This window comes from Pteronotus mesoamericanus, unplaced genomic scaffold (assembly GCF_021234165.1).
Source record: "Pteronotus mesoamericanus isolate MK-2021 breed Mesoamerican mustached bat unplaced genomic scaffold, CSHL_Meso_final contig_50, whole genome shotgun sequence".
Classification (NCBI taxonomy): domain Eukaryota; kingdom Metazoa; phylum Chordata; class Mammalia; order Chiroptera; family Mormoopidae; genus Pteronotus; species Pteronotus mesoamericanus.
The window spans coordinates 12,038,649-12,110,737 of NW_026555186.1; the positions used below are offsets into that span (position 1 = coordinate 12,038,649).

General features: G+C 45.7%; 1 protein-coding gene and 1 pseudogene across 1 annotated transcript; both read right to left on the minus strand.

The window, feature by feature from the left end:
• Nucleotides 1-3,163: 3,163 nt before the first annotated feature.
• UBE2QL1 (ubiquitin conjugating enzyme E2 QL1) lies at nt 3,164-39,973 on the minus strand. The gene is made up of 2 exons (XM_054578347.1): nt 38,701-39,973; nt 3,164-4,562 (listed from the first exon to the last, which is right to left on the minus strand). The coding sequence occupies exons 1-2, from the start codon at nt 39,475-39,477 to the stop codon at nt 4,431-4,433; spliced, it is 909 nt and encodes a 302-aa protein (XP_054434322.1). The 5' UTR covers nt 39,478-39,973; the 3' UTR covers nt 3,164-4,430.
• Nucleotides 4,995-5,084, minus strand: LOC129074759 (uncharacterized; annotated as a pseudogene).
• Nucleotides 39,974-72,089: the final 32,116 nt, after the last annotated feature.

Consider the following 72,089-nt stretch of genomic DNA (forward strand, 5'->3'; position numbering starts at 1 on the left):
GTTTATTTGGTCTTTTCAGTTCATTGACTACATCCTGCAGGTCCGATGGGCCCTGGGACTGAGTGATACTCAATACTATGTCAACTGGAGCCTGACAAAATCAGAAAGATAAGGTAGAACACAGCATAAAGCCAAGGAACAGAGCTATATATTATTTTAATGACCTTGGAGGAAAAAATAAATTTTTCTCACTGATTGTTATCCCATGGGCTGAGGTTTAAGTCCCTCACCACAGCTTTCCAGAAGCAGTCAGGAGTGGAAGCTCTGCCCTTTGTACCAACTTGCTTTTGACACATAATGGATCACTTTGGGTGTTTCCAGCCTGCTTAGAGACCTGTGGCTCCACTAACCCAGCACTGGACTAAAGATGTGGACCATGTGAATTGCCAAATGGTTCATGGGTGGCATCATGGAGGATCAGACAACACCAGCAAGAGCGAGGCCTTGGCTTGTTCCTCCAACTGACTTCGGAAAAACCACTCAATCTCTCTTAGCTTATTTCTTCCACTGTAGAGTATATGAAGTCCAGACTAAGTGGCCTCCCAAAATTGATGGTTCTGTCCTCTGAACTAGCACGCTAGTTCTGCTTCTTCAGAGAGCAAAATCTATTTACATTTTGCATGCTCTTTGAAGGGTTCAAATAAAACACTGGAATATAATTCTTAGGTAAGGGGCCAGCCCCACTGCGATGTTAGGCTGTGAGATTGGACTGCATCCTGCAGGTGAGAAGTGGCAAGGAGCTGCCCAGTTCTCCCTGCAGGGCCAGTGCAGACCATGCCTTCTACTCAGGGACCTCAGCCCTCCCCCATTTCTTCACCTGTCCTTTCCTCTTGCCCAGCTGTAACTCAAGCCTGACTTACTCCATAAAAATTTTCCTGGTTATCAGTTAGGAATCCTGTGGTTGCACAATGTTCCCTGCAGTTTAGCATTTAGATGTCTTTGGTCTCCACTCGATTATTACTGGTTCCTGTGCATTTTTCTTGCCTTATGTGTTTCTCCACAAAAGCAGACATGTCTTATGCTTCTGCATTCCCTATATTTGAGTAAGTGGAAGGAAGGTCAGTAAGTTTGGTTCATCATTGACTCAAAGAAGGGGATAGGAGACAGAAAGCTAGTCTGTGACTACAAGGTAATTGTATCTGAACCATTGTCATTGTTCAATCTGTGCCTTTAACCAAGTGTGTTCTAATTAAAGTCAGTTAAAATGTAAATTTCCCAGTAACAGGGAAAATGACATGTAAAGTCCATATGATAATTTTGGGTTTGCCAAGCACTTTCCCCCATAATGTATTCAATTCTTACACTGATCTCATAGGCATTTATAGTAGAGGGGATTGAGGCTTAAGCAGGTAAAGTGGGTGTTTGACTTTCTACCCAGGGTCTTTTTCACTAGTCTGCAGATTTTCCTTTCAAAAAATAAGGTTGAAATTTAATAGATGGAGTGACCTTGGGAGTTGAAAAATTTAGGACTAAATCTTGTTTTTGAGAAATGGATTGTAGAGATTGCGAATCTTCTAGAGAATATGTGCATTTGAATGTGTATATGCGTGTGTGGAACTGGGCAATAACTTTGGTGTTCACATAGAATTTTCTAAGCCCAAAGTAATCTTGGTCTTCCAGAAAGCCATTAACCACGTGTGGGTCTCATCCACTGCTCCTGGCCTGCAGTGGGGGTGGGGGAGCACTTGGGAACAAGGGAAGTTGGGCCGGGGAAACGATTAGATGGAAAGGAGCTTGGGGCTAATAGGAAGTGCGCTGGAGTTTGGCTCTGTGGTCTTAGGGGGCGCTGTATTTCCCAATGATAATTGGGATGTGGAGCTGACAAGATGATGTCGCCTGTACCCTGGCCTAATTACTCCCCTGTGGTCCATCTGAAGAGGGATGGGTTTCTCAGCCTGTGTGGGAACATGACCCCAGCCAGCCTACCTGTTGGGTCTGGGTCTAGTCCCTCCCACACCAAACCCTGCAGGCAGACATCCACTTCAGAGGAGTGTGACACGCCTGGCCACCCGCACGACCCCCCACAGGGTCACCTGGAACATCCAGGCTGGTCTGGCTGCTTGACCAACGCTGTCATGTTAGCTTATGAGCCTCCAGACAATAGGAAGGGAGCTCTTGCTTCTGACTGAAGGTCAAAGCAATAGTCGTTTTCAGTGATTCCCCCACTGCTTTTAAAATGAGAATGTCTTTCCAATCTAAGTGACAAATGCTAGTTCTTCCACTAAAGGATATTTTGTCTGTAACTTCCAGTTTCTAATACACCTAACAGAAATCCCAAGCAAAAGACATCAAATTTGGGGTGTACAGAGAGTAGAAATGGAACCAAACGACTCCTGTTGCTGTTGGCAGTAGCGTAGCCCACCTTTAGGTATAATGACCCTGTTGGCTGCCCCTTGTGGGTGGTGTCCCCTAAAACAACATGCACAAGCTTTTCTACCGAGGTGACCTAGCTTTGGACCTAAATAAATATCTTCAAGTGCATGATATAGTTCCTTAAAGGAAGTTGCCTTTAATTTTACGTTAGAGGAGGAAACTGGAAAGAAATGAACTCAGGGGCTTCCCTGGCAAGTTGTTTCTGTCCTAGCTCTTTAATGACCACAGTGTGGTTCCATCACAATAAATAGCCATGGGTCCAAAACCTCTGGCTAAATGTCAGGTTTCCAGGACAGATCAGATGAGTGAATGCTTTAAGTTCATTGTCATCAAATTTCATTGACTATTGTTCCTCAGAGGGAACTTGAGCATTCTCAATGCACTGTCATTTGGGCCATAAAGGCCAGATTTGGTGAGTGGCCAGTTGTGCTGGGAGGACTCCGCCCTGTCCTTTGAAGCCAGGTTAGATCTCCAACAACATTGGACAGTGAGCAGGTGGTTTTTTGAGTAGCCAAAGCTGCCTGAAGAATGTCATGTCATCAGCGAAGATTTCCTTCAGCGTCATAAAATATAATTAGCAACATTCACGTTTGCCCAAATTGTTCCTCTGTGTGCCAGTTTCTAGTTATCTCCCTGTTGTTTCTGGGGACCATTTTAATCCACTGGACTTTTGTGAAGGCTATGGGTTCCTAGGACTCCTCTCCTGTGTCTCACTGCAAAAGGCTGTCGTGCTAGTTGTAGTATTTGAAATATTAAAATTGTTAAAATAGACAAAATATTTTAAATAGAAGCGTCCCCCACAATGATTGGATTCTTGAGGCAGTGTGTCAGGTATGCATGATTTTATTTAAAATGTGTCCAGTAAGATTTTCCACTTGGGGTGAACATTTTTCCTCTTCCCGCATGTTATTATAAACAGTACTTCTTCATTTCATGGAGTTTCTTCGAAAGGTCTAAGTAACTTAATAGAGGAGAGAAATGAAACTGTGGGGAGATTAAATAACAGGAAGTTTATATCACAGCGGGGTGCTCACGCATCCCAGCCTCGGGGGACACACAAGTGACTACAGGGTGAAGAATTAAACCCGGTCATGCAAATCGTCGAACGATCACTTGGTACCCTTTGGCAGTTCTGGCATTCCCTGTCACTAGCACACATGATAAAATGAGTCTGATGACTTCAGTGAGTGGAAAATTGTCTTTTGTTTTTGGTGGTGGGTTGACCAGCAGAGAGAAGACACGAATAGAAACCCACTGTCGGAGGAGCATCTCAGGATATCGGAAGAGACTGTCCCCACGCTGCCACCCTTTGCTCTGAGCCCCAGGGAGTGCGCGCCCGGAGCCTGCAGGGTTGTGCACCCCACTGTGGTCACAGCAGCCCTGCTTGTCATTTAAGGGCTCCAGGTTCTCTGTGGACACCACCCCATCAACAGAGAGAGCACATCTGAACCAAGAGGGCAGTTGTTTTAAATCACTAGAACCTGGCAATATTAAAATTTTGTTTTCATGAGCCAAAGGTCATAGCACAAATGAGGTCTACATGTTGTCACATGGGGCCACAGAAAGACATGTCTTCAAGTGATGTTGCCCTGCCAGGGAGAGAAACAGAGATAGAGAGCACAGCAAACACGTACCGGCGATGCAGGGCGCTCCTATGGAATACGAATGGCGCCACTGACACGAAATGGGTTGAGCAGGGGTGTTGAGTTGCCTGCCTGCTCTCTGGAGCTGCTGTCATGGAAAGAAGCTAAGGGCAATGTGGTCAGGGTGGAGGGGAACGTGGGCTGGGAAATGTCACCATCTCAATATTTGTTCTACAGTGACTTGGAGATGATCATTCATTTATGATCGAAACTTAATCCCGAACAGCGTTTGCTCCCTCTTTCTCTCTGTAAACACATCTGTTCATAAATAACTTAAATGTCTCCTTGGCATTCAGGATTCAGTTCCAGCTGGAGTAAAAAAGGATGGAGGATGCTCAGCGTCGCGGAGGAGATGGAGGGTGTCTGTGTGTGTGGAGAGGCCGCCGAGGCGTCTGGGGCGGCACGCTGCAAACATCAGCCATCAGAGACGGGAGGGGTGACCCAGCCGTACTTTTCATGCGTCTTCACCAAGCTCTTAAAGGTGGCTTCGGCTTCCTTGCGACTGAAGGACTTTTTTGATTTGCCCGCTTTTCTACAGATCCGCCCCTGTGTAAGAGGAAAAAGAAGCCAGGTTAGAACTCCGGCACGAATCCTGTTTTCCACCAACTGTGTTCAAACAGGCAAAGTTGTGGTCATTCCTAATGTCTGAATCGGTGTGATGTAAACAGAGGTACAGAGCATTATGGCTATGGTACCAGGCAGATGGAGGAGTCCAGCGGCTGGCAAGCTTCTGAGGGTCGGGGGTAGGGGCACATCTTCAGAAACCCATTGGCACTGACTTCCTCTGAACTTGCTCCTTCTGGGACTCTGGAAAGCACCCTCCACCAGGTCCCGAGAGGCAGGTCTGGCTTTGCCACAGCATCATTGCAGAACCCAGCGCACTGTCCCCAAGGCAGGCACTGTTCTAACTCCCTTCTCCCCGACCAAAGCATGCCTTTAATTACAACTTTCATTTCCTCTTCAAAAACAGCAGAGATTTCTATATTTCTACATAGATGAGAGTATTTATATAGTCACACACACATTTTAGTAACAAACTATAGAAATGATCCCTCAAAGTATAGTCTTCATATTTTAAAAATCCAACTTTAAACTCAAGCTCAGGAGCAATTAATAAATTTCCTATATGTCACGCCACTGGGGAGCTGGGGGAGCCATTTTCATGGAGGGGTAAATCTGTCCTCATGTCTCAAGTGAGGGGGGAAAGGTGATGGGCCAGTGATGATGGCTCACACAAACTTGGGAGATGGGTGCCCGGGGAGAGCTGCACACCCCACCTACAGTGGCCAGGTGTATCCTGGTCTGAAGATGGGACATTTGGGTCTGCGTCAGTCAGACAGTTTTTGTCATCCCATTGTTTCGGCCTCAGATGTTCTTCATTATGCCTCCTGACGGCACATCAACAAAAACTCACTCTGAGCTTCTTGGGCACATTTCCTTGCACTTGACTTCCCTTAGCCCCTCCTGGAAGACCTGCTCGCCTTTCTGAGTGTGTATTTTGCTGCTGGGATGGAAACACCCCGGAAAGGCTTGGCTGAGTTTCCTCCACCAGCAAGCGCATGCATACTATTCTCAATGTTCTCCTGTTGTTTATAAGCTTTTACTAAGGGCTCTCCGAGTGGGTCCTCTGCATTTCTGGGGACAGGTGCCATCCGTGTCTAATGGTGACCTGAATCAGAGCCAGGCCTCACTGGGCCACATTGCGAACCTGTTCCCTTGGACAGGCACTGAGGGCAGCAACCACCCAGGTTCTGTATGATGGGCAAGTTCTACCCAGTCTTAGGTTTCTCTGATACCCTACTGATAACCCTGTACTGGCCTCATATTCCACAAGGAAAATAGCAGCTGATCACTGGAAACTGGGAATGGAAGGGTGTCCCACATACTTAAATCCAGTGCTTATGGTTCCTTTCAACAGTGGATACTCAGACCAGTGCCCTGGTGAGGAGTCAGAAATCCAGAGTTGCGATTGTTCTCTGTACCCTTACCCCCGGACACCCCTAGGCGAATCTCCTCATGTGCTGATCAAGGACAGCACCACTTTTTCTAATTTGCTGCTTGGTTCACATCAAGTGAGCTGCTAAAAGGGTGAAGGAAGACAGGAAGAGAAGACAGGAAACTGCCACTTACTGACTGACTTCTAGGAACTTCCCCACGTCTCACTGGGACGTGACTCCAGCTTTAATTTTATAACTTCCTATGTTGCTTATTTGGTATAGTTATACTTGATTAAAGGGGACTACCCTTTACATTTATACATTTATACTCATCATCATTGGCTGAGATCAAAGTCCAAAGTTACTTCATTAAACATATGCAAATGCATTTGTGTAGGAATATCGGCATCAATTTCTACATGAGTGAAAACAAATATTAGCGGCTATGTTTTTTGCATAAAATGCAAATTATAATCGCCTCTATGATTCTTTTCTATAATGATGAAAATTTACGGTGTGATTTGACAATTCTGTACTAAAAGCAGCCAGACAAATACGGGCTGATGATAATCTTGGAATATTCTGTCACTTTTGGCATGAACATATACTTTGCTTATTCTTTGTGAAAGTCCCAATTGTTACAAAAAACAACAGACAAAACCCCAAATGAACAGACCGCTCTTTGTGGCCTTTTATCCCGGGAAGAATTATGAACATAACGCGCCAGCACTCAGTCCATTCAGCCGCCAGGAGACAGAGCCTGCTGTCAGCTACTCGGAGGACTCCCTGGCTTCACTGTGTTCAGCTGTCCACAAAGAGCTCTCCTCTCCTCTCCAGTTTCCTACACCCATCGTTACAGTTACAGACACCATTTCATAGATTGTCTATTTAAGTATCACCCAGTGAAACCCTGAGCTTGAAAATGACCACTTACATTTCCTGGCTCTGCCAGAGTGTCTGAACCTTTTGCTGAAATGCCCCCGAGGTGCCCACTGTGCCAGGGAGGGGTGGATTGCTCCGTCCATCCCGGGCCCCTGACGTCCCAGAGCGGTGCTGCTGTTGAACTGGTTCCCATTCTTCCTCCCAGGGTCCAGTCTCCCTGAGTCTGGGCTTTGAGGAAACGTTCAGCCTCACTCCTCTGACTCTGTGCTTTCCTCTATGAAGTGGGGACAACAGTTACTTCACAGTATCACTATGAATGTCAGATAAGATACTGAATGTGGAAACGCTTTGAGAATTTTATAATTAAGAACTATTTTCCTTACTTTCATAACATACATATTTCTTCCTTGTCTGCTTCTATTTAATTAAAAATCAGAGTATATTCTGAGCATTTTCATTAGAACAACTCTTATTTCTCCTACAATGCCTACTTGTATTTAACGCTGAAAGACCTGGATGTGACAATTTACTCAACCCACTGTGATTGCATTGTTGCCATGAGGAAGCTGGATAAGTAAGCACCCTCCTGAGCCACAGGCTGTAAGTGTAGAATTATGAGTAACATAGGATTTTCCCCCAAGAGCCTGAAAAATCTCACTGTAATATGGATGCAGAACAGTGTTAACGAGAATACTCTGGGGTGCGTCTGTCAAACAAGACCATTAGTTTGTGCTTTGGTTTGACCTTTTTGGGGGCCAATCACAATGGTCAACATGAAAGCATTTCTACACAGCTAATAAGTTTCGCCAGACTCAGGTCCTCAGTTCAGCCAACTGATCTCACAGGGTTTTCATTATTTCAGTGTGCACACTGAAATTCAGCCTGGCTCTGTCACTCTGCATTTCTCTCTCATTCATTCATTCATTCATTCATTCATTCATTCTGTTGGGTGCTTAAAACACAAAGCAATCTAGGCCCGTGCCCTCGGGGGCTTAGAGTCCATTATGGGGAGACCATTGGGTATTTGCAGCTGCTGAGACAGAAGGTGTAGACCAGGGTTGTTCAGTCTCAGTACTATTGATGTCATGGGCTGGAGAGTTCTTGGTTGGGGATGAGGGGGTGGGCTGTCCTCTGCATTGTAGGATGCTCAGCAGCACCCTTCGCCTCCACCCACTACATGCTAGAGCAGCACTCTTTGCATTGTGACAGCCAAACTGTCTCCAGACAATGCCAAGTAATATCATCCCTCAATAAGAACCACCAGCATACAGAATAAAGATGGCCCAGAGCAAGGTGGAGTCAGTTCATTCTCTGTTTGGTGAATAATTGCTACAAGCCTTCTCCATTAGGCACTGTTCTGGTTACTGGAACTATAGGACTGTCCAAGGTGGAAATGATGCTGGTCCTCATACCGCTCAGGAGGGCAGGGATTAAAGTCTACCATGGGGGAGAGAAAAAGAGAAGGTGGGGAGAGGAGTAGTGTCAGTTGTCTGTGCATCCAGAAAGATTTCTATATCTAATTACACTTGAGCTGAGCTTTGAAATACGAGCGGGTAGGTGTTTATACCAGGTCGTGATGATGCGGATACGGGGTCCAAAAGCAAAGGCTGAAGGAACCAGATATATTTAGGGAATCATGGGTAGTCACTTGGTAAAGCTGGGGCACAGATTACGCATGTGTGCATGTGAGTGTGCGTGTGTGTATTTGTGCATGTCAGGGTGGAAGGAGATGCAGAATTCAACAGACTTGGCTTCAAATCCCTGCTGCAACATTTCTGGCTGTTTGACTTTGGGCCACTTAACCTCTCTGAATCTTAATTTTCTCATCTGTAAAATAAGCGTAATAATTGTATCATATGACACTAGATTTTTACAAAACTTATTAGGTTAAAGAATATCATATGCTTGGCACAGTGCCAGGTACAGGGTGAACAGAATAAATGGTGCACTTTATTTTTTAAACTATCAGAGGGTCTTCTTCGGCAAAGTTAGTTTCACTGTGTCCTCTTGAAAAAAAAACAAAATCTTTCTTTGTTGTGGATGTTATCACTTGGTTTCTTTCCTCACAAAAATGTCTTCAGGCAAATCCCGTACTTGAAATTTATGTGGCTAATTTCTCAGCCTTTTAAACAATGGCTATTTTAACAAGCTGACACAAATACATTCATTCTCTATATCTTCCTTAATTAGATTTTTCTTCTTACTTTTTTTCCTTTGCAAAGATACCTTCATAGCATTTTTGTGTTTCATTTACCTATGAATTACAGGCTTCTGCTCCTTTAAAAGTAGAATTTCCAGACAACTATGTAAAGTTTTGAAGTTCCTTCACTCATTTCCTGGATTGAATTACAGAGTAGCTATTTGTTTGCAAAGTCTTGGAAAGTGTAATTGTTAGTCTAAGAGCACTCAGAAACCCTAACCCTTACAAGGTGGGTTTCAGTGTGCACTGGGCTCCTTTTGGGCAGCAGAGACTTTCTGGAGGAGGTTGGCTGTTCGGGAGCTGGGCTGGAAGGCCAAGTGGAATAATTCAGCCAGAATGCCAGAAGCCAGGAGGAGCTCTGGGAACTTGTGTGCAGGTGCTCCTGGGAGGGGAGGGAGAGAGGAGGCAGCAACGGGAAGTGCATCAGTTCCTGGGGCTATCAGAACAAAGTGTCACAGTGAGTGGCTTCAAACAACAGAAATTTATATTCTCACGGCTCTGGGCGTCAGAAGGCCAAAGCCAAGGTATGAGCGGGGCTGTTTCTGGAGGCTCTAGGGAAGATCTGTTCCACGCCGCCCCCTGCCTTCTCGTGGTTTGTTGGCAATTGTCGATGTCCCTTGGCTTTAGACAGGTCACCCTGATCTCTGCCTCCATTTCCCACGGCCTTCTCCATGTGTGCCTCTCTCTGTTTCTGTGCCAAATTCCCCTTTTCTTACCAGGACACCAGTCATTGCACTAGGGCCCATCCTAATCCAGGATGACTTCATCTTAACTTTACATCTGCAAAGATCCCAAATAAGGGCACATTCACAGTGCGGAGGCACGTGAGAGGGTTAGGACTTCAATATGTCTTTTAGGGGGACACAGTTCTCCCCGCTACAAGAGGTAAGGTTGACAGAAAGGTCTTCAACCCCATTCTGCAGCATCTGGATCTCTCCTGGGGACGGCAAAGCATCCAGTCAGGTTATCTTTTGGGATGGGTCACTTGGGAGGTGGGTGGCCATCGGGTTGGGGTGTTGGCAAGTTAGGTTATGGTCACAATTCAGAGAAGATGGGCAAAATTCTGGCCTGTGGCAGAGGCAATGTGGGTGGAGAGAAACGGGCCGAGTCCAGTGGAGGCCACGTCAGCAGGGCTTGGGAGGCATGTCATTGAGGGGGAGGAGGACGAAGGCATAGAGGTTTCTGACCGGGGAGAACACAGGTTTACAGAGTAAGCGACTGAGTCCCTTTGGGTACGCTGGGTTTGGCCTGTGTATCATAAATCCAGGCCCACAGGCGGGAGGCTGCTGCTGTCGTGCTTGGCGCTCTCACATCATGGGAATTGGGCATGGTGGAGGGTCCACAAAGAGAGACGCAAGGAGCCAAGGCTCTACTCTGACCACTAGCGACAGGCTTTGAGCAAGTTGTCCTCCCTGCACCTCAATCTCCATGTCTGATCCTGTGCCCACCGACACCTGTGGCGTGGGGTGAGCCTTTGGAGAAAGATAAATCACTGGCCTGGTGTGCGGGGTGGTAAGCGGGTACAGTGGTGGTGTGACCAGTGACACAGGACAGCTTGTGGGGGACACTGTCTTAGAAGATGCTCCAGGAAGGGGACTGGGGAGTTGCAGGGGGCAGGTCAGGCAAGAGGAGAAGCAGAAAGCCACAGGCACGGGGCTGGGCCAGGCAATGGGGAGCCAGGGAGCACATGGATGGGGCCTGCGTGCAGGGTGCTGGGAAGTGGCCAGAAAGCACTGGTGCCAGCCCTTAGGGGGAGACAGTTGTCTCAGAGGCGTGATGCTTGCTTCATTTATGATGAAATCAGAACTTCATAAACTCTTCTTGACCTTATTTTTTTTCAAAAGCAATCTCTGCACATTAAAGACAAATCTGGTTCTTTGGAAGAGTGCAGTTTAATAATAAAAAAATCCCAAGACAGCAATCTGCATTTCCCACAGATTAATTAAGTGCTTGCCACCCAACAGACAATGTGTACATTGCTGGAGATGCCCAGTGGCCCCAGGTGACCCCAGCTGAGTGAGATGTGCAGAACTTTAGCCAAGGGCCTGGTGGGTGGTGGCAGTGGGTGAATGAATGAATGAGTGAGTGAATGAATGAATGAGTGCAACTGGCCAGATTCCAGCTCCCTCCCCTGGCAGGGCCGCAGGCCAGCTCAACTGTGGCAATTACTCTCATAGCAGGACAAAGTACAAGATTAACACCCACGATGCAAAACCACTTCACTCAAGAAGGGATGTTTCCTTAGTGCAACATTCTAAAATTTTCCATTGAGAAATATTATGTAACCACAGACTGCCTATTAAAGTCTCTAAAATATTTTCTCAAGTATAAGGTAGTAAACATCTTCAGATATTTTCTCTTAAATTTATGAAAACTCTCAGGATGACAACAAAGCCAGCATCAGTTTTATTATAAGAACTTGCATAATATTCACTATTATCATTAAAACGTCCTCAAGCCACTGGCAGCACCAACAGCACAGTTCTTGCATATTTTTGATGCAAAACATAAGCATCTCTTCCCTGTACATTTCAAAGAAAGTTCTAGCAATTATTGATTCTGTTTTGAGACATACTGTATTTCCTTGGAAGAAGTGAGAAAAAGGAACTTTCTGCTAAAAATTTAAACATCAGATAATCACCTCCAAAATATTTTTTTGGAGATTCTACTAATCCTTATACTTCTGCTTAAGCAGTCAGGTCCCAGCGGGTTTCATTAGCTGCACTGGAGCTCAGGAGGCGACAGCCAGACCTACTTATTAAAGGCACTCACAGTGGCTCTGACTAGCGCTTGCCGTGTGCCAGGATGGGGCTTGAACGCCTTCATTAAAACCTTCCCGACACCCCGCCGAGTGGGCTCAACCTTGATTTATGGATGAAGAAACAGACATGGAGGGGTCAACGAGGTGCTCAAAGTCACACAGGGTTCCAGTGAAAGACTGGAAGCCACGTGGTGAACCCAGGGCCCAGCTGGCTCTCAGGAACATGGAGAAGGGTCACAGAACTAAGAGAAGAAAAACAAGGTACTGACCATTCACTCCACAAATGCTGCCTGCCCTGGCTTCCCCCCACTGGACGAAAGATGAGTCTCGGTCACCGAACGCCCTGGCCCTCCACACCCTTCTGCAACATGGCGCTCCCTGCCTCCATCCCACGTTCACCACAGAGCTTGTTTAAGGCCTGAGCTGATCAGTGCACTGACTCTGCCTCCAGTGCCAAGCGCCTGGCTTTCCCACCCCAGGTGCGTGGACCCTCCTTGGCTCAGGTTCCTGTGTGACCGGAGCAGGTGGACCTCCCTTGGCAGATGCTTGTTCACTCACAGTCCCTGTTCCCGCAGACGACTGGCAGTCTGGGGTTCCATCTTTACGCGACACAGAATGCTGCTTGTGACAGGCCAAGCCAAGGACACCATGTTCCATTTTCACGGTTAAAACACTTCTTTAGTGAAAAACAGCCACCCCTTCCGTGTTTTCTATTTATGAGCTGACTCCAGCTGCCTCCATGTGGGGTCTGGAAATGCCTCATGGGCACGTCCTCTGCCCCTGGGATCGCGGGCAGGCTCCCAGGACCATCAGACAGTGGAGCCGGCTCCACTGGACAAACACGTGTCCCCCTTATTGGCCTCAGCAACCCGGCCTCTCTAGTGAGGACCCCTCTGCCTCTGCTCTCCGCTCAGCGAGAGACTGGCAGCAAACGGTGGTGTTTTCCCACCCAGCCTGACCTCTTAGGTTGGAACCCAGGCCAAACCTCTTCCTTTCTTAGGAACACACATAAACTTTCTTAGGGAGGCATATTTTCCCTTCTTCTTAGAACGCATTTTGAAAAGGATGAGAATCAAGATTCTCTCCCACAGCACCTCGCTGGTTTTTCAGTCGACCTGTTTCTTCTCAATGACTTAATAGTCACTGCAGTCCTCCTGTTCTGGGGGTGGGACTCTGCTCCCTCAACCCACTGCCGCTGGGGATGCTGGAGGCTGCCTCCCGCCCGCCATGGGGCCTTAATTAAGCACGGGGTGCTCTGGACTTTCTGCTGCTGGGAGTCAGAATAAAGGAAGGGATGCATGGGGGGCGGGCATTTGTGAGAGAACCCGGGTCTTCCTCTCTCCCAGGGAGGGCAGAGGCCCTGGGCAGTCAGGAAGAACCAGCAGCGCTGATGGCCTCTCCAGAGACAAACCGCACTGCCCACACCTCCTGCTTGCTGCTCATTTCCCCACAGAAGGCGGCTGTGCTGACAAGGGTCACTCACTCCTGAAAGCGTCACACCACACGCTGAGAGGCCATCTGCCTCCAGCCAGGGGCCCCTCCCCCAGGCTCGCTGTGGACTTTAGGACGCTCTGTAACCAGGTGATCCCGACATTCTCCATGGTCCATTGCCGCTGACACACGAGGTTCTGTGGCAGCACAGACAACAGTGACAGGGTGCCCTTGAAGGGAACCCCGAAGGCATGACGGAGACCCCGGCTGTCACTAGAACCCAGGACAGGAACCAGGGCTGGGAATTTAACCTGTCAAAACAGAGGACAGCCACCTTCTACCCTTTGAGAGAACTGTAATAGCACACAGCCTAGGCCATCCGTCCACTCCATCTTTGGGTCACCTTTGCTCAGGTGGGGACTTCAGAATCCTCACCGTCAGCCTCCACCTCGCTCCCAAACGTCAGTCCTGCCAGTCACTTCCACGGGGCCAGTCCCTGCTGCCTCTGCGCGGACACTGAGAGGATAAAACTCATCACCTTTTCCCCCAAAGAGTTTCTCTTTCACTTCCTTATTTTGAACAAACCCGCTCAACTTTCTAGTCAACCATTTTTTCACAGTCTGGAACATCACCAAGAGGCCCTCAGCCAAAGGTACCTGCCGGCAGGAACCAGTCCCTCATGTTTCAAAGGTGGGGGTGGTGGTCAACGGAGACTCCAGTCACCCCTGTCCTTGGTGGGGGGAAAAAGTGGCGCGGCTCCCCACCAGTGCCCCACCTGAGCCCATTACACCTGCAGCAGCCTCAGCAGGCAGGCTCCAGCCTGAGGGCTGGGTGTGAGTGCACTGTGCCAGGAGTCCCTGGCATGGCTGAAACCATGAGCTTGGCCGAAGGTGGCAGCTCCCCCATATCGGTTTGACTGGAGCGGGTTCACCAAGCTCTCTGTGTGGGGCTCGGTGGATGCCCAGTTAGTCTTAGGGAGAAGGCTGTGGGGTGTGTGGAGGGTCTGCCCTGGAAGGGGGCACCTTCATGTGACCAGAGGCCTTCAACACTGATGTGAGCTCGTGGTCCCAGAGCTCATGGGTCAGGCCACTTAGGTGAGGATGGGTGGAGACTGGGATTTCTGAGTCCCTGGAGTTGGGTTCATTGGTTTTCATTTCTCTCTACCCCAAGGCGAGGCCGCTCCTGCCATGTGTGCAGATCATTATTGGTGGCAACCAGTGTCCAGCAGAGATGATGGGGGTTTGGCTTTACAAATCCACAGAAGGATTTCCTGCTGAGGAATCCAATTAACAAGGGGGCATGGCGAACAGCATATGACCGAAGGTCACTCCAAGTAGGAAAAGAACCGAAAAGGATCACCTGAGAAGCAGTCTGTGCGTTCACGCTGTACTTCTGCTTCCTGCATCACCTTTGTAAAAACTGTCATAAGTTTTGGGCCTGGTTGGGCCCCCTTTGGGAAGGCTGTGTGTGACTCCTTCCCAGGCCCCTCCCACCGCCGGAGTTCCACTTTAAGGGACCATCCATAACGAGTCACTGGGGCCCTACACAAGCTCTGCATTGCAGCAATGCTTGCCCAGCAGGACCAGCCCCTACCGCGTCGTCAAATGCGGTGCTCTCCCGGTGGGAAAACTGGTCCTCTCCGTGCTGAGAACTTCGAATAACAAACACCTTATAATAAACTTGACAGTGCCTGGTACATTTGCCTGAGAACACACTTTTTGTTGTTTTGTGCACCAGCTGCTAATGAGGCGCTAATGAGGTGCCAGGGTGGTGGATGCTGGGGGCGGCACAGCCTGCACAGGACTCAGAGGCCCTACCTTCTGAATAGACGGGAAGACAAGGCGCAGGGGTGTGATCCTGAAAGCGCTCCTCTGCCCTGGAGCTTTCCAGGCACTCACCTGCCCCGGAGCAGGCGCCACCCTGACTTCCATATTTCAGGCCAGTCCTAATGCACTTTCCTTTAAAAACTAAGTGTATCATACAACAACTTTCTGGAGGGTCTAGAGGTGAAATTCAGCGCCCATAAGAAGGACGGCTCTGGAAAGCCAGCTCATTCCCGCACCGTGGGCACGTATCGCAGCACGTCAGCATCGCACTTCCACGGCTGCAGTTACTTCTCCCTGTATCCCACCTGTCTCCTCTGGTTCCCCCCTTGCTCCCATCCCTCCATCTCCCGCACACCCTGCCTGTCAATCCCTCCCCCCACCCTGCAACTACACTGGTTTCTTGTTAAATCAAGAGCTCTGAGCACAGAGTCCCCCTGGCCAGGTGCCACAAATAACCGGATAAAAGCGAAGGACTCCAATCACCGCAGAACTACACACTGTCATCCCACCTCATTTGCTGGGGTCACACAGAGGACGGTTCCACTGTAGCTGGAACTCACCCCATGCTTCTTCTGTTTGCAAGAAAACGCAGGGCCAAGAAATGGCATAAAATAGCTTGTTGGGGGTTGAGGAAGCAAGGGGGTGGGGATGTTTCTGGACAATGCGGTGTTCTGTTACCATAAAATAGTCCTGAGATTGTAATCAAGAAAGGAAGTTGGTTCTAAATTCACATTTCTAGTCTCTGACTGAAAAGCTTAGAAAACTGAGGGACTGATTTTGACTGACCTAATAAAAATTTAAAAAGTGATTTTCTATAAGCAACTGGGATGGCTATTATTACTTTTAGGTCATTACTTTGGGGATGCTCTGATTTCAACTCATTATTTGTGTAAGGTGTTGCTACAGAACCTTTTCTTTTTGATTGAGTAAGAATTACAGTAAGTAGAGGAACGAATTCAGTCAGTGATTTTTATATAAATATCACAGGGAATGTTCAAACAATACATACTTTACAATACAGTGCAGGTAAAGTGTGTCCCAGTTACCGTTTCAAGGGCCTTACATGTGTAAGTGTGCTCAGTCCCCACCAGGGAGGGACTGCTACAACCTCACTCATGATGAGGAAACTGAGAGTTAAAGTGCCCAAGTTCATGTCGCAGGTTGGGTGGTGGAGCTGGAATCTGAACTCACAAAGCTGGGTTCCGGAGTTCCTGTTCATACCCGCCCTGCTATACTAGAAAAAGTAACAACAAATGATAAAAGTATAAATACGGGGGCGGGGGGGCGACCATCATGGCCCATGTCCAAATGTGTCTTGATTATCAATATCATGCAATTTTTAATGGAGCGTTTCACAACTGTATTTAAAACTAAGCAGATTTTTAAACAACAGTATATCCAATTGTGCCAGGCCTTTTGGGAGGGAAAAAAAGTCACTTTATTTATTGATATCAGATTATGAGACCATTTCCTAGACCCACCCTTTCCTGTCCCCACACACCCTGTCAGGATTATATTTGATTCATTTTATCATTTCCCCAGATTCATTTTCCTCTTTTGTACAAAGGCTTTGCGCTTTGGGGGCAGAGGAAGTTTTTCCCTCCTCTAGACTCTGCTGAGATGATAATGACTGGATGGGAGGGTCTTGTCCTTAATCAAAACACATGTGAGTGCTGAGGACAGCAGCCACAGCCCCCACAAAGACACACGTGTCCCCCACCCCTGTTGTGAATGAGTGTGGTAAAGCACCAAAGCAGGCATTACAGTGGAGGCGGGGTTGCCAGGTCTGCTCCCGCTGTGCCTGTGGGTTACTGGGCTTTGCAATGCCGTGTAAAGGAAAAGCGTCTTACAGCTTGATCGTCATCCTTGCAGAGCTTCCTAATGTTTCCACATTTTTTCCAAATCACTTTGCTAATTTGCATCTCGTTCCTTGGTGTGGCAGGGAGAGCAACTATCATCTTCCCTGATACAGGAGCACAAACTGAGGCTGGCAGGTGGGGAGCATGGTCACTCCACTCCCAACTGCTGGAGTCAGGATTTGAACTGGAACACAATCACATTCCTAAACTTCCTTCCAGGTCATCCAAGCTACTAAGCAGTTGCTTCCTAGATCCGACCAAACGCCTTTTGCGATGGATGCTAATTAGACGTCAAGGGAGTAAAGAAGTAAATCATCAAAATTGCCTTTCCCCTAGTAATGGAATCGTTAATTCCAGGTATATTTTGCAGTAATAGTTTAAATATCATAAGAACAATTATATGTATTAATATTCTTGGCTTTGTTATATTTATGTTGGCTTACATTAAGATTCAAAGATACAAAAATCAAGCTTACTCAATCTTCATATGAGAGGTGGCAAAAATAATAGTTCTAGCTTTGTTTCCCTGCCTCTCATGGTATTAACGATTTTTCTGTGCCACTTGGAGGTGATATTCTGTTGATTTTATTATTTGTAGATGATAGAATTTCCTACCTCAAAAATCCTAAAGTCTCATGTTTTTTTTTTTTTTAAACCACTTTTATTGAGGTCTGATTCACATACAAAAAACTGAGCATATGTCATGTGTGCACCTTGATGAGTGAAGCTGTGGCTATTCCTGAGGAACTTGATGTGGTAAAGAGTGTTGGTGACCCACAAATAGACATGAGCTCCTTACATATCCCGCCTCCCTCCCAATCAGAGGTGGCCCCCTGGCTAGTTCTGGCCAGTGGGCTGTCAGCAGAAGGGATGTGTGTTCGTTCTCAGTGGGGGCAGTTATGAGCTGACGTGCTAGCTCATTCTTATCTCCTGTTGCTGTGAACTTGGGGGCCACATGTTCAAAATGGAGAAGGGCAGCAAACTGCATCAGACTGTGTGCAGGAAAGACAGGTTTATTGTGTTATACTGAGATTTCAGGGTATAACTGGTTGTAGAAACTAGCACTCACTACTATGAGCAAAGTTACTGACAAATAATTTCAAAATTTACCTGGAACATTAATGATCAACAAAAAGTTAAGATGGTTTTTAAAAAGCTGAGCAAAGAGGAGGACTTGCCCTATGTGATGTTTGACAGACTAGGAGGCCATATTCCTAAAAACCGTTATGTATAATATTTGTACAGAAGCAGACAGATGAGTGGAACTGGAGAGAATCAAATTAATATGGGACTTGCACATGATAAAAATGACCAAAAATAAAAGGCAGCAGAAAGAGTCAGGTGGTTCAGCAGACAGGGCTGAGAAGACATGTTCACTCTATATGGGGAGCAATGAAGCCGGACTTCTACCTGAAAGGATGCACAAAGAAAATAGATTAAAATTAGAATGCAAAATATAGGAGAAAAAAGGTGCTTTGCTTGTGATTTATTGGGGAGAAAATGTTCTTCACATACAGTTCTCACTGTGAAAAGATGGCTAAATGGAACTCATTCAAAATCAGGTATTTTTTTTCCAGTGAGAGAGAATATATTGGGAGAAAATATTTGAAATATCTAAAATCTACACAAGGAATAAATATTGGAAAACTGAAAGAATTCATGAAAATTGACAAGAAAAAGCCAGACAACCAGAAAACCCAGAGAAAAGGAGAGAAATGATTTGAACAGAGGCCATTAGGGTGGGGCCTAATCCTATCAGTTTTGTGTGTTTATAGAAAGAAGGGATTAGGAAACAGACACAAACACGGAGGAAAGGCCATGTGAAGACACAGAGAGTAGCCGACCAACTGAAAGCCCAGAAGGGAGATCTCAAAAGAAGCCAATCCTGCCAGAATCTTGATTGGGACTTTCAGCCTCCAGAACTGTGAGAAATAAATTTCTGTTGTTTAAGCCACCTGGTCTGGTGTACTGTTATGACAGCCCTAGCAAAGTAATACAGATGCTATGCCTCAGTAAGATATATGTAAGTTTAAAAATAAGATCTTTCTTTGTCAATGAGAATGGGCAGTACCAAGGAAAGCAATAGCTGGAGATGCCGGGGTGGGGTCAAGGTCAGGCCGCTGATGGGAGTGTGACCTGGCGGAACGTTCATGGACAGTGATTTGACAATGCTTATTCAGTCTCTATATGGAATGTTAACGCCCTTGGATCCAGTAACCAGCTTCCGGTGGTTTCCTTCCTGGGCCGAGAGGCACAAGTGCGGACACCTGATGTGTTGGGCGGCCCTCGCGGGGTGTGCAGAAGAGGGAGGGACTGCTCACATGGCACCACCACACCGGGGGTGCGTTTAGGAGTGAGCTTGAGAGGTCCACAGTGCACTGGTGGGAAAAGAGGTACCAACTCAGTCCTGCTCCAAAAGTATGATCCTCTGACTGTGAAAATGGCTACACCAGTGTAATTGTGTGTGAATGTGTGTGTGTAGAAAAGTGGTTGTTATCTCTGGCAGGTGGGACCACGGAGCTTTGCATTTTCTACCTCCTACATTTTGGTACTGCGTGAATTTTGTACAATAAGCATGTACTTTCTATAATTAGAAAAAACTCCAGGGTTTTACAAAGTGGACAGAATAACATACAACATTACAATTGTGTGCGTGATCATAAGATCTATGCTTTTTCAGATGCCTTCATGAAATACTGAACCATGGAAGAATCTAAAAAAAAAAGATGATGATGATGATAGAAGCTACACTATTGTGTAACTGGCTCACTGCAGGCCCTACCTCGAGTGGACCCACTGGAGACAGACAGAGTCACATCACCAGAACTGCCCTCTGGGAAGTACAGGTCTCCTGAGGGGCCCGTCTGTCATTAGAGGACAAAGTCACCGCACCCTACTCAGTCTCCTAAGTACTGAGTATTTGGACTGAGCGCTGGTGCACAGAAACAGACCTGCAACTTGGGCCCTGATTGCAGCAGCTCACTTGTCACTTGTTGTGATGGCAAGAGACGAACACAGGGTCTTGCCTGAGTCTCTATCCTAAAATGTCCCCTGTTTTCACTTTCATGGCAGAAGGACATCTGATTCCAACTCAATAGTTGTTGTTTAATTAAACAGAATTAGAGCAGTTTACTTCTCTAATAAATCGTTATCATCACAAGGGTAGATCAAAGTTGGTAGTAACAGAGAAAATCCATTTGTTATTTTTCATTTAATTAATTGGCTTCTTTTTGATGGGAGGGGTTCAATGCATTTAGTGGAAGAAAAAAACCCTACAGATCATTTAATTGCAGTATTGTGAAAGTCAGGGATGTCATCCTGAAATAAAATGCAAACGTTTACGTGTATCTGTTTGAATAAGAAAATTATATAAATACTTTAAACATTTATATTTATTTTTATAAAAAGTCTTGGGTTATATATATTAGTACCCAGTCTTATGACATTTCATTAGACTCTGATACTTGGGAGGTTTGTGGAAAATCCCTCCACTCACAAAACATCTGGGAACAGCAGGCCTTGGCGATCAAGCATGGAAAAGACGCCGCGTGTCATCTGCTCAGTGTTGTGTCTAGACACATGGAGATAACATCATTGTGACGGAGAAGAGGCAGGGAGGGCTCGAACAGCCATGCTGCCCTCTGTCAGCATCGGTAATAAACCAAGTCCTTGCCGTACGGAGTGCAAGGTCCAAGAAGACAGGACTCAGGAGGGAGGGTTGAGGAGGGACTGCAGGGGGACAAGGGGCGCCCACGGGTGACGGGAGGAGGGGGATGGCTGTGCTCATACGTTATGTTAGGTTCCTCCGGGAACCACCACGCAGGGTTGCGCCAGCCTGTTCTCAGGTCTGGCTGGCAGACTGGTGGAGATGTCTGGGGACATTTGAATGAATTCCTCTACTTTTGAGTAAAATAGGAGTACATGCAACATGCAAATGGCTGAACAAAATCATTCTCCTCAATTAATCTTGTGATGAATCTTGTTAAGTGCTTGTTTTAAACAGTTTGATCAATAAAATGACCAAGTAAGAATTGTCTTCTGATGTAACTATAAATTGAATGAGTAAAATTACCATAAAAATGGAATTAAGGACTTTCAGAAAGCATCCTTCATCTAAGTTTGGTAGGATCATCTAAACTGATAAAAAATAATGTTGGATTAAAAAAATGCATCAATGTGGATATATTAGCATAAAAACCAATTGGATTAAAATGTATTCACAGTTATTTCGACCTTAGTTGGTTCACTTGGGTGGCCTTCCAGGATCACCGATTCCTGAGCTGCTGTTTGAAATAATCACCAACCAAGCAGCCCCGCTCCCCTTTAGTTCACCTGGAATGTCTACACTGCTTGCTCCAGGCCACCTTCTCTGCACCTTGGTTTTGCCACAAATGTTCTTTCTCTGCAGGTCCTTAGGCAAAGGCATGGAGCACTGTGTCCCTTTTCACAGCCACCTGCTCCCAGGATGGAGATGACCCTGAGTGGAAAAGGCAGACACAGAACCCTGGGCAAAGAGGAGGAGAGGAAATAATCAATCAGAGAGACGCAACAGGGCAAGTGACTAATCCAGTGTGAACAGGGATATTTGAGACAGTGACAGCTGGAAAGAGAGGAGAAGAGTACTCTTATCAACCCTGGACTAATTCAGAGGCCTGGCATGGGAGTAGGCTGGGGAGATTTCCAGAGACCGTGAGAAGGAAAAGTGAGACAAAAAGTCATCAGGTACACGGGAATAAAGGGGCGAAATGGAGAGAGTGCCAGAGAAGACGGAGAGCGCCCCACTCGCAGGTCTTACTGAAAGCAAGGGGAGAAGCCTGCAGCAATGAAAGCCAGGAGAAATCCTTCAGATGGAAAGAAAAAGGACAGCATTAAAAAAAAAAAGGTAATTACGATGGCTGGGAAAAAGTAGAAGACAAAGAAATTGTGGGAAAGCAAAGAATAACAAAGCTAAGGAAAGCCAATTCTGGAAAACCTAAAGTTCATGAGGAGGAAGGCCGCAGGAGGCAAAGGGGCTGAGGAGACGGAGGAAAGTCCAGTTAGTAACACGAGACGGGGAGGCAGCAGGGGCCACGGGGCCAGGCCTCAGAACAATGACAGGAAGATGGAGGTTCCAAGGTCAAAGTCCGAAGAGCAAAATAATGGTCTAACTTAATACAAGTTGGGAAAGAATGACTCTATTTTGGGCTGAATTGTGTCTCTCAGGATCTATATGATGAAGTCTTAATGCCCAGCACCTCAGAAGGTGACTGTATTTGGAGATAAGTGTCTTTACAGAGGTCATTAAGGAGAAATGAAGTCGTTGGGGTGGGTCCTAATCTGAATTGACTGGTGTCCTTGTCAGAAGAGGCGATTAGGACACACAAGCAGAAGGAAGACCTCATGAGGCTGTACAAGTCAAAGAGAAATACCACAGAACAAACAACCCTGCCGACATGTTGATCTTAGACTGCCAGCCTCCAGAACTGTGAGAACATGAATTTATGTTATTTAAAGTACTCAGTCTGTATTACCTTGTGATCCCAGCAGCCTTCCAATAGCAGTACAGGCTCATACAGGCTGCAGTGAGAAAAGCCATAGCTGAGTGGATGGAAGGAGGGAGGGGGGAGAGAGGAGATGAGAGAGAGAGACAGAGAGAGAAAGAGGAAGAGAGAGAGAACACACAGTGGCACAGAAACCTCCAATCATAAAATGACCACAAAGAAACCAAAGAGATGTTTACAGGTACATTCTTTAAATAACACCCTTCACAATGAAATTACAAAATAAGCTCCAAACCCTAATGTGCTGATTGGTGACCTGGGGACAGGGAGCAGGGTCCCCCACTATCTTTTGGACCCTGAACAGAAGGCTCCATCCAGTGTCCACCATGTTTATTTTCTGGCAAATAGTACAATGACGTTTCCAGGGCACATGATTAAAAACAAAAACTCACGATATTAATTCTCATATTTACTATAATATGATCAATAGATTCAGTGTTTAGAGAAAAACAGAAAATCCAAGTCACATGGGATGCACATGGTGCTGGAGGTGAAATTAGTTTGATACTTGGCGTCAACCGGACTATGCCTTTTTGACCCAGTGTTGTTTTGTTACTAAAAATGTCCACTTTCTTGACACTGCAATTACAGTGCACTGAACACCCATAATTTTTCTTTGATGACTCATTACCTTGCGGTACCTGAAAGTCATCAACTCAATTTCACTCTGCAAGGGCTGAGTGCCTGCTTGGTGCAAGGTTTGGGCTAGTTCCTGCGGACCCCAAATGCCCTTCTGTTGGAGTCCCACCAAATTGCTCTTCCTATGGCAGTTATTCCCTCTGTGAGAAACGTCCAGCCCAGCTGGGTGGGGAGACACAGCACGGCTTCCTCTTGGGAGCACCTGTCCCAGTACGCTGGAAGCAGAGTGCTCTTGGGGCTGCACCGGGAGCCTGGGCAGATGGAGTAGCAGAGGCTGCAAGGAGGATGTGACCTGGAGCTGGGTCTGGTGGGTGGGGTTCCAACAGGGGACTGGACCTTGGGGTGCTGAAGGGGAAGCTAAAATCTTCGCAGGTTACTAAATCCTTACCAGGACACCAGGTGGATGCACTTTTGCTTCTGTTTTCAGAAGAGGAAATGGGGAGGAGAGGGAATGGGCAGACCGCTGCTAGCACACTGAGAACTGATCTTCCCAGTCAGTCAGAGCACTCACTGCTTTCTGCCTCCCTGCTGTCCAGGGACTGGGAGGGAGTAGATGAGAGGATAGTGAGCAAAGGAGAGGGTGGGGAGCTGAGGGGAGGATGGGGAGCGAAGAGGAGGATGGAGAACTGAGGGGAGGGTGGGAGAGAAGAGGTTTCCAAGAAAGAAGTTTTAAAGGGTTTACTCACCCAACCTCAGAGTAAAACCTTCTAGGATATTCTGAAGTATTTTTTTAAAAATGTTACGTACTTGTCAAAATTGTGACTTACTGACTTTGAAGGTTAGCAGAAAGTAGTGAAATGGATGAGGCTGGCAGGAGATGAAGAAAATAAAGGTTGTGTACAAGGTACCAAGAGTCATTGAAATTATATTGAGAAAAATAACATGAAAAGGAAAATATTAAGTAGCAAATGATGGTTGATTTAGAGATTCATACTTTCAAAAGGTAATATTACTTATGAAAAACTAACCCTTCTATTGCTCAAACTATGATTGAATTATAAAGGTAGTTCATATCACTGCACTGTTCTTCTTAAAACCAAACAAATGACAAAATAGCAGTCTTTCACTGAAGGTTTAGGAACCAGAAATGTCAGAAAGACCTTGAAACCAACAGTTAATAGTAAACATGTGTAGGTATTGGATCACAGACTCTAGAGATGTAGGTATGGGCTTCAACTAAATGTTTCAATTGCTTTCGTTGTCAAAAACCTTATAGTCAAAGATTAAGAAAGTATGTTGGTCATGTCCCGGAGGCCTGCCAATAAACCAGGTTCCAGAAAAAAAATGTTTAAAAGTATACTTTGCTTGAGATAATAGAAAAATGTAGCAAGTTAAGCATAAAGCAATGATGGCTTAAATAATAACAAAGATTGCAAGATGTTTAGTCTCTGCCTTTTGCTTTAAAGATAGCATCACTGATGTACAATCATGAGATGTTTTGCAGAATCTTGGTTCCTCAGCCCAGTGAGGTCACCCGACCATGGTGAGGGAGGCTCCAGACAAGGTGATGTCAGGGACTAAATTAATCAGACTAAGGAAAACCACTGAAGCTTAGTCAACAACCAGCCAGTCAGTGTGATCAGCATCGCCCCTAACCCTCAATCTTTGCCTTTAAAAACCCTTGATTAAAAACCATTGGGGAGTTCAGGTTTTAATTGATAACTTCCTGTTCTCCTGGCTTGGTGTCCTGCCAATAAACTGCTTTAATTTCTCCATGGCAAAATTCCGTGTCCCATGTTCAGGACTGCTGCACGTCAGGGGGTTGGGCCCTTTTTAGGTTTGGTAGCATTCTTAACATTTCCCTCAACATTTTTGGGGCAACTTAATTTGACGGTACAGTATGGAAGTTTCCATAGAATTTATGGGACTGTCCACAAGACCTCTGGATAAAGCCTATTCTGTCCTGAATGCAAGCTGAGCCAGGGCCATCTCTTACTTCCTGGGTCCTGTAACATGCTTTTCTGCCCGGCCATTCATGGTGGACCATCTGCTCTCTATTTAATGGTCTCTCAAACTGGGTTATTTGGCAACTACTTGCTGATGCTACAACACAAGACAATATAAAGGAAAGGAGATGCTCCTTCTTGGAAATTCTCACTGAGCCCCTTGTTCCTACAGGAGATGTGATGGTCTGGTTCAATGATGTTACTGGCAAGAACTCGAGAAATAGGCACTTGCCTCATCCCTCCTGGCTGCCAGCTGCCTTAATCCTCATGCCAAGATGTCTCCCTGTCTTTGATCTCTTGAAAGCCATGCATGTGGAAGTGCTTTGTGAAGGGTTAAGCAGAATGCAAGCTTTGCTTTGGGGTGGTGGATCTGACTTGTTCTCACCAGCCTGCTTCAACCTCAGGCCCCCAGCCAGCACCTGCTGGCAGAATCCTCACTCCTTTGTCTACGCAGACCCAAGCCTCTCAGGTTGGCCTGCTGGCTGTGTCCTTCACACACTTCCTCCCACAGTTGGGTTTTGAGTCCTGGGCCTTGGGTATCTTTCCTGGTTGGGTGCTGACCAAGACCAAGTTCTGAACTCTGTGAAAGTCTTCTGGCCACAGTGATTGGGTGGTGCCATCAATACACTTTTCAACAGGTCTCAAAGGGTTAAATGATGGCCACCTGCTCTTGTGCAGTCTACTGGCCCCTCACGGGCAATAAAGTCAAGTGCTGACTAACATAGCCTTCTGGGTTCATCCGTTCCGACCAAGCCCACTTGACCTATTAAATAGGAGAACTGGCAACCTTGGAGACTCTGAATACTGCGGCGTGGTTGGCGCCAAGGTGTGGCTTGAGAGCCTTTAATATTTCTCTTAGGATAGGACAACTGAAATGACCTCAGCCAAAAGATTCGATGACAGCTAAATAATTAGCTTGCAGGATATATATATATATAGAGAGAGAGAGAGAGAGAGAGAGAGAGAGAGAGAGAGAGACATAAATAAATGTGAAAGAACAATCTGAGCAGTGCTGGGTAGATCTGTTTCTATTTGCTGACTCTGATGCTGAAAACATTACAAACCTAAAGGGTAGTTATGGCAACAGCACCTGGGTCCATACACTGCTTTAGATTGTGTTATCGTCTCCCTTCCACATAGAGATAACATCCCTTCTTAGAATTATCTGCTCAGCAGGCTAAGAAACACTGAGGACAGGATGCTTCATGTGTCTAATGATTTTAGATGTTGGATTTCAGATTTCAATATTGTTCAACTATGGAAGAATCATTGTGAGCGCAAGAAAAACGGCATAAAAATCCTGGAGGATCAATGAGCTGTATACCGTTCCTTCTGCTTGTGAGAATGGTGTTCTACCCCGGAGTGCTAAGAGTTGGAAAAATTGCTGGAGACACCTAGTCACTCTCCTACCAATGTAAGAAGCCTTATCCTAGATGTGGGGCCAATGCCCAGGGCCCTAATGAGCTATTAAGAGAAGGGAGGCAGGTACTGGTGTTCCACTATTAATTACCTTCCATTGTCTTAACATCATATATAATATCCCAAAGCTTTCTGAAAAAATTCAGTAATTTCTGCAGGTTTAACATTTCAACTAGATTTCTCTTGAATTTCACTAGACAGAAGGCCTTTCTTATGGCTTAAGAAAGGCAAGGTTAACTAACAACAGCAGCATTCTTTCAGTTGGACTGAAGCAATACTTGTGATCATTGTTGGAGCCCACAGCATTTTACAAAATTTTAAGTTCAACTTCTGAGCAAGCTTTCCATCTTGAAACAAACTGGTAGCCACAAAGCTTTGAAGTGGACAAGGCATTTTGTAATGAAGAAAGAATCTCAGCAATATGTAATGGCTACCAAGGACATCGTATGTACTTAGAGAAGATAGAGGCAAATGCTTTAAGTGGCAATATTTTCCCGTGTAGTTTTCTACCATAACAGCAGCAAAAGAAATCAAGATAATTTAAAAATACTGCTAACAAAATTCTTGAGAGAGCAAAGTTGTAAAGGAGAAAACCCTGTGGCAGATGGTAATATGATCATTATTATCAGAAATCAGAAATCAACTTCTTATGATGCAAAATGACCCAATGATGGAAAACCAACAGAGGCAATGACAACAGTACATAACAAGAGGATACAAGAAGCTCTCATGTCGTTTTCATGAATATTTGTAAAATTATGGTCAAAGATGAAAAAATTGGAGCCGACTTGATGTCGACTTGATGTCAACATTGTCCTGAAATACTAATAGTTACAAAAGCAGAACGCTTTTGTGTAATGGATGTTGAATGGAAGCCAAATCCTGGGTCTTTGGTCATACTTTTCCTGTGTATTTATTTCAATAAAAATTCTACTTGAAAAAGCATCTTTGATCACTTCCTTTATGCCTGACACTGTGTGTGTGTGTGTGTGTGTGTGTGTGTGTATTTGAGTGTCATGATTCGCCTGTGAAGTGGGTTTATGTTCATCTTCAAGTGGGTACCTGAGGCTTGGGGAGGTTTCTACCTGTCCAGCAGGGAAGCAAGCCCAGGGGAGGGATGGTGTCCGAGCCCAGCCTCTGCTTCTAGGCCCAAGGCTTTGTCCTGGCCCCGCCCAAGGAGAACCATGGTGAAACTGAGTTATATATTGGGTTCCAAAATCTTGTTCCCAGTGATTCCGGCCCTGAGCTTCACAGTTAGCTTTAAGATCTTTCCCAACACAGCCATCAACACTTAAGAGACATGCACTACCTGGAGTTCTTAACCTGGGGACCACGCCCCCCCAAAGGTATATAAACTTGGGTAGGAAAAAAGTCTTTACTTTCACTAACTCCTAACTGTGATGTAGCACCTCGTTTAATTATGATGGGAAGTGGCAAACTATAGAAATATCAGCAATGCCTTGACTTTGTCACCAATAAATTTCAGATTTAAAAAAAATCACATTACAGTTGTAGATATATTGAAATGTCATCAGTACTTGTTACTATGTCTAATGAGGGGAGTTGTTGGACCTGCCTCTACATCTTGAAATTGAGTTAATAAAGATGTTCTTTTTAATTTCATATTTTAGTTCATCATGTTTTTAAATATATTGTAACTGTACTTTAGTATATAGTAGTCCCCCCTTATTCAGGAAGAAAAAGTTCCAAGACCCCCAGTGATGCCTGAAACTGTGAACAGTACTAAACCCTATGTATGCTATAAGTTCTCCTATACATACATAGCTATGATGAAGTTTAATTTATAAATTAGGCACAGTAAAAGATTAACAACAATACTAAGAATATAACAATATTCTGAAATAAAAGTTATGTGGATGTGGTCTGTCTCACAGTATCTCACTGGACTGCATTCACCTTTTCACTTAAAGGAAGCACTTTATGGCATCTCTCTGGCATATCTGAACTGCCAGCATCACTGCTCTTGCACTTTGGGGACATTTTAAGTAGGGGTGACTTGAACACAAGTACTTATGATACCAGGACAGCTTATTTGATAACCAAGATGGCTACTAAGTGACAAATGGGTAGGAGCATCTACAGCGTGGAGACTGAAGAAAAAGGGACAATTCATGGTGCAGATGTGAGGGAATGGGATGGAGCAAGGTTTCATCACACTGCTCCGAATAGCACACAAAACTTATGAATTGTGTATTTCTGGAATTTCCCATGTAATAGTTTCAGACTGAGGTGGACTGCAACTGTGAATAAGGGCGAACTGCTATATTTCCTTTGAAAATCTGAATTTTGTCTTACGCATTTAAAAACATTATCCTGAGGAGGCATCCACAGGTGTCCCAGATGCCTAGGGGCTGTGCTGTCCTCCCCGGGGCCTTGGGGGAGGCCAGAGGTGGCAGGGAGGGGTCCTGTTCCTCTCTGACTGATCTTCAAGAATAACCAACAAGAGGCCTCCTTCTCTCTTATCTATGAATAGGCAGATGCCAAGATCCTCTTTTAAGTAGAAGTACTAAAAAAGAAATCATCTGAATTCAATCCAGCGGTGTTCAAAGTCACTTCTTATTAATTTTATATATGAATTGAAATTATTTCCTTTAAGCTTTATGTAATTTTACTGGTTAATCCTACAGTTAGAGAAACTACCTTTTATGAGCTCTCCAAGATTTTCCCAAAATACACATTACAATATTAATCAAAGGAAAAACAAGCAGGTGTGCGAGCCATGGGATGGCAGCGACCACGCTGGGCAGCTCATCTGCATCAGTTTCAGGCCGGCCTCTTGCTGGATGCAGGGGCCTCCCCCGAGGGCCCCAGGGCCCACCTGGAGCTTTGCTGGTTCTGCCTGCCCCAGGCTGAGCGGGAGGGCGGCTCGGACCCCAGGAGGCAGTTCTCCCACACACACGGGCTATAGAGGAAGCTGCTCTGAGAAACAGTCCTCTTCTCACAAAGTGAGATTCAAGAAGTTATGATTAATTTAGCATTTTGTTGATTTTAAAAGTTACATGTTAAAGGCCTATAATAAGTCAACTAGCTACAGTTAATGTAAGGTTGTAACAAATTCAGTTTCTACTTTGTGCTTTGGGAAGCAGAGGAGGGCACCGTCATAAACCACAGCAGACCTCAGCACAGATACGTCCTTGCAGCAATTTCTGTTTATTTTGTACAATTACCTCCCATTCCTGACTAGTGTGTCCTGGGAAGCAAAATGGGTGCCCAGCTTAACACACCAAAATTGCCGTAATTCACATGTTTTGGTAAGACAAAAATAATTGTTCTCATAATTATGTGCAACTTTATGCAATAGTAATAACTGCTTCCTATTATAACCAATAATAATCAATTCTATAACTCCATGTTCTGATTTTTGGAAATGTATGAATTTCAAGATCAAAAAATAGCAAGCACCCCTTTACAATATTTGTCTGGAAATTTTTCCTTCAATTCCCAAGTGAGATGAATACACTTCAACTTTAAGTATAATCACTCTCATCAAAAGACTCTTAATTAAAAAATATTGAGAATGCTTGCCAAATATTGTGACAGAGAATTAGTATTTATTTTACAGAAATTATTTTTTAAAGAAGGAATTTTTCCAATCTGAGTGGTTTCCACCAATGTAACCATTATCTTAAAAAAGCATTCCTTTCTTGAGTTATTTTCAGAATCTTTAATATGCCTTTCCCTTTTGTGTACTGAAGAAATAAAGTAGCAACAATTATCTTTCTCCTAGAGTTTGAAAGAATTAAAATATTATTCCATTTCACATAATACAAACAACAGATTATGGTGAATTTGAATGTTCTAGATGTCCAACCTTGCTGATAATTCGGTGCTGTGTTAGATTTGACAGATATGTTATTTCTTCCCTTGTGGGTCAATTCTGGGTGTTGCAGCAAAACCAAGAACAGCATCATTGCCAAGGCTCCCCTAAGCTGCAGAGGGACCCCCAGGAACAACCAAACTGCATGTGCTACTCTGTGGGCTGGCTTCCACTTGCCAGTCCTACAGACCATCAGAACCAGGTGGCGCTGGCACTGGGCTGCTTCATGGCAACTCAGCTCTGGTCTTTACTAGCCATGTGCTTCGAGAATGCCTCAGTTTCTTCCTAAGACAGGAATAACAATAACACTCATCTCATAGGCTGTTGCAAGGATTTAACCCAATGATCCATAAACCATTTTGCACAGCACCTCATATACGTTCATTATCTGATGTCACATTGCAAAAGGGGTCAAAGCTAAGGGATGGAGGGTGTGCTCAGACCAGCAATTTCGAGAGAAACACATTTATTCGGTACAAATGATGTGCCGGGCATTGTTTGAGGGGAAGCAGAAATAGTGTTTAAATATGTAAATGTAACACAGCCGTCTTGGCATAGAAATGAACTTCTCCCAGAGTATGCAGAAGTGGTTCAGAGGAGGGAGCCACTTCTTTTTTGCAGGAAGGGTGAGGGGCTGTTCGCAGAGGGGTTGGGGTATCTCAGCAGGGTTTTGAAGGATAGCCTGGGGCTCCCCCAGTGTACTGGGGGGAAGGGCTCTCCAGGCGGGGGGCACACTTGTGAGTTTAGCAGGGCTGGGGAGAACCAGCTGGTGTGAGAGCTGCACGGGCTGGACGGGATCGGTGGGAGAGGGACCTCGGTGGGGGCCGTGGCGGGGGAGGAGTGCCCCCGTGCGTGGGCAGCGTTGGGGGCTTGGGCTCTGTGCTGTAAGGGTCACAGTCAAGGGGGTGAGCATGCCAGGTCTGCATTTTAGAGGAATGACAGTGGCAGAAGAGAGGCTGGAAGGAGACAGAGAGCCTGGATGAGGGCAGCGCAGGAATCCAGGCGGAGGTCACAAGAACCTACTGAGGCAGGAGCAAAGGGCAGGCAGGAAGAGCTGCGCTTGACAAGCATGAATGGAAGAGTCCCCATTAATCCTAACCACGCCTAAACCTGCTGGGTGGGGACAACTTCAACCGGTTTCCATGCCCTGCCCTCCTCTTTCAGGCCTCTGCCACATCACTGGCCCCAGATCTGCTTTGTCCCCTGACTTTCTCACTCTGGGGTCGTTGGTCCTCCTGCTCAGCTCACCTTCGTTCTTCCTGGCCTCCCCAAAGTTGCTAGCCTGGGAGATGGCCAAGAGGATGAAATGACACACGAAATGGGAAACAGTCACCCGGGAATGCCAAGGGTGATGTGGCTGTAACACACGAGTCACCATAGGCCCTCAGCAAATGGGTGCTGAATATGAATGAATAAAAGAATGAATCATTAAATGAGTGAATGACTGAATGAATGAAATGTTTGATAATGAGGGGAAAAAAATTAATAAAATCTTATCTTAGTTTGCTGGCTCCCTTGTAGGAAAGCATAAACAGTATTAGAAACATTTCTGCTATAATGATAACTGCTTTATGTGTTTTGAGAAATGCCTGACCTTCCCATTCATTAGCAATGAAATAGTGTTCAGAAAATAGGCTAGCCCCCAACGTTCGAGTCACGTCTCTCCCACCTCGAAGTAGAGTGTTCCCTCCGGGAAAGTCATACAGAAGTTTGAATATGCTGCTGACCCCAGGACTCCACCTCTCCCAAGCCCCCAGTGCACACACATCCCACATATATTCAAAATATGGGCACTTCATGTAAATATCAAGCAAAATATAACTGCGAAGCTGCCTGCCATGTCAAAGACACATGAGTGGGTTTGCACTGTTCCCAGTGGATAGCCGTTCCTCCATGTCAGGCACTTTATGTGTCTCTATTCCCCCGTGTGCCTAGTGCTGAGCGAATTAGCTGACTGTCCACAGCTCCGGGTGGTCCGAGCTGGAGTCTCCTAGCTGTGTCTCATGAAGAGTGAGTGACCTGTCTTGAGCACATGTCCTTTTGCAGGGTTCACATCCTGTCTGGGTCTACATGTGCTGTCTAGGGAGGTTTTAAGATGGCAGGGCTTTGAGGGGCTCTGTCGGGGTAGATGGAGGACAGCGGGTCCAATCAAAGTGAAAGGGGGAGGTTGGGGGTTTAAGGGCACCCACCACCTCCTGAGGCTCCCTGCCGTGGCTGCTGGTGGGAGGTCGCCTCCCAGATGGGTGGATGTGGAAATGGCAAAGAATTCCTGGTTCAGGGTGGCTTTCTCCACCTCGGCCACCCAGTAAAATCACACAGGAGCTTTTCCAACGAGCCTCTCCTAGGGCCTGATCTCAGACACAGGAAGTCTGACTCTCTGCGGGTAGGGCCCTGGCATTGGAATAATTTAAACACTCCCCAGGGCATCTAAATTACCAGCAGGTGAGAACCACTGACAGAGAGGAAAGGAGTTCTACCCATTATTCATCCTCCTTCTTCCTCCTTACTACCTCATCAACAGAGCAAGAAACTAGGATTCAGATTTGAAATGTGGCCTAAAGAGACCACTGTTACTAGCTGCTTTTTTTTTTTTAAAATTAGAAAATAAATTAGCCACCCCCAACATGGTACCGGAGGCTGCCTTACGGGATCACACATACTTGTTCCCGGGGGTGAGGAAGGGCACACTGGGTTGCGGCTCTCAGACTTTAGAGTGAACTTCAACTCACTGTCCATCTTGGCACTTTCCATTAAAAACAAACAAACATAACTCCCTAAACGATGCTGTTCCTTGAAAAGAAAAAGAAACCTGTCATATCCCTAATATAAACCAAAACATCAAACAGAAATGCATTTGCATCCTCTTTTTGCAAGTGTAGAGTCTCGGAAGTCAACAACTCAGGGCAAAGCAAGTCGCTACTATTATTAACTGTCCCACCAGCCCTGGGAGGAGCGCAGTGCCAGGGAGCAGAGCTGTGGGGCTGCCAAGTTCGTGTGGGACTATTTTTAGGATGCAAAGTCCTGTCTGCGTCCTCCCGCCTGCCCTACTTGATAGCAGAGCAAGCTATTTTTTTTTCCCTCTGAACAGTCAAGCACCTGGATACCTCAAGCTGCAGAGTCATCCTGGTGGGTCAATCTCTCCATCACCTAAACATGGCACAGAACAAAACCACACAGTGACTCACAGAACTCCCCTCCCCCCACCCCACCCATGGCAAGTCCACCCTGCTTGGGTGAGCACATGTGTTACCCATCCCAAGTTATCACTGTTTACGCTGTAGGTTTTCCAGTCTCTCTCTAAAGAGGCTGCCATGCCTCTGATCCAAGGTGTACTCCAGGTTGGCCCTCCTGACCTTCCTGTGTGTCCCCTGTGTTCGTATGACTGCCTTCATTTATGTTATTTTGCAAACGAGCACAGTCCCTAGAGAAATGAGACATTAAATTGGTTAAGGAGTTGCTGTTTGGACTCCTTATGGGCTGCATTGTGTCCTAACAAAATTCATGTTGGAGTCCTACTGCCAGAGCCTCAGTATGTGACTGTATTTGGAGGCAGTCAAGCTACACTGAGGTCATTACGGTAGGCCCTAATTCAACATGACTGGAGTCCTTATGAGAAGAGATTAAGACACAAATAGGAGGAAGAAGATGCGAAGAGAAACAGGGAGAAGACAGCCTGTTAAGGAGAGGCCCAGAGCAGATTCTCTCTTGCATCCTGGGAAGGGACTAACCCGGCTGGCACCTCAATCTGACTTTTGCCCTCCAGAATGGAGACAATACATTTCAGCTGGTTAAGGCCCTCAGCCTATGCTATTTTGCTTCAGCAGCCCAAGCAAACTAATACAGGGCTTTTAAAACATACATCAATTATAATAGTTTAGAAGCCCATATATCTCAGGAACCCAAAGTGCTATTCATCTTCACTGCTTTTTTGGATAAGACCCGGAAGTGTTGCAGTCGTAAGTAAAATGCTGTTTCTAGGCCTCATACTTTGGAGAAGTTTTGAAGATGACTTTGTGTCTGTGCACACACACGTGACTCCCAGTGACACCCCTGGTACAGACCCCTTCAAGACCCAGAGTGGACCTCAGAGAAGCACACTGTGACCAAAGTTGATCTGTAGAGCCCTTCACCTCCTCATCACACTCTGACAAGTGGCCACATCTGTCAGTTTTCTGTATGCAAAAGCCCCAGAAACTAGTGCTGTCAGGCAAATGCAACCATTCTGGCACTGCTGACCAATTATTCATTCCAACGCTAAGATCTGAGGCTGTTTCAGTCTTGTTGTTCTCAGTCTTCTGCTGACAGCTGGCTGCACATCTGTTTTCTGTGGACACAAAGGCTTATCATGCAGGTCACAGTGCAGAGGACTGCCTGGAGAGCGCAAGGCGCCTGCATAGGCAGGCTTGCCTGCCACTCCTGACAGTTTGTGCTCGTGTGGGTTGATTTTCACAGCCTTGCCTCTCATCGCTAGTATCAGAACATGAATGTCACTTGACTGTGTGGAGTGGAGGTTTTCTCACCTGTACAGTGACCACTGAAACAGTAGAACCAAGTGAGATGTCGCAGCCTAAGAGCTTACGTGGCTGGCCCAGAACATGGCCCAGACAGAGCACACACATGTTAGTGGCTGCCACGGCTGCCACTATTATTACGATCAGTATCATCTTCATGGTGGGTCCAGCCCTGTGGTTGGCTCTGAGGTGATAGAGAAGGAGTACCATCTGGTCCCCTGCCCCGGCCATGTCTCGCTAATAAAAATGTGGACACTCAGGAGGTGAGCAGATGTGGGAACAGAACCCTGAGTTACTGCTTTCTCAAGCAGCTTTTGGGGACCCTTCTCGCACACAGCTGCCAAGAACAGGGTTTCTTTCCAGTCCTCCAAATATCCCAGACTCCACACCTGGAGGACAAGCCAGTGAGCTCTGGGCACTTCGGGCAGGATCGACCAGTGTGAGGTTCAGAGTCTGTCCACTGCGTGTCTTCCTTAGGCTGCTTGCTGGGTGTACGCACTAAGCTGACAGTGTACCTGACTTTAGTTTCAAGACCAACTTACAGCTTTGAAGGCAAAAATCATTTTTTTGGAGCTGCCGACTGTTCCTTTTGGGTTTAGTAAATGATAAAGGGTTTAAGTAATGGTTTACATTTTGAATACAGTAACCAGTTCATTTAAAAAGTATGGGGATTTTTATCCAATTGTCGAGAAGCAAAAGAAGTTACCTACAATGACCCCATTAGTCAAAAGAGGCTTCGTCCTGGACAGTAGACAAGTAAGACAGCATATCACTGTGTCCACATAGAATATAGCATGTCAGACACTCCTATTGATTTAACTGAAATCGGCCACAATCCGTAAAGCAGCACACCAGAGGTTTTGATAACATGGGCCAAGGAGTCAGGTAAAGGCCTGGCGAAATGACTGAATTGATCATATCATGTGATAAACACCAACTTTTATTTTGTCCACAAAACAAGCTGATCTTTTCATAATATTACAAACCATTTAATATTATTTTACAGTTTCTTTAAAGGTAGAGAAGCAAAATCAACTTGGTGTATCCTCAATTCAGAAAATTAAGCTGAGCAATTATGAAAGGGAAAAAAGGAGCCTTTTCTGACTTTGTCACTTAAGAAAAATGAATCCTAAAAAGAAATGCCAGCAGATGGAGGAATGTACTAGAACGAATGATTCATTCTTTCAGAGTAATTACTGGTTTGGTTGCAGTCCTGGTCCTCTTGGAATGCCTCATCAGGTATTTTGAGTGCCTTCCCAAAGCCTGTTACCTTTTACGATGGAAATAATTGGGTGACTACAGCACCGCCATGAGCAATCTGTAGGCAGGGTGTTCAGCAAGGTGCAGAAAGCACAATGATGCTCAGGGTCCTGGACCGCCTTTGTGCACAAAATCCTGAAACATTATTGACTTCATTTCCTAGTCTTACGTTGCATTTTGAATAGTTTATGCATACCCTGCATTCCTCTTTTTTGGATGTTCAAGCCAGCACGGAAAATGCAAAGAAATTGAATTGGTTTTTAAATAACTTGCTGAGTTCTCACCTTCATTTCAGATATTTTATGCACTAGAATTTTGGCTAGGCAATATAAACACAATATGCTAGGTGGAGGACCCTGAGTTCAATGAAGTAAGATTTTGAAATGAATAAATAAAATTTTATTGATAATTACTTTCATCACTGAGGTCTCCAACTTGCAAGCTGTATGCAAGGCTCTCAATTTAATTGTAATGAAAAGGAATACAGACACAAGGGCAGGCCTATTTTAATAAAAGTACACGGACACTGACAGATTAGTCATAACACTAACGCAACCATGGAAAGCAGTTACCTTACTAAGACGTATCTCCTTAAAAAAAAATCTTTCTTAGCTCTCATTTGAGATATTTATCTTCCTGCATCTTTAAAAATGCAGGCTGCAGTCCAGGCGACCTCTAGGATCTCTTCCAAGTCTAAAATGTTGTGATTCTGTAACTCTATAAAACAAAATGACATTCTTTTCCCCTGATCCCCAAAGTCATCTTCACTGTGAAGAATGAGAAAAGGTAAGAGACTGCTCCAGAGATTTCTGATTAATAATGACTTCAGGACCAAATAACAAAGGCATTTCTGTGAAATAGTCTTCCACATCATTTGTATAAATTCTGTTTGAAAAATGAACAGAGACTCCCCTATCACCCCTGTGTCTTGTATCAGTTCACAGGTACCTTACATTAAAGCCAGCATTGAACTACAGGATTCAGAATGAACCTCTGATGTTAAAGGGTTAAACCCCACTCAGAGATGTCTTTCCAGACCTGTCACATTCATCCTATTCCTAACTCAAGAAATATGTGGGATCTAAACCTCAGAAAAGATACACTAGCAGGATAGTTACTTGGTAACACCAGACCTCAGTCAAGAATTGAGTGCCCTTCTCCACTGGAGTTAGGATGCTATTTGCTGGGTATCCCTGGGGCTCCAGTTCTAGTGAAATTGGCAGAACAAGCATTATTTGATTAGTGTGAAAGATCTTGCAGTGAAAGGGACAATGGCAGGTGACAGGGGACTGATCGCTTCTGAAATGCTGGCTGTGGAAAGACCAAATTGATGCCATTCAGTCTCTGAAACAAAGCAATTATTCTTTGTAAATCTAAAAGATGCCCATATAAAAATATGATTTTAAGTAACATTTAATACTGATTTGGGAAAATATCAACCAACTTGAACACAATCAAGAGCACATAACATAGGAAGAGAAAACCTCCGTGCACCTGTCTGCAGCCAGGTGGGAACATATTTCAGGAGATTTCATTTATTCTCTACTCTCAGGTCTTATGGGGTTACTTTTAAGTAAAGCTGCCATCTGGTGCAATAGGTGAAGAGACTCAGGCATCAAACTCCTTCCTTATTTCATGATTTTGTAACAAAATATTTAGCTCTGGCAAAGGATTTAACCACTGGGCACCAGGAAACCAAAGGAGGAAGCAGGTCTGAAAGAGACCAAGACCTTGAACATCTACCTCAGAGGTGAAGGTCCTGGAAGGACAGGTACCAGGCATTTCCCTGACACAGTCTGGCCTTGTCACTGAAGGAGACACTCACATCTAACCCTCTGCCTCACCAGTGAGATTTCTCAAGAGCGCAATTTGCACCTTTACCCTAGCTGCTGCTCGGGAAAACCAAGCAGGGCTGGGGGAGCGCATTCACGGGGGGGCGGGGGAAGGCCTCTGCAGAGCACCCCACCTGCAGAGCAACCACCTGGGAAGTTGGGAAGGAAACCTGTGTGTATGTGTCGGGGGGGGGGGCGGTGTAGTGAACGAGGTAGACATTTGGATACTGAGTTACACATAAAGTTCCACCTTTAGGGACATTATGATGAGGGGAGATAAAAGAAGCAGATGGGGGAAGAGGGGGGAAATGGGAGAGGGAGGAGAGTGGAGGAGGCTGGGGATGGAGAACGAGGAAAGGCAGAGAGAGAGGGAGAGATGGAGGAGGTGGTGGAGGCCAAGAAAGAGGGGGTAGATGGGGGAGCGGGGAAGAGGGTAAAGGACAGAGGGGAGAGGGGTAGGACTGAGAGACGACAGGGGAGGGGTAAGTGGGGGAAGAGGCAGAGGAGAAGATGGAGAAGGGGGTAGGAGGGGGAAAGCAGGAGAGAGAATTCTAATGGAGAGATAAGGAGAGAGTGAGCACACCAGCGAAGACAGGTTGGGGGACCGGGAGAGACAAGATGGAAAAGTAGGCAATGAAGATAGCGCTTTGGGAAAAGAAGCGGAGGCTCGGGGAAGTCTGCGGGATCTCCCAGTTGGAGCTCCGCGCGCAAGAGCAGCCCGGGCACGGAGCGAGACGGCCAGAGCGGCCAGCCCGGCGGGTAGAAAGCATCCCGGGCGCACGCCCCAGCCCCGTTCCGCTTACCTGGCCCTTGACCAGGCTGGCGGCAAACTGGCGCATCACTGCCTCCACCGTGTAGGCGCTGGACCAGCCGCGGGGCGTGAGCAGCTCCATGCAGATGGCACCGCCGTCCAGCACGTAGCCGTTCTCCAGGCGCGGGCTGAGCACCCGCATGAAGGGCGGCGAGAAGGGAAAGTTGTCGGGGAAGGTGAGGTTGAGCAGGATGAACTCAGTGTTGGTCTCCTTCATGTCCTGCCACAGCACCGAGTCCTTGTCCACCTGGTGTAGCTTCACGTTCCAGTCGAAGAGGCTCTCGTCCACCAGCTCCACCGAGATGAAGCGATCGCTGAGGCGCGCGATGTCCTGCAGCTCCTTCATGAGCCGCCGGCTGCGCACCTGCGTGCAGTGCTGCTGGCGCGCCGCGGGCACCAGGCTGCCGCCCGCCGCCGCCGCCGCCGCCCCAGCCGGGCCCGGCCCCGCCCTGGCGCCCGCCGCCTGATCCCGGGGGCCCCCGGCGCCCGCCGCCCCTGCCGCCCCCGCTGCGGGCTGCGGCGGCTTGTCGCGCTGGGCCAGCTCCGGCGCGCGCTTGCCCTTGCCTTTGCCCGGCCCGGGGCTGGCGTCGCCCGCGCCCCCGGGGGGATGCTGCTGCTGCTTGTGGCCGCCGCTCTTGGTGCCGCTCTTGCCTCGCAGCGACGCGCTCTGCTGGCCGCCGCCGCCGCGATGGTTGTGGTGGTGCTTGGGGTCCTCGGTGTCCCGGTTGTGCAGGCGGATGAGCCCGATTTTGCGAAGCAGCGTGGCCATTTTAGGCTCGGCGCCGGCTTGGGGCTTCCCTCGGCTCCTGTTCCTGGAGCCCGAGAGCCGGGGCGCGGGACGGCGGCGACGGGCCGACCACTCAGCGGGTCGCGGCGCGGGCCACTCCGGGCGCCAGCGGCCGTGGCGCAGCGGAGCGGGCAGCAAGCGCGCTCGCCGGCCGCGGTATCGCTGCTGTCATATGACGGGGCCCGCTCTGGCTCGGGCTTGGCCGCCCGGGGAGCGGATACAAGGAGGGTACGCGGTGTGGCTCGCTGTCCCCAGGCTGTTCCCTGGGCGCAGTCCTCGGAGCCCGATGTCTGCGGTCCTTTGTGCGCGGCTGCAGCCGGGCTGACCTGACGTCTGAGCGCTGCGCCGGTGAGCGCAGAGTCGCCCACAGAGCCCCCGAGGCAGCAAGGTGGCCACTGGCTCGCGCGGTGCGCACCCGCCCGGCCGTGCGGCGTTGGCGGCTACCGCGGGCCCCCGACCGCTGCCGCTCGCGTCGCCGCCGCCGCTGCGGCTGCTGACATTGCAGAGGCGGCTGCTCCGTCTGAGCCGAGCGCGGTGCGGAGGGGGCGGCTCTGCCGGCGGGGAGAGGGGGGGCGCGGGGCGGAGCCGCGGGCTTGCCTATGCTGTGCTGCCCCGCCGCCCTCCTGCTGCCCGTCTCCCGCGGCGAGACACTCTCGGCCGCTGGGGGGAGACAGCGGCGCGCAGGGCTGAAGGGGTGCAGGCTGCGGGGTCTCCGCGCGCGAGACCCGAGAGCTAGCCGAAGCTGGGGTGAGGGTGAGGACTAGCGGAAGCAGGGACGTGTGAGCGCGCTAGTGGGGTCGTCACAGGCCGGTTCATTTCCCCGGTATCCGCACTCGCAGCGACCCTCCAACTACCCCGCCCCGGCCTCCGCCCCGGCCCGAGGTCCTTTAACCTTGTTAGAACAATCCGAAAGGGAAGGGGTTCGGAGAAGCCTGAAAAGCAGCCTGATTACTGATTCCCTTACCAGATGGAGCCCGATGTCCCGCACAGCCGTCCAGAGCCGGCAAGGGCCGAAACCAGGAGGACCAGCGGCGGGGACACTTTCACAAAGGCTGATCAAAGAATCAGGGCCGGGGGAGGAGGATGTGGAATCGTGCCCGCCGCATTCCTCCTGAAGTCACTTAAGTTAACCTTAAAGGGTTAATGTTATGCTAATTACCCCTTTGCCCTGGTGGGGTCCTCTCCGGTCCCCCAAGCAGGAAGGTTCCTGCGTTCTGAAAAGGGGTCCCCGGAGGAGGGGACAGCCAAGCACCGGCTTCTGATTCCTTTCCAAAAGGCTACGGGAAAACGCGTCCAACGCTGGCGCCTGAGGGTGCTCAGGGCGTGGAGCAGGCCCCTCTGCGACCCCGGAGTCCTCGGTACCCGTGGCTGAGCTCAGGGCTGCCCGCGGAAGAGGAGGGGGGCCTCCTCTAGCCTGGAGGCTTTCCTTCCTCCTCTCCCGTTCTGTCTCTAACCCTTGAAACTTATTTTTATCAGTGAAAATTTCGAGTAAAATGCATGTTCAGAGGGCATCAGAAGCTGGAACAACCTGGGAACCGGTGAAGCTTCAGTGCTTGCAGGAAGCGCGCTGCCATGCACGGTCTAGTGTGTTTGGTCGAGTCCCGCGATGGTGAGAGGCATCAGAGATAACCTCTGAAACGCAGGAAATATTACCACGTAAACCTCAGTGGCTAAGGACTAAACTTCACAGCTGTACCGGGTTGGATTTCAACTTGGGAAGGCTCTAAGTTCGTCAGCATAATGTGTGCATTCTGTTGCCACCATGATTTTTTAAAACCGTCTTCATCATTTTCACTTTTTCCAAATTACTAGAAACTTTCACTGTGAAAGACAACTCTTCAGGCCACTGCGGACACTAGCACGGGTCTGGGGTTTGGTTCTCTGGGGCTGTCTACTAGGAGAGCCAGGTGTCAACATAATCCTCACAAGCTGTGGCAGGTGCGTAGGAGGTGCCTGCACCCTGCAGTGCTATTCCCTGGAGAGGTGACTCTATGCAAAGGTGCATTTTTATAGAGGTCGTTTTCAAGTGGGTGGAGCTGGGCAATGCAGTGACCGAGGCAAGACCAGTGGCTGGGCATGGAATCTCAGCTGCAACTGCTTGAAGGTCTATTTGCCTGGGTCTCATGAGCTTTTTTGGTGACTTTGATCTTTCCAGCTCTGTTTTTAGAAGGTTGAGAAGGAAGATGAAAATGTCTGTCTCTTAAGGACTGTGAGTTCATTTAACCTGGGGGAAGAAGGGACATCGAAGGACCGCGTTTTATTTGTGAAGAAACTGAGTTTTGAAGAGGCTCAGCTGCTGCCCCAGCTCAGCCATGTACTTCAGTGTCTACACCCTGGTCCCTGTGCCTCCAGATCCTGGGCTGGAGGTTGACCAGCTGCCTCAGGCAGCAACTGCATGACCAGGTCTGTGCCCTGGTAGGACTATCAGCCTCAGCCCCCAAGGTGGAGGTGAGAAAGCCTCCACAGGTGTGATGACAGTTGCCACAGAACCAGCTGACCTTGAGCCAGGCTCAGGGATCTCATCTGGTGTGGTTTAAGAACGGTTTAACTGAAATCCCAAGGAGCTGTGGATAAGGTCTTTATTTTTAAATGGACTATTGCTAGGGTGATAATATAATTTATTGTCTGAATGCAGATTTTTTTGAGAGTGAAAGAATCGCAATAATGATGCTAGGACAAGAGGCCAAAGCAGGATGGACCAGCAGGATATAAAATGGTGGTCATCTTACTTCTTATCTATCTGTCACACAGAGTCGCTGATCAACTCTTTAAAGCACTAAAGCCATATGTTATTTAAAAATTGGAAACAACCTTAAGATACAACCAGAGGGAAAGTGTTAAGTAAATTATACCTAATCCACTTGAGGATATATTATGCAGCGATAACTTTATAGTTGCAACAATTATATAGGCAATGAAAATATTTACAATCTACATAATAATTTTAGGTGACAAGGAAGAGTACAAAATTGTATCCACACTGTAGTTGTAACTACATAAAACTGTGTAGTTAAACTATATGTAGGAAAAAAGACTAGGAGGAAAAAAATTTAATGGTAACAATTATGATGTCAGCTTACTCCCTCCTCAGTCTTCTGGTCCAGTGATGTTCACCTGGTGTACCATGGCACGCTGACGTGCTGCAAGAATTTTTTAAAATTGCAATACCTGACTATTTTGTTAGGGGCACTGACCTCTTTTCCCTTAGATTGTCAAATAAAAAATGACAACAGCCAACACAACAGTAGCAGTCTGGTATGAATGAATCAAAATTATACCTATTTTTTGACCAGATGGGGAAAAAATATATTTTTTGGTGAGCCACAGATTTTTAGTAATTAGTTTATGTGTGCCATGAGGTGAAAATCATTGCTTTAGTTCATGGATCCAAATCTTCACTCCAGTGATGGAATGGTAGGGCAGGGTGGGGAGAAGAGCCTGTATGGTTTGTAAATCCCCCTCCTTCTATCCCAGAAGATTCTAGAAAGTTTTAGTTCACCAGCCCAACAAAGTGTAGAGATTATATTTTGTTGCTGTAGCTATTCCTTTCTATTTGATTTTCAAGTATTCTGAAAGGGAATGCATTGCAGTTATGATGAAAAACCTTGTTAGCAAACTTTAATAATTAGCTTATTGTAGATGAGGTTCACAACATCAGGGCAGATGAATTGAGAACATTTAGTTAAATGGAACTCTAAGCAAAACAATGGGTCCCTAGCTCCTCCTCTGTTCACAAGCAGTGCTGAGGTGGGGAGGAGGATGGGCAAGGAATGTCTGCAGAGGGTCCTGGGACAATCTACCATGAAAGGAAGAAAGGGAGGGCAGAGGGGACTCTGGTTATCACAATTGCTGATGGTTGGGGGGAATTGCACTGTAACTGCCAATGACTCCCAGGAGCATTTGAATCAGGGGCCAGCTGTCTCCAGGGGCAGTTTTTGTAAAAAGATGCAGAGCTGAGGTTTGCCCATTTAGTCTCTGCCTCAAAGGACTGCACCCCAATTTTTCCAATTGGTCCTATTTCCTTGTGAGCCCCAATCTCACAGAGTCACCAAGCCATCGACCAGACCACTTCAAAAGACCTGCCCCCAATACATACACATTGTTTATTCTTTTGAATGAAGGTGTGAAGATAACTGTCAAAATGAAAAGCAAAACAAATCTTTTTCTGCCAAAAGAATTCACTGCAAAGCAGTATAGTGTGGCTCTCTGATATTACCAGGTCACGTAACCCATTATGCCATTCATGTATTGAAACATCAAAGCTAGCCCTTAGATGGTACTTGCCATATTTCAAATGTCTTCCCAAGCAACCTTTGTAACAATTCTAATTAAGTAGGTGCTATGCTTATCTCCACTTTAGGTTTGAGTAAACCCAGGCACCGAGAGTCAGCAGAACCTGAATTCCAGCCCAGACATCTTTGGTTCCAGATGGTGCTGTAACCACTGCTTCATGAGCACCTACTTCATGCCATCACTGTGGAGACAGCAGTGAAGGAAATCCCATCTTCCTGGAGTAGACGTTCTCAGGAGGACATCCTTAGCACCTTCGGAGCTCTCCGTAGGAAGATGCTCTAGCAATCACTGAAGGAAAGAGCTTGAGGACAGAAAGAAACATTCCAAACTCCCTCTGCATTTGGTCAAGCCACACAATGGACACACACACTTTTGTTGTTGTTGTGTAATTGAAAAGTCAATCTTTTGTTTTACAGCACAGACATCTGAATTCACCAGTTAGGATCTTGCCCAAAGTCACCTAAGAGGTGGAGAGAGAGAGAGCCCAGAACCTGATGTGCTGCCTAAGGCTATCTTATCCTCACAGGGCCACATTCCACCATTGAAGAGCAGGAGGGAAGGAAGAGAGGAAGGAGAGGGACGCAGAGAAGACAGAAGGGAAGAAGGTGGAGCATGAGGTCAGCACTGCCAATCTGAAATAGGTGATGAAGGACTTCTCTCATGCTTTTTTGTCCACTAGCACTTTAGCACACCCGTTCTATGTTTGGAGAATTTCCTTCCTGTGACAGATTGGATTTCCCAAAGCTGGCAATGCTGGTATTTCAATCCCATCCCACATATTCTTTATATTATTGACTGTCCATCTTTTCGCGGAAAGATGGGCGCTGTCTTTCCTCCTATTGAGTCTGGGCAGGTGGAGTTGTGAGTGCTCTGGTCAATAAAGTAGGAGCATGCAATGAAGCCATGTCACTTCTAAGTCTGGGTCATTTATAAAAAAAAAAAGCGGGTTCTGACTGCCTTTCCTCAGGATGTTTGTCTGGGGAATTCAGCTACCATGTTGTGTGGAAGCCCAAGCTGCAAGAAGAGGCCAGATGAAGATTGTACAGCCTTCAGCGCAGCCAAGGTCTTTGCAGATAGCTAGCAGTGCCCATTAGACATATGCAGGAAATTGCCTTCAGATAATTCTGGCCTTAGCCTTTGAGACTTCCAGCTGGGGCTCCAGATATTGGGGGGCAAAAATAAGCCATCCCCGCCATGTTCTGACTGAGTTCCCCACCCCAAAAAACTTAGAGGTAAGAGAGAAGATTATTAATTTAGGCCAGGATGTTTTGGAACAATTTGTTATATAACAATAAATAATCAATACAGTTCCTGATGATTCTTGCCTTCTTGAAGCCAGGAGCTTGATTTCCTAGACTCCCTTGCAGCCAGGCTCAGGCATGTGATCTGGTCTCAGACAATCCGATGCACCAGAGTGAAGCTTCAGTTACAAGATGGAGGCCCAATGAGGGTTGGTCCTGGTGAGTGGACCCAGTGATCCAGCTTTTGGAGGCAGCAGCCACTCCTCCTGGGGCTTTGGAGCTCAGAGTGGATGGTTCTACCTGCATGCTTGTGCCCTGGCTGGAACAGTAGGGTCTCTCTTGGGGTGGTTTAGTGATATAATCTTGGTGTTATCCCAGTTGTGTAGCCTCCACATCAAATTTCTGACCATCCTGGAGATTCTTCAAATGACATCTATCTGTTCCTTTTGGTGGATGAATGCTATTGTTTGTAAGCCAGAACTCTAATTTATACTTCTATCCAATTGAGATTGTCTTTGCTGGAATCAGTGCCTGTACAGGGCACGAGCTCCATGACATCTTTCATTGTGTACCATCCACCACTCCCTAACTCACAGGGCCCTCTGCTGCTCTCAGTTCCCAAAGACTTCCCTTCAGTTTGCCGTTTCCCGTACAAACCTAACTCGGGGTGGCAAGCGGGTTTCATCTCCTTGCCAACTTGGATCAAGTAGTGGAAGCTGCCAGTGGTGTTTGGAAGGATAAGTGTTGGATTGAGAAAAGAATGTGGACATCAGCTAAGACTGTCTGCTGCAAGTGCTGGGTGAAGAGCATTCCACATACGAGGCTGTCCTTGACTTAACTGCAAGGATTCTAGAAGAAAATACCTTGGTTAAACTAATTCATGGGGAATTTTAAGTAATGCATAGTTCCCTAGGAGTCTTTATATTTTATAATAACACAGCTTGTATTAGTTATAGCACTCGTGAGGTTGCTTTAAAAAAGTAATGTAAAGGCTCAACTGAGAAGTTTATTTCTCTTGTATGTAATGGGATAGGGCAGGTACCACATGGTTTCTATGGTGGCTTTAGTTGCTGTCTTCTGCTGATTCTGGAAGTGACTGCAATTAAATGCCCTGGAAGTTACACATGCCACCCTTACTCATCCTATTTCACACCCAGCTCCAAAGGTTTGGGAAATGTAGCTTTTGCTGGAAAGCAGGTGTCAGCTTAAACTCACTAGAAAGAAATGGGGAGTATGGACACTGGGGGTCAGTTAGAACTCTTTGCCACATGTACTTTCCTCAGTGCCTTTTAATGGCTCAATTTAGGGGAGTAAAACTGTAAAATGAAGGATTTTAGATCATGCACACATGCAATATTTATTAGGCATTCCCACTAATCTGCACCTGAGCAATTTTCTGCTCTGCCCTTCAATTTGGGACACAGGTTTCTACCAGCATAATTAACGTCTTGCAATTCCTTTGGAGTATAAACTTTCTTCTATTGGGGTGAACTGGGCTCTGATTTGGTGGCAATGAGGAGTGGTAAGTGAGTGTGGAGTCTTCCCTTGAAAGGCAATCTCCTTGGGTCAGATAGTATGAGGTCTTCAGGCAAGGGAGGCTGCTGTGCTTATTTAGGTGAGGGGAAACTACTTCTGGCAAAAAATGCTCAGGGATGTTTGAGTGGTAGTTTTCTCGAAGCTTTTTGAGCCAACCCAAATGAAGTCATTTAATTGTCTGGGTGCTACTTCTTTACAACTGATGCCCCAGTTCACCAGAGGGTTGGCATTGCTGTGAATTCAATGTATTTTATAATTCTGCAACCTCAGGCACCAACTTTTGGGACCCATTTTCAGTCCTGCAGCTCTAAGAGTTATGACAGTCCTTAGGCCCATCACGGAATATTCTGCCTGCTCTGACTCTTCTTGAGCCGAGAGTTCCAGCCTCTGAGCTTTCCATTTTTCCTCTGCAAGCTCTCTCTCCACTGCAGTCAGAAGCTGCTCGTCCTGTGCTTTGCCATTGTCATCATCGTTCCCACCATAACGGTCAAGGGGAGCAGTTACTCGCTGTCCCAAAGTTTCCCTCTAGGTATGGCCTGCATCTCAGGAACCACAGGTAGTGCTGCTCACAGAATTGTGATGCTTCCGCTTGACACTAACTACCAGTTCTCCACTCTCCACTGGCTTTGAGGCCATCACTGTGCTCAAGGTCAGAGATGTCAGAGAGTCATTCCAGTCTTCAAATGCACTCCTGATCCCAAGCCCTGGACTAGTCAGGGTCCAGTCAAGAAGACCCAGATATGCTAAGTGTTTCAATAGATAGTTGGTTATAAACATACTGAAGTACTTGAGAAGTAAAAGAAGAAACAAAGGTGCTGAAGACATGGAAAGAAGCTTGTGAGCCTCACCTCGCAGAGCTGGAGCACAGGGGTCTATACTTGGAGCTGCTGTTGGGGCTGGAACGGCTGCGGCGGCACCATCCCCAGGGCCTGCGTCCGCCTGCAGCTGCTCCACCTCCGCTGCCACTGCAGCGACTGCCAGGAGCTGGCATGGCATCTTAGCTCCTTTGTTAATTTATGACGGCCAACGTCGGGGGGTCCAATCCAACCTATGGTCAGCGTGGGGACTAACTACCTGGAGGAACCGTGCGAACTGTCACTGTGACAAGCTCTGAAGGGTTCCTCTTGGGCTAAACTTGGCTTTTTGAGCAGAAAAGAAAGGACCCGAGATGGCTTTTGTAATTACGGAATATGGATTTTTGCTGGCAGTTGAAGGAATGCTTGAGTGATGAGATGAGTCATGCATTCTTTTCTCAAGAAGAAACTGCTTGGTCCTAAAGAGATTTCCAGAGATAATAATCTAATTTTCCCTGTCCTTTTCATCTTTGCTTGAGGCAAAGACAGTTACTTTCTGGTTGTGTAGAAGTGTGAAATGACAGTTGATATTGTGTGTCAAGGTGGCATCTCTATTCAACGCTACCTTAAATATTAGGTCTAAATATAGGTCCAATGAGAAAGAAAGGAAAGTCAATTTCTGCTGCCTGGCACAGCTGAGGGGTGGTGAGTGAAATATTATAATTAGTTGAAAGTGAGAACATGTATTATAGTTATCTTATGCATTTTTAAAGCATTAGAATATAATGAAATCTTTTGAACCTTTTTTGCTATTTATCTTAGCAGCAGTATAAGACAGTAAAGGTCCTATTGCTCTGATGCCAGCTGAAAAACTATACACCCCAAGAGATGGGATATTTCCATCACTCTAGAAAATTTCCCTATGTTTCTTTCAGCCAAGCCCACTCCACCCCTCCACCAGATACACCTTGTGTTCTGATTTTTATTATCATGAATTAGTTTTGCTTACTTTTATATTTCATATCAGTTGAATTATGCCATATGTACTCTTTTATATCTTGCTTCTTTCAGTCAATATATATTCAATATATGATTTCATGGTGAGATTTTTTTTATGCCATGTATGTGTCAGCAGCTTGGGTTTTTTTTTAATCAGTAATATTCATTGCATAAATATATCCCATTCTGTTTATCCACCTCCCCATCCAAGGACATTTGAGCGGCTTCCAGTTTTGTTTTGAATATTGCAGTATAGCTTCTATGCACACTCATGTCTGAGTCTTTCTGGACACATGTTTTCAATTCTCTGGGTTATGACAAGGAGTAAATGGCTGCATCAAAAGCTAGGCATCTGCTTAACTTCACAAGAAACTTCTAAATTCTTTTTCAGACTGGGCCATTTTGCACTCCCATTGGCGCAACTGTTAGAAAAAAAGAAAGAGGATCACCAGTGGATATGAAATTTGGAGGGATTCCCAAAAGACAAAAACAGACTGATGTGAATTGTCAGAGAAATTAACCCGGGGAGCCACAGCATGCAAGTTCTGCCACAGAGGCTGGCGCTATTTCAGAGCGAGGGAGATGAAGAATAGGACAGGGACTCCACATAGTCACTAAATGATTCTGGCTGTGCCAACAAAAGGCTACACTGGCAGATGCACCCAAACTTAAGAGAAAGCATGGGTGCAGCTGGAGACCCCAGGATGAAATGGAGGCTGCTCACCCAGATGACCAGCTCCATTTCATTCACTGTGGGACTGTGCCCCTCATCCTCAGTCATGAAGCAGCAGAAATTCAGAATCTGCCTGTCCCAGGGGGTGAGCAGGGATTCTTGAGCCATCACATATTCAGAGAATATATCTCTACCAACCATTAGAGAAACGGTAAACCTAGCCATAGAACTAAATCTAAGGAAACAAAGCTAGAAGAATAGAAAAGGAGATTTTAATATATACAGGGAATATCTTCAAGTGCAATGTGAGCTATAATTTTACTGCTCTCTGTCAATGGAGAGCATTTGCGAATGCATTCTTACTGAGTGATTGAATACGTGCATAAATGAATTAAGCCAGGAATGAGTATTAAAATAGAAAACATTGTGTCCTGATCAAAGCAATTCCCGCAGGTGACACTGCCTCGCCAGAAACAATTTGTGCAGCTTTCCTTGGGTAGAAAGGCAGGCACAGCCGTTAGGGAGTGGCAGTGGGCTCACGTGAGTTGTCATTTTGTTGTTCTGGTTGTAGTGATATACGGTGCCCACTGTCCTCTCTATTTGCTTTTGAAGCAGGGACTGGTTCTCAGTGCTTCTCAGCTTGGGCAGCCTGCCCCTGAGAAATCCCACACTGACTGGAGGATGGGACCGCACAAACAGTAATGGAACCAGGATCACCCCATACCCGAATGAGTCCCGACTGCTTTTTGGCAGCCAAGACCATGGCAATGCTATAGGGTCACTGAACTCAGATGTTTTCTCAGAATCCCTGACATGAGGTTTAGGAGAGGGTTTTATATTTAATGTGTGACAAGAACCCCTTTGACAGGGAATCAGAGGACCAGAGAGCCCTAGCATAGAATTCTTTTAAATACACACATGGGCCTGGGCGTGGAGAACAACACGCTAAATTCGAGCTTAGTTTAGATGAGTGTTACCTTGGTAAAAAAATGGGAAAGGCCAATGTCACGCATGATGACGATGTTGATGGAATGCAGAGGCTGTAATTAAGGTGCATGGCTGTTACTGCCCCATCGTGATTTAAGAATTCCATAGTATCCCAGAGTGCAAGCGTATTTGTTTATCTGGATGCAAGCAAGATGTCTGGGGGATGATGCTGGTGGTCTGAGACATCAGATATGTATTTTAGCAATAATACTTTTGGATTGCTGCTGCTAACTCTGAGTTGCCTCTTTGCCTCTAAACCTATGTGTGGGTTTCATTTGGTCCTTTATGTGGTTTAAAATGTAAATTTTAATTATAAACATTTGTGCAAGAAATTGATGTGTTTTTGGACACATGGGATATGTAGGTGGGTTATAACATACACATGCACACTGACATCAAAAATCTATAGTAATTCATTAGAAGTAAACGGACCCTTTTGGGAAATGTCTAAAACATCCCATTCTCCTGTTTGAAAAGGTGGTATGTTTTAGTGCACATGGATACTATGATGATCCTTTTCTCTTTGCCTCAGACTTTCATCTCTCTATTAAAACCAGCTCTCGAGTCAACAAACAAGACTGGACTGGCCTGTTTGTTCTATAGTGTGTAAGCAGATAAAGAGAAGCTATGACACTTGCCAGTCTAAGGCACTTTCCAACTCTTCCAGTGCTTTTTGTCTTAGCATAAATGGCGCAAGGGCAGCCTTAACTATTTCTGCCCAGTGAAGAGGTGACTGGAGAGTGAACATCTAGAATAAATTGTCATGTAACCCAGGAAGGGTTAAAGGTTTACCCAATGATGCTTACCCTTCCTCTGAGCCAGGAAAGCACTGTGATTATTTTCTTATTTATCCTACCCTAATCCAGTCTATCTACTCTATCATTCTATTTTCTTTTTAGAAAATAGGCTTTGACTTGCAGTATTAAAATTGTGCCCCACATCATCTTCCACTAGGAAAACATAATCTCTTCTTCCTCCCACACACCACAAAACATGTGTCCCGGTGAAACATTTTATAGGTAGGAATCCCGGGCTATGGCTGGAACACTCAGTACGAAGACATCTGTAAAAGAAAGGGAATGGTCCTTTAAGATAGTGCGAGTAATCAAGACTAGAACTAAGACTAGGAATACTTAAATGACAGGAACACCCCCTCTCTCTTCCCTTACCCCCTGGGGTATGGCCAAGCCCTTCTTCACCTTGCCTAGTGTGCCTGAGTGCAGAAGAGCCAAAACACCAACAAGGCACTGCTGTTCTCTGCCATCACAAGTAGTTTGAAAGCAGAGGCTTGTAAGACCTCCCTCTTAATCTATCATTCTGCAATCTCATCTTTTCTGAGAAAAATCTTCAATTTTTTAGTGCTGCTTTTTCATCTAGGCAGTGATATATTTTCTTGGAAAGAGATTTTATTTAGAGTTAGCCTCTGCAGAATAAAATAAATCAGGTAACATAAAGATAGCTACTGTTTCCTCAAAACAGATAAACAGGTAAGCCATGGCATGTGTATGAGTGTGTGTGTGTGTGTGTGTGTATTCTCTCTCTCTCTCTCTCTTTGCAATTACCATCTGCTTGATAGAGAAGAGTAACTCAGTTGGAATTGAGTTTATCGTGTAGTTTTATAATTAGGGTGCCTTCAAACAGAACAATATATCAGAATTCATGAAAACATCTAATATTTTCCTTTTCTTTTCAAACTCACTTTATAAACATGGTTTTGGTTTTTGGATGGAGGACTTTAGAATGTAGAATGATATCTTTCTACATTCTAAATGAAATATGTTTTTTGAGAGATGAAGGAACTGCTCTAGCCGAGTATGGATCCTTTTTGATTGATATCTGTCACTGTGCACTGAATAAGGTGCCTAATCCAACCGCCAGGGCCAGCTCTTGGCTCATTGAGAAGCAGGTAGGTGGGATGCAGCCTTTATTTCAACGCAGCGGCCCAGTTGTTCCCTCCCTCTTGCACAGTTCCTCCAGGCATTCTGTTCAGCCTGTTCCCTACCTTGCCCACTTATGTTCTGTACTTGAAAATGATCCCACTTTTGCCCCAGAGTCTCGGTGCTACCAGAAACACCCTCACTCACCTTTCTCAGTTACCTGGATTATTTAATCTTATATACATGGATGTGGGTGGGGGTGAGGGGAATGCTGTATCTCTCCTTTCCTGAAGACACACGTATAATTTTTCCTTATTCTGGGCTGAATTGTACCCCCACTCCCAATTCGTATGTTGAAGTCCTAACCCCTAATACCTCAGAATGTGACTGATTGGGCCTTTACAGACGTGATGAAGGTAAAATGGGATTGGATGGGTGGGGCCCTACTCCAACAGGACAGGTGTCCTCAGAAGAGGTGATTAGCATGCGGGCATGCACAGAGGGAAGACCTTGTGAAGACACAGGAAGAAGACGACCATTGACAAGCCAAGGAGAGAGGCCTCAGAAGAAATCAACCCTGCTGACACCTTGATCTCAGGCTTCTAGCCTCCAGAACTGAGGCAGTGGCACTTTGTTACAGTAGCCTTAGTAAACCAATACACACCGCCCCCCGCTGAAGAAATTTGTTGACTCCGATGAGTCTGTATCTATGCAGTACATAGGGGGGATCGCTTTGAGCATGGATTCCTCATCTAGACAGCTATGACTTCTATTTTTAACCTTCTCCTCCAGCTAGACTGGGAAGCACTACGTCACCAAGGCTCACTTTTCAGCCTTCTAGACAAGAAAGTGTGTTTGTCCTAAAAACACTAGTATGTGCAATGATAAGGTGCCCAGACCAATGGTCTTTTAAACCTTAATATATGGAATTATTTCCTAGTCATTCTGTGCCTTCTCTTACAACCCCTCAAACAGACACACACACACACACTTGACCCCGAGCCCTAGAGGGCTCCCTTGCATTCTGTTCTGCTGTTGTCACTGGCAGCTTCCCCTTGGGCTCATTCCAGAGCGTGGGGCTGGAGTGCTGGGAGAGCCCTCAGATGGAACCTGGGACGGGGTGGAAGAGCGGAGTGGAGCTGAGTCCTACAGGACTGTCTTCATTCCTCCACTTGAAAGTATGTTATTTTAACAGATGGTTTTGCACCACCCCCCATCCCGCAAGTGGGTTATGCGCTGCCTGTGAGCAGGGCCCTCACCTTCTCTTCTATAGCCCTCAATGTCCAGCAGAGTGCCTGGCACCGGCAGGTGCTCACTAAGTACCCGGGGACTGTGCTGATAGACGCTGGGTCCTCAGCGGAGGGTGCAAGGGCAGAGGAGAACCCCCACCCTCTCCTTCCCTTCCGTGGGTAACCTTACCCAGAGAGCTATTAATGTCTTTTCTCCCCTCTCCCCAGCACTGCTACCGAAGGGTGGAAGGGACGGTCCCCGAGGGCTCTATAAGGGAAGAAGGAGGGAGGACAAGTGCAGGAAAGGGGGGTCGCCCAGCTGAACTAAGGCTAGCGCCTGTGGGGCCTAGGGAGCCCGCTCCGTGGGCCAGAGGCTGCTCTCTCCGGTGCTTCCAGCTGGTTGAGCCCAGAAAAAAGATCTCATCCCATGCCTGGATTTCAGAGATAGGCTTCTAAGTGGCACTGCTGTCATGAAAAGGTTTCAGAGGAAGAAAACAATGCAGCTCCCTGGGCCTCTGGTTGACTGCCGCATCCCTGAGCCTTGGGCCGTGTCAGGTTTGGCTGGGAATGTCAGGCTCCCACACGGCTTTGCAGACCCTCCTGCCTGGGAACCTCTCCAAGAGAATGCAGACGCAAACAATGAGCCAGCTCGGCGTGGAACCAAAGCAGGCTATTTTTAAAAGCAATACAGAAAAGCTGTGCCTGTGACATAGGACTAGTCTGTGCCCGAAGCGGAAAATGTGATCCATCTTATGACGATTTGCAAACGTCACCATGTCTGAAGTCACAAAGACATGCGAAAGCATTTTTTAAATGCCTAAAGTTTGCAGAATTTTATAAAGTAGTATTTTTTAAAAAAAATTTTCAGGTTTGGCAATACTATTAAAATATACAGATATTAAAATAATGTTAACCTGAAAATATTGCCCTGTCTCCAAAGAGATGTTCCTGAATTGGTAGGTGAGACTTGTTTATGTGTTTCTAAATGTCCTGTGCTGAACTCATTGGCTATCAGTTTAATTTTTCTTTCTTTCTTTCTTTCTTTCTTTCTTTCTTTCTTTCTTTCTTTCTTTCTTTCTTTCTTTCTTTCTTTTTCTTTCTTTCTTCTTCCTTTTGTCAGCTAAAAACATCTAAACAGAAATTATCAAGCCAAAAAAAGTCCATAATCCATTCAATCTTTGACCAGAGCACCAAGATTTTAGATTATTTTGACAAACAGTTGTTCAGTGACTATTGAGATAGAGGTGCAGGATTAAGCCTAGTTTGAAGGCAATTTCTAGAAGGATATGACTATCCTTTCTAATTGTGCCTTAAACAGCCTCCTTTCCCATAAAAAAAGCCATTAAGAATGCTATTAATACATTTATATTAATAATGTTATTAGTGCATTTATGTAGCTTGTACTATCTTTTTTGACTGTTGAATTTCATAAGTTTACTCACAACTATGTGAGGCTGTCATTCTCTTAGTCTTAAATTTACATTTTTCATGCTTTGGTGAAACTTTTTTTTCATTTGATATGTAGAAGCATTTGGTGAATAGTCTGTTGGATTGATTTTATGGATACCAACATGAACTACTTAACTTGGGGCAAGTTATTTAACTTCTGTGAAACCGATATTTCCTCATCAGTAAAATGAGGATAATTCCTACCTCCCAATAATTGTGATTATAATAATATTATAATGGATTAGAATAAAGAAGCTATGTTTTTTAAAGGAGTTTATTTATTTATTTTTAGACAGAGGGGAGGGGAGGGAGAAGAAGAGGGAGAGAAACATCAATGGGTGGTTGCCTCTCGTGCACTCCCTACTGGGGACCTGGCCTGCAACCCGGTTATGTGCAGTGACTGGGAATCCAACTGGTGACCCTTTGATTCTCAGGTCAGCGCTCAGTTCACTGAGCCACACCAGCCAGGGCAAGAAGCTATTTTTCTTATTGTAACTTATTTCCTTATGTTCTCCCAGACAGTGATTTCATTGTGCTGAGCCTCTGTTCACCCACTTAAAAAATGCTTGCATTTCTACCGATTAGAAGTTTTCACTAGATCTCATTCCATGAGAATTTGGGACTCCTACGCAGTGGTCGTTATCACCTAACTTATACCTACTTTCCTTCATCATTTACATATTTTCACAATTATTTCATAATCTCTTGCTTATCTGAAGGTTTTTTTTTTCCTACTGTGTAAATGTTTGTGTCCAGTGAGTTGAATTTGATGACATGTTAAGTGTTTGAAGTTTGATAAGTAAGATGTTATTTACCCAGGGTTTTTACTGTATAAAAAGTGGAAAGTTTAATAAAGTCCAGAATTGCCACAGAGCAACCCATGTCACGGTTACACTCACAAACTCTTTCATTAGGAATTCCCCTTTTACTCACCAATTTTCATTTGCTTCTCATTTTCACAAGTTGTGGCTTTTGTCTGCAACTTACCATATTTGATCTAATTCCAAAGTCAAATTGCTCTAGGTTTATTTGACTCAAATGAGGTCTGCTGTTAGTCAATTTTACAGGTGTGAAAAATATATTGTTCACTTTTCATATAGCATTTCCCTTTCCTATCAAGTGACAAATACCAGCAAATCAAATTATAACAGGAAAATAACCTTCATTTTTACATAGTCAGAACTTGCAGATCTCCCTCTTAACCTGAGGAAGCCACATAAAGTTTTCATTCATGCATGCATGAAACATTTGTTAAATGTGATAGACCATGCCAGGCCTATATAATGAAAAGAAAGCAAGAAAAGAACAGAATGCAATAACAAGGACTTCCGGGCATTATATTCTAGTTCAGCGGTCTCACCCTAGCCACACAGACCCACCTGGCAGAGAGGGTGGTGTAGTGCTGCCTGAGGAAAAACTGATGCTTGCTCCTCGAGGGCCAATTAAATACAACCTCTTGGGTAAGGCTCAGACACTGGTAATTTGCAAGTCTCCCCAGGTGTAATGTGTAGCAAGGTTAGGATTGGTGGCCTGGTTAGACAGTTGGTGAACAAACCGCCCACTGTGCAGAGTGCTCTAACTCAGTGCCAGCCCTGCAGGAGGAGGCGTGATTCTGCCTGGCAGCTCAGAGAGGGCACGGCTCCCATAGGCATGCACGGACTCAGTCCTTGTGAGTGGCAGCCCTTCCAACACCATTCCTGTGTAGCTTCTGTTAGGCTAACCTATCCACAGGCATGCTGTGGACCATGTAAGGCAGGGTGACTGAGTGGCCAGAGCAAAGTGTGGCTGGGTGTGGACAGTGCTCTGCTCTAGTGCCACACATTGGTTCTAAGAAAGAACCTGCTTCCCTAAGCACTATAATCCTGTGAGATGTGGGTGGTAGGAGGTCACCTGAGGGTCACTCTGGGTCTATACCCTGGGCCTCAGAGCTGAGTCAGACACAATCATCCTAGATGGGGACAGGTGGCCTCCTGCCCACATCGATCCAGCTGGAACAGTGCAGTGAGCTAACCACATTGTGTCCGTGACCTCGGCCTTGAGTCCGGAATCCCACTGAGAAAAGGGCTGCAGGGTGGCAGTCCCTAGTCACAGTTTAGACGCCTGCTTAGAAATGGAATTAATGAGAACAGTCTCCTTCCTTTCTTTTCTTCAGATTGAAACTTTTGGTTCATTAATTGTCATTATTAAAGAAGATTGACAGATATGTACCTGTTCCATAAAAGTAGCCTTTTATAGTAGTGTGGGGTCCAAAGTATTCCAAGGGGTATTCTGGCGGTACGGAGGAACATCTCTGTAGGGACCATATGTATCCAGTGGTAAGGATTTTGCCTGTGACTGTTGCATCCCATATTAAGAGGTGATAAAGGCACCCACCGCCATGCTGGTGGCACCTGCTCTTCTCCCACAGTGGCTAGGAATGCTCTACCCTATGTCTGTATTGCTGTCTGTGCACCCGAAGACTCAGTATAGTCACATCAAGTCTCAGCTCTGGACAAAACAGGTGGGTGGGAAGAGGTGCCTCAGTTGTGGACCTGCTGAATCCTAACATGGAAGGTGACTGACTAAAAGGAGCTGCATCTGTCCTCTGGGCTGCTGTAGCAGAGCACCACAAACTGCAGGGCTTAAAGCAACTGAAATTTATTGTCTTCCAGTTCTGGAGGGCAGACACCAGAAATCAAGGTGTGTGCAGGGCCATGCTCCCTCAGAAACTCCAGCTAGAACCTTCTGTGCCTCCCACCTGGCTTCTGGTCATGCCCATAGCCTTTGGCTTCCTAGGTTTGCAGGAACATGGCTCCAATCTGCCTGTTACCACATGGTTACCTCCCTATGTGCCTCTGCCTTCACATGGTGTTTCATTTTCTTATAAGGACACTAGTCTTTGGGTTAAGACCTGCCCTAATGACTTCCTTCTAACTCAATTTCATTGGTAAAAGAGCCTATTCACAAGGGTTATGACTTCTACATAGCTTTTCTGAGGACACAGTTCAACCCGTAAGAGGTGAGAGAAAATGCAAGAACATGCTTATATGGAAGATGGCAAACAATGAAAGAAGTAGTAAGAAAGAGATGGTGATGATGGTGAACAAAGTATGGGGATCAGGAGAGACCCTTTGTCTTATATGAGATGTCTGTCTGGAAAAAGTCCAGCCATTGTTAATGTAACGAGAATAGCTTGCATGATATCGATTTAATGTGAAAGCCAAGGAGAGTGGACTGGAATGCACATGTGTGAACAATGATGACTTCACTGTACTAGTCAGTGGGGGCGGTAGTCACTGTTCAGTGAGTATGTATACTGTGTGCCATCGCATTCAAAATGAGCAAGTAGAGCGACAGATTTGCATCAAATTTTGTGTTAAGCTTGAAAATTCCTCTGCAGAAACTATTTCGATGATTCAGGAGATTTTTGGGAATGATGCAATGAGTGCAATGCAAATAAAAGTGTGGCACAAAAGCTATAAAGATGGTCGAGAATCTGTGAAAGAGACCCACTTTCTAGAAGGCCTGTGACAAGCAGAACACTGAGAATGTTGAAAGTGTACAGGCTGCAATTAACAAGGATCAGTGACTACAGTGTGAGAACTAGAGACTGATCTGGGGATTCAAAAAACTACTGTGTCTGAGATTTTGATACAGGATCTTGGCATGAAACATGTCATAGCAAAATTTATTCCATGGCTTCTGCTACCAGAGCAGAAGAAACATCGTGCTGCAGTTGCTAATGACTTGATTCAAACCACTACCAATGAACCAGATTTCCTCAAGAAGGTCGTAACTGGAGATGAATTGTGGGTCTACACTATGATTCAGAAACAAAGGCCCATTCGTCCCATTGGGAGTCACCTGATTCTCCAAACCTGAAGAAGGTGTGGCAAAGTCACAGCAAGATCAAGATCATGTTAACAGTATTTTTTTTTTGATTGGGAAGGTGTTGTCCACCATAAGTACTCCTTTCCAAGCCAAAAAATTAATAAGGAGCACTACCTCAATGTTCTTCATTGGTTGAAAGATGCAATATGATGAAAATGGTCACAGCTATGGGCAACTGGTGATTAGCAGCTTCATCACGACAACGTACCTGCTCATGCATCACAACTCATACAGAGTTTTTTGTGAAACATCAAATCACCCAGGTGACTCAGCCACCCTACAGCCCAGATTTGGTACTCTTTGACTTGTGGCTTTTTCCAAAACTAAATCTACCTTTGAAAGGGAAGAGATTTCAGACTTTCAATGAGATTCAGGAAAATATGATGGGGCAGCTGATGGAGATTTCAACAAAGGATTTTGCAGTGTTTTGAACAGTGGAAGAGATACTGAGAGAACTGTGCAGGGTCCCAAGGTGCCTACTTTGAAGAAGACTGAGCCATAATTGTCCTATGTACAATGCTTCTTATATCTTGTATCTTTCTGTTTTTCATAGTATGTGGCTGGATACTTCATGGACAGACCTCGTTTTTTTAACATATGCACACTGACTATCACAAGCCCTCTGGGTGCTGTTGCTATCTTATTAAATATTCTCAAATTCCCATGAGAGTGGTTTCCCACCTGTCAATATGGAATTATTTCATGGATATAATTTGAATGGACAGAATTTGAATGTCTTAAATTGTGGGGTGAAGTACACAATCTGTCTTCCAATTCTGGTTGCACTGCAAGGTGGAACTGGGTCAAGGTGAACAAAGACTGTGAAGGAAGAGCAATGACATCATCTGGAGTTCTGACTTTAGGCACTTGCTTCCAAGTCAGGGTCCCATGGGACCCCACTCACCTGAGGTCCTGTGATGGCACTGCCCTGGAGCCACCCTCCCCACCATCACAGCTTGACTTCCCCCTGGAGTTTGGACGTGTGCAATGCGACTTCCTGCTTCAAGGGCAAGGCATTCTGTATTGAGAAAAAACAAAACAAAACAAATCATCAGACACAGAATCTCCATGACATTAACAACAAGACTTTAAAAAACCACTACAAAGCTGAAAGGCTGTACTCATCCCATAAGCAGAAAATATCAAATCATAGAAGCAGGTTTCCTGATGACATGTTCGTGACACACAGGTATTCTCTTGGGCAGCTATAGGGCTCTTAGATACTTATAAGAGCTCAATTAAAGCTAATTGAATTTAATTACTTAGGGAAGCAATTGGAAGCAGCAGGTTGGAACAGGCAAGGGCACAGCCTGAAGAATTGGTCGGACCAGTTGTTAAGCCTGATTCTAAGATGTCCCGTTGTGTAAACAGATCAGATCATTCAATGTCCTCTCAGGTACTTCATACAAGTGGGTGTAAATTTGTGGAGGAATTAAATTTGGGAATGAGTACAAAGGACTTTGTGTGATGCATCATGCTGAGGAGGCCTTTGGCAAAGGGGTCCCCCACAGCACATTTATCAAAGAAAAAACCAATAAGAGCAATGTGTTGTGGGTTGAATTGTGTTCCCCCAAAAGATATGTTCAAAGGCTAAACTGTACTTCACAAAGTGATCTTATTTGGAGACACGTCTTTACAGAGGTAATGAAGTTTAAATGAGGTATCCTGTCAGAGTGGGCTGCTATAAAATATGACCATAGACTTAGTGGCTTAAGCTACAGGTATTTATTTACCACAGTCCTGGAGGCTGGGAGTCCAAGAGCAAGGTGCTGGCCGATCACTGTCTGGTTGGGACCTGCTTGCAGATGACCATCTCCTCACTGTATCCTCACACAGTGGAAAGCAGCGGGGGAACCAAACTCTTTTCTGTCTCTTCTTATATGGACACTGACGCCATCATGAGGACACCACTGTCACGAGCTAAGCACCTCCCACAGGCCCCACCTCCTAATGCCATCACACTGGGGATTTTGACTTCCCTCATGAATTGTGGGGAACACAAGCATTCAGTTCATAGCAGGAGGCCATTAGGGTGAGTTCTAACCAGATATGACTGCTGTCCTCATAAAAAGAAGAAATTTAGATATTGAGACAGGCGCACTGGGGGAAGATGGTCATCTACCGGCCTTGGGGAAAAACGTGGTGAAGCGTGGATCAGAGCTTTCCCAGCACCTTCAGAGGGAGCACACGCCTGTCTCACCTCCACCTCCGACTGCTGGCCTCCAGTCCCACAAGGGGTACATTTCTGCTGTTTAAACCACCCAGTTCTGGGTACTTAGGTACAGCAGCCCCAGGAAATTCTTACACAAGGGTTGGGTGTGACAAAAGCAGGGTTCGATCAGTGCACAAATTTAGCTTATGAGACACAAGTTGGGGACTGTTTTCACTGTGCAATTCACACTATGCCCCGAGCAAGGTAAGCATCACCTCCTTCAATACCAGGACACTCAGTACAGTGAGGACACAAACATTCAACATAAAAATTCCTGTGTTGGCAGTGGCCTTGCTACCCCGCTATATTAGTTAGAGCTATGAAAGACCAGGACATCGCGAAGACAGGGAAGAATTTGGGTGCATCACAGCCGCTGGAAAATCTCCCCAAAAGAAGAGTTTTGAGTGCATCCATGACATGACATGTGGAAACACTGTACAATTACATGAAATTTTATTAAATTGTAAAATGTGAAGCTGGAAAAACATGAACTTCAGAAAACTGCATCCCCCCCGCAGGTCTAATGTTGTGCCTCTCCTTTGGCTGACATTGTATTTACAGAATGACGTCACCTGGGCTGTTGCCATTGTTATTAATGTGAGCCACGTCAGAAAACACGCCAAGGTGACAAAGTCAGCGTCAAAAACAACACTCATTGTATATGGTACCTAATATATCATTTGCTCTATGAGGTGATAAGATTGATTGTTCAGTTTTAATGAACAACTGGAATGTTAATGATTCCCTATTTCCTTTCTTTGTACTTTGCTCCTTGACTTTCTTTTGATCGCTATAATATGACTATTTACATACTACAGCTCATAATCACTGGTTGAGTTGAATGAATCTGGAGCTTGCAAACATTGTAACAACCTAGAACCTGAGTCTATGGGGACAAAAACAGGTTTCTCAGCCCTGGCACTATCAACATTGGGACAGGGTCACCCCTGTCCTGTGCACTGCAGGATGTTTAGCAGCATCCCTGTCCTCTATCCGCTAGGTGCCAGCGGTAACCCCACTTGGTTATAACAACAAAAAGTGTCACTGGACACTGTCAAGGGGCCCTTGGTGGGACAAACTTGCCTCCAGTTGAGAACCACTGGGTTATAAGAAGGGGGTAGGAGTTATGCAAGGAGAAAAGAGTTAAGGACAACTGAGTGATTTCTCAGCTGCAAATACATAATATCTGATGCTGGAGGGTTGGCAAAATCAAGTCCAGATTTTGTTGCCGGCAGTTCTACTTTCTGAAGTCAGTCATCTTGTTTATTTTTTCAGGTTACATGATGAAATCAAGCACATGGATTTTGATAAAGCAGGAATAAATAATGCTACATTAGTCTGCTAGGGCTGCCATAACAACAAAACACAGATAGGGCAGCTTCAACAATAGAAATTCATTTTCTCACAAATCTGGAGGCTGGAAGTCCAAAATCAGCGTTGGTTTTTGGTGAGAGTTTTTTCTCAGCTTGGAGATGACAACTTTTGGCTGTGTCCTCATGTGGCCTTTCTCTGTAGGGTGGAGGGTGCGTGGAGAGAGAGAGAGGTCTTGTGTCTCTTTCTCTTCGTATAAGGACACCAGTCTTATTAGGTTAGTACACTACTCTTATGACCTCATTTATGTTTACTTACCTCCACACAGGTCCCATCTGCAAATACAGTCATATTGAGGGTTAGGGTTTCAACTTATGAATTTTGGGAACACAATTCAGTCTACGACAAATGCTGAGATTATAATTTTGTCCAGGAATTTCCAAGGTACAGTCAATCACAGGGAATCAAGAGAAAGAGTTTCTGTCCTCTTTAAATAAGGTCTTGTTGGGGGCTCTCTGGACCCTGAAACTGTGGCATTTTCCCTGGTTTGTGTTTGATCATCTTGAGCAAAAATGACCCCAAGTGGAGCAGAGCAAAACCAAACAGCCCCACGGGCTGTGCAGCTGGCCCCCCTGAAATGGCAGCTTTCCTTCCACTCCTGTTTTGAAGCTTCCCTGTCAGGTGTTGAACTTCTCATGTCCCTCTTGATTCCATGTGCACCTTTTTGGTGGGATTCCATCCCACCTTTTTGGAGGAGGCTGCCAAGGAGGGAGAAAGGACACAAGGAGTTTGGAGTAGGAGAAACAGCCCTCTGTTTACTCCATGACTGTGCTAGCCACTGGGTGAAATCCTAGGGATCCCCAGGGATCCCCTGGCCGTATCCTCGCTGGAGGGAGAGGAAGCTAATGACCCTGGATTCAGTGGCTGCAGACTCTTGACAGCGAGAAAAAGTCTTCAGAGCTAGAAAGGTTCTTGACCCGGGGTTTTATTCCTTTTGGGGGAGGTCAGAGAGGGCTTCCTGGAGAAAGTGACAGTTGGGCCGAGATCCTTTTCAAGTACTAATTTTCATGCTTGTTTTAGAAATTGAAACGGAGGCCTTGATTTCCTCTGGGTGATTTGCATCTGCCAGAGCACTTTAATTACAGTGAAACTGGCTATGTTAAAATGCAATTTGGGATTATTTATTTTAAGGACTTTAATAAAATTTCCCTGATTATAGATGCCCCTGAATAAAAGCAGGGAGCATTAAGAGAGAGAGGAACTGTTCTCCTCTCCTTATAGAGGCAAGGAAGCCATGAACGAAAGGGTTTTGCAGGAGTGACCATGCCAAGAGACTGATGTTAACGAAGGAGTTTTTCATGGGGCCTTTGGTTTGCTTTGCCCCAGAATCCTAGGACAGATGCAAGCATCCGAAGCTTGTCTTAAATGTCACTAAGGTGAGGTGGTCTGTGGACAACTAAGACAGAGACTGTTTCAAACTGCTACAAAGAGTAAATGGTACTTTTGACCCAGAGTGTTCTGGTGGGAGCTCCCCCTTTAGTATTCTGACACCCAATTCCAATGTGTGGCTTTCCCCACATTGAACAATTTTCCAACACCTCCTGGGTGTCTTAAATTCAACTCAGGTCAAACACTGTCTACCTGGAGATAGCATCAGATCCTACAGTTTAGAGGCTCAGTCCCAGGAGAATGTCCTTCTCAACTTCAGACCCCACACACAAGTCTAAGTGGTCGCTTGTGCTTTTGATGGACTGACTATAAATGAGAGGTCCCAACAATCCTGTATTAGAGTTCGATTAATTTTCTGGAGCCTCTCACAGAACTCAGGGAAACATGTCACTTACTAGGTTACAGGTTTATTATAAAAGGTTATAGCCCAGGAACTGAGAGATGGAAGGGATGCATGGGGAAGGTCGGTGAGACGGGGCGTGGGGCCTCCATGTCCTCTACAGGAGCACCGCGCTCCGGAATCACCACGGATCCCCCAACCCAGAGCTCTGCGAACCCGGTCCCTTTGTTTCCCACCCTCTATGGAGGCCTCATTACATAGGCATGACTTATTAAATCTTTGATCATTGGTGATTGATTTAACTTCCAGCCCCTCTCCCCTCCCTGGGAATCAGAGGTAGGACTGAAAGTTCCAGCCCTCTAATCACATGGTTGGTTCTCTTGGCAACCAGCCCCCATCCTTAGGTGCTTTCCAAAGTTACCTCACTAACCTTTTTGTTCTCAAAAGACACTTTCATAGCTCTCATCACAGGAAATTCCAAGGGTTTTAGGAGATCTGTGCCAACAATGGGCACAAACCAAATATACATTTTTTCTTATAAATCACAACATCACATTACCCCAATCCTGTCTCTGAAATCATTCAAGATCTTGTTGGGAGAGAAGAAATTCTCCCCAAATGAAAACGGGGCATGGGTTGTTAGCCCTTGATCCTTAGCCCTGGTTGGACATTAGAGCTACCTGAGAAATAATAATGAGATAAATTTAAAAATAATAAAATGAGAATTTCTGCATTCTCCCTAGATTCTATTGTGCAACCAGATCAGCAGTCCCTGCTCTAGACTCCCCCCAGTGAAAGAAATGGATTTTTTCATCAGAGTGGGGTTCCCAGAGTGCACCGAGTTGGGAAGGACCTAGACTCAGAGCTTCTGGGTTGTTCCTGACCCGCAGTTCTCCGACTTTGTGCCCATCAGAGACACCCGAGGAGTTTTGAAAATCCCAATGTCCATATCACACCCTGTATCAGTAGAATCCTAAGCTCTGGTCATCTGGTGTCTGTTTATTATTTTTTTTTTTTAATTTACAGCTGGGTTTGAGATCTAAGGTTGTAGGTCAGGGGTTCTCGCAGTTGACAGAGCATCAGAGTGACCCAGAGGGCATGTTAACTCACAGGGCACTGCCCCTTCCTCATCTCAAGATCCTGATTCAGTGGGTTTCAGGGAGGGCAAGAATGTGCATTTCTGACATGTTCCCAGGTGAACCCAATGCTACTGGCATGACCTTGGAGAGCAACGTTCTAGGCCAAGAGAAATACCCTGATCTCTTCAGTTTGGCTGGCCCCGACAAAGTAGCCTAGAGCCATTCCAGAGAACAAGTGTCCACAATGCTCCAGACTCAGCAGATGTACAGGCAGTGACCTCCTGCTGCTTGGGGAGAGAGGGTCAAGGTCTTGCTGTGGCTACAGGGAAGCTCTCCCAAGGCCTCCGGCTAGTGGCTTCTTGGTGGTTTCCATCTGTCTTGATTGACCTTTGCTGGTGTTGTGACTGTTGAGTAGGCAGAGCTGATGGGACATTAAAAAGATGGCCATTTTCCAGCTAATCCCTTTCTCCTAACCCTTTAGACACACACAAGAAAACTACAGAAGGGTTAAGTTATTCAGGATAAAAAGTAGAGATAAATTTTTCAACCAGTTAGTTTGACGTTTAAAAAGCTATTTATAAAAATGATCATTTCTCGAGAAAATAAAAATAGTGAGAAACTCAAAATTGGCAGTTCTAGCAGAGATAATGTTATGCAGAAGGCATTTCCAGGACTTCCTTAAAACATGGGTATATACAGTATTCTTTCTCCTCAATGACATTCAGATATTCCCCAGGCAAGATTCCCCAATCCTAAATCTTTTCTTCATTTCGTCAGTTTTAAACAATGCTTATTCTTCATTGTTGTAGCCACATCAGCATCAGCTGCCTCCAGAGGTGGTTGGCTCCCCTTGCCTCTCCCCTGGGGCTGAGCAGTGGAGGAGGAAGGACTGCCATCAGTGTTCCACGAGTGGGTGTTTTGTGGCATTACAGAGGAAATTACGTGGCACAGCACAAATGGGAGAACTGTTTTTTAGCTCTCAAGTAGGAGGTGACTCTTCCCCCTAAAAGAATTTAAATCTCCTACTCCCTTTCCTCCATCCTGCCCGATGGCTGGTTGCCATCTATCAAGGACAAAGCCAATGAAAATGTTGATTCTTCAGAGGGACCAACAACATAGAACGTCTAGGGTAAGAGAAAGACAGATAACATGGGTGGGTCCTTATCGTGGTTCATAAGTGAAGACTGAGAGCTGTTGGCCCCCAGACAACAGCTCCATTCCAACCAGTTGAGGCCACATGTGGCCAGAATCACACGAGTCTCACAAGTCAGGACCTGATTGGACATGGTTGACTCTGATTTTGTTCCGTAGTCAGTTTTTTAGGGATTCTGATCAAAATCCACATTTGATCAACCCTATGAACAATAAGTATAGTCCATTAATACACTTCCGATGGCATATGGGCCAACATGCTCCGCAGATACTTTGACTGGGTTTATAAAGCCCCAAGTTAAGGAGTCCCTCTGGGCAGTGTTAAACATGAATGCCTTACTTGGAGACCTCCTGCTTGGGTATTATGCCTAAGCTGGGTTGCTGGGACTGTCTGATGTCATTGTCTCTCTGTGCTACACATTGTGCTGCAGGTCCCCGTGCTGACCCCTGCACTCACAGGCTTGGAGCAGGGTGGGTCCTGTCTCTTCATTGTGCCAGATTCTCCCTCTCCGTTGCCAGCAATACCCTATTCCAGGAATATCCTAACAAGAATATGACAAGGTTTCAACCTATGCCTTTTTCTTTTATAAAAATTCTAAGTTTTTTTTATTTTGGAATAATGTTAGATTTACAGAAAAGTTGCAAAGATAACACAGACTTCCCATACAGGGTCACCCGTGACTGCACATGTGAGATCCCGAGAGGGAGTGCCTCCCTAAATTTGCACCCCTGGTGTCTTGCTGGCCTATGTCCAGTCCCAGCCCCATTCCCAGGGACCCTCTCACCCAGTTCCCTGGATGTTAATGTCCTGCGTGTCCATGTGCACTGGCCAGGATTAAGAGATTAATATCGCTGCACTACTACTAACCAATCATCAGACTTTGGCTTTTTTCTAGTTTTCCCACTCATGCTACTTTTTGGTTGAGGATCCTACCTAGGGCAGCACATGGCATTCCATTTGTCCTTAGGCTCCTCTGGTCTGTGATGGCTCCTCAGCCTTCTGTTGTTGTTTTTGATGACCATGGCAGTTTAAGGAGTGCTCGTCAGGTGCTTTGGAGAATGTCCCTCAATTTGGCTTCTCTGAGGTTTTTCTCATGTTCACACTAGGGTCCTGGGGACTTCTTGGAAAGAATACTTCAAAGGTTCAAGTCCCTTTGCATCACATCACATCAGGGGCACATGATGGTGTGACATTGCTGGGCACAATATCCTTGACCATTTGGTTCAGGTGGAGTCTGCCAGGTTTCTCCTCCATAGCACTTCTCTATCCCCTTTCTATACTCTGTCTTTTGAAACCAAGTCACTAAATCAAGTTCATACTCAGGGGGCAAAGGTGGTACTAAGTTCACCCTCTGGACCTGGATGGGGCGGTATTTACATGCATTGTTTAGAAATGAGTGGCTTTGAGAAGGGGGTGCAAGTGTTCCCTGAACTTACCCTTTTGTAAACGACAGATGACAGAAACAATCAGTGGCTCAAACAGCTCTTCTCAGTAATGCTAGTGACCATGAAGGATGTTGGTGCTGGGAGCCCAGGGGCCAGTACTGTGTAGGTGGTGTGGCACTTGCGCCTGATGGGGCTCCTCGTCAAAGGCAGTTGGGGCTGCATGAGTCTGAGTAGATGGTCCATTGATCTTGTCTTTCTTTGGAGAACTGCACTGACTACCCATGGATCAGCTTCTGTCCCAGCCCAAGACCCACCTACCCCAAGGCCAGGGAACCAGGAACCTCCTTCACAATACATAGTAGTAATTAATGGAGACATTGCAAGACAGTTTCTTGAATGAAGGTGGAACTGACAACCTCCTCTTTCAAAACTATAATTAAAGAAGCAGCTGAGAAATGTTATATTTCTCATTCTGCATGTGCAAACTTACCTGTCACAAACATATTCTTAAACTCCTTCTCAAGTCTTGGATGTCACTTTCAGATGACTGCTTGCACAGATCATTTCTTATGCCTTTACCTTGAGTGCTTTTACTTGCAGAGCCTTACACCTTTAAAGGGATGCCAAGGTCTGGGGAGATGGGATGGGGTTGATAGTTTAGTGGAAAGCAAATCCACTATATGTCTTCAACAGTTATTTCAGTTACCCATGATGGGGACAATCTCATTGAAAACCAGAACTTTTTGGATGCATTTTTTCCCATTAGGTTATTTTCATGGGAATATCAACAGTGTTACCAAAAAAAAAAAAAAAAAAAAAAAAAAAAAAAGGACTGGATTCTGGACATTATTAAGTGAGCTCTGCCCAGGAAGCATACAATTTTGTTTCTCTGATTTAAAATCTCTTGATGCAGGAGCATTACTTGTAATACTTATTTACTGTTGAATCACTGTCTAGGAGAGGAAGCACTTTTTATTCCATAGGATCCATGTGGTCAGATCTGGGCCCATAGCTCTAGAAGGCAAAAGGAGTCAAGGCTGGTGTTCTCTTGGGAGGGTTAGCCCAGGACTGAGGGTCATTTCCTTTCATGACAAGGTGGTGCTGCGGCAAAGGCAGGAGGCAGGATTTTAGGCTTGATGTGCCCAGGACCAGTGACATTGTGGGCATTCCATCATCAACCATGATCATCAAGAAACCAGCTCTGATTCACTCCTGCTTGGTTACCACTGTGGGTCTGGGAGGATTTCTTTCTCAGGTCAGGTTGCTCTGCACTTAGAATATTTAGAATTCATTTTAGATAAGATTATATGAAATTCTCCAAGGACTCGCCCTGCTGGAGTAGAAAAAATAGCGTTTTGGTAAGATCTTCTCAATGTCCAATGTTCTAGAGCCTGTGGGGTTACTTATTTCATCTCTCAGGCCTCTGTGTCACTCTCTTGTCCCATTTCATCAGGGAGCAGATGTGTTCCCCGTCTCCCTCCACACAAGCGCTACTGCTTTGTCCTGGGAGCTGATTAAGCTGAATGGCCCTGGGCCCCGTGGGTGCTGTGCAGGCTGGAGGGTTTGGGACTGTGAGGCTCAGCTGACTGGGGCAGGCTGTGCCTGAGGCTTGGAAATCTGTGCTCAGAATTTTGTTCATTTCTTCACCTAAAAACATACACCTTTGTCCTAACGACCACAGGCTCATGCCCTGGAGTTTTCAGGACTGATGTTAAAGTAAATAAAGTTTCATTTTGGACCCTACAGCACATGCTTCTTTAAAACAGAACTCTATGAGCACAGCTCAATTGGGGTCCAGGGAGACTTAAAAGATGCAGAGGAAGAACAGAGGCTATCGCTCTCTGTTCTCAACAGCCGCTCCTGCCTGACTTTGCCTTTGTCATCATGGTGAAGCAGGTCCCTGCCCACATAGCAGCTGGCTTTGGTTTAACATGTGTTTTTCCCAGGGGCACTTTTAGCATAGAATGGGCATTCCCTGAGCTGTTGGAATTGTGAGGGGGCAGGAGGCCAGGGGCCAGAATGTCTCTTTGGGTGTCCTTGCTGAGAGCAGAGGTGACCGCAGTTACGTGACCCTGAGAGGTGGGCACCCAGCCCCCAGGGAGCTGAACTTTGTCTACAAGTTCTATTCGGCATTTCAGTAACTTAGCTGTCACACGGTCAACTCTAAGGACAACCAAGACAGGCTGTCTGTTGACTGGGACTTGATCAAGGAGGACTTGGGTTTATTACAATCATTTCCTGCTCCCATTGTTTGTGCCACAAAAACAAGTCACCATATCAAAGTGCTGATATGAAGGTCCGTGAGTCGTGCATGAGATTTTTTATTAAACTTACATATCTAAACAGGATTATCCATTTGCGCTTTGTAACTGGACACGCGTATTCGCACTTCTGGTATTTATAATTCAACATTAGCATCATAATTAACGGTAAAATATGACTCTGGACCATAAGAAATACAGAGGTTGAGATGATTGCTTTTAGACGGTTTTTAATGCACTTCTCACCAAGGCATGTTGAATTTTCAACTTCTGTGTGATCTGAAATACACCTGCACTTTGATAAAGACCTCTGCAGTTTTCAGTTAAAAACTCTGCTGCTAGAGCCAGTGAGGGAGTTTTAAGTGGCTTGTTCTCAAACCACACCCCACAGAAAATACATTTTTATTTGTGACATAGAAACATGGAATGCTGGGACTGGGACAATCCTTAGGGGTCTTGGCCCCTATGCCTCATCTCAAAAATGAGCCGCCTGAAGGCCAGAGGAGGGCACGTGGCCACCAAGGTTGTCATTAACCATGGTGAGGATGAGCATCAGGTAAAGAGCAGAATGATGTTGCTGCAGTCACTGATTTTTTTTTTTCAGGGGGATGGAGGCCTCTCCTGGCCTCAGAAATAACATCTGGATGGTTGGACCCCCCACCTGTATCCCAAACCTTGTTATTCTCAAAGTCTCTTTTTTAGATCTTGAAATTTCCATCTCATAGTTTGTCAATATCCACTTACTTCCTAAGAATGCTGGACAAGAATAAAATAGGACAGTCAAAGATCCATTATCCTGAACAGCTTTTATTTATTTAATTTATTTTTGTTGTTTTTATTTTTTGGATTTAATCCTTATTGTATTTTTTCCATTACCATTTGGTCCCCTTATACCCCCTTCCCCCCAGCAATCACCACTCTGTTGTCCATGTCCATGAATTCGATTTCCTTTTTGATGAGCAGCATTTAATATCATGACATCAGGTAATACTGTTCTGTCCAAAACCACCTGTGTCAAAATGACAGTGGGAAGGTGCCAGATCAATGAAAACTATAACTTAGTCATGCCAGTTGGTCTGGTAAACAAGTATTTACCATTGAGATGCTGTATCCTTAGGAGCATTCATTGAAAACTAACACAATTTTAAAGTTATTAGTGGAACAAATGCCCCATGTAAATGTGCACTGTATAGTCCCACTAAAACACCCAAAGAAAAGATGTTGTCCCCAAATTAAATTAAAACCTGGAAGCATAATCTTTTCTTTTTCTGCTCAATATTACTGCAAACCAAATTGGGGAAAGTTAATAACAGAATAGGAATAATTTTTCAAGTATACATAAAGTTTTAGGATCTGGAGTAGATATTTCAGAGAAAATGTTATGAGCATAATTTCTCAAAGCAGCTATTTGAAGAAATTTCCATCTTTAAAGATCTTAAGAAGCACTTGTACATGCTTATTACTCCATAATTATATTAAAAATTGTTAGTTAGGGTATAGTCACATGTTTTCTTTATAAGCATATTAATCACACAGAGATATTCTGCCCATTTATGATTCCATTTCTTTTAATGGTTCATGTGCATCTGGATTAAACAGTCTTGGGAAATACGCCAGTGAGTGTTTGTTCACGCATCTCATTTCTCACGGTTTGAAACCCACAAGACTGGTATGTGGATAGCGTGACACAGTGATTGGAAAAATACTAGACTGGGAAGCCCTGGTACGTGGCTCTCATGGCCTCTGTCATTTATCTCACTGTGTTAACTTGGTCGAGCTACTTATGTATTCTGTTCTTCACCCATAAAATGAAGGCATTAGTACGGATAATCTCAAAGGCCTCTTAGGAATCTTCAAGCTTAATGATTATTCAAATCTCTGACCCTCTTAAGGTCCTTCTCGATTGGTTCTGAGAGCTTCATGGGGTGTGGGAGAACCATTTGGCTTTCTGAAAACTCACCTACACATTCAGATAATGATGGTTAGAATGGATTTAGGCAAATGTGGACAGGGGTGTTTTCTCTGCCAACAATGCACTAAGTTTACATTTCTAAGATAATTTTGGTATCTTACAGGATATGCTAGGATTTAGAACACCGGACATATTTGCTACCAGGACTCATGTTCATATATTAACCTATCAGAAACATACCCCAGCCAATATGTTGGTCAATCTGAACCAGCAAAACTAGAGCCAGACCCAGACCTTCTTTACTCCAATCCCATGCTCCTTTTTTTTTTTTTTATCATCTCACCAGTTGGTTGTGTGACCTTTGATGTTGCACTTTAAAAAATTTTTAGGCTTCATAGTCTTTGTCTCTAAAATTGGAACTTAACTTAGGTGATTACTAAGGCAGTCAAATAAAGCTATCAGGTTTCACACATAATTGAAGGAACTGATTTAAGGAGCCAGGGAAAGCCATGAAGAGTAGGAACATGCATTTGAGGACGTACTT

Bases quoted from the DNA above. Each gene is read 5' to 3' on its own strand.
- UBE2QL1 (XM_054578347.1), bottom strand. From the start codon at position 39,477: ATGGCCACGCTGCTTCGCAAAATCGGGCTCATCCGCCTGCACAACCGG. The intron at 4,563-38,700 runs GTAAGCGGAACG...CCTCTTACACAG, and splicing joins CCAGCCTGGTCAAGGGCCAG to GGGCGGATCTGTAGAAAAGC.